The sequence below is a fragment of the Helianthus annuus genome, chromosome 4 (assembly GCF_002127325.2).
Source record: "Helianthus annuus cultivar XRQ/B chromosome 4, HanXRQr2.0-SUNRISE, whole genome shotgun sequence".
Classification (NCBI taxonomy): Eukaryota; Viridiplantae; Streptophyta; class Magnoliopsida; order Asterales; family Asteraceae; genus Helianthus; species Helianthus annuus.
The window spans coordinates 152,222,115-152,293,713 of record NC_035436.2 but is presented as its reverse complement, the minus strand read 5'-3'; the positions used below and the strand labels follow the sequence as shown (position 1 = coordinate 152,293,713).

At 36.1% G+C, this 71,599-nt stretch overlaps 7 protein-coding genes and 1 long non-coding RNA gene across 23 annotated transcripts; 4 read left to right on the top strand and 4 right to left on the bottom strand.

The window, feature by feature from the left end:
- Positions 1 to 16,534: 16,534 nt before the first annotated feature.
- LOC110936893 (deoxyhypusine synthase) lies at positions 16,535 to 21,753 on the bottom strand. Its single transcript, XM_022179302.2, has 7 exons — positions 21,443 to 21,753; positions 19,296 to 19,463; positions 18,985 to 19,203; positions 18,781 to 18,867; positions 18,187 to 18,295; positions 17,632 to 17,867; positions 16,535 to 16,960 (listed from the first exon to the last, which is right to left on the bottom strand). The coding sequence occupies exons 1-7, from the start codon at positions 21,644 to 21,646 to the stop codon at positions 16,865 to 16,867; spliced, it is 1,119 nt and encodes a 372-aa protein (XP_022034994.1). The 5' UTR covers positions 21,647 to 21,753; the 3' UTR covers positions 16,535 to 16,864.
- Positions 21,754 to 24,728: 2,975 nt separating this feature from the next.
- Positions 24,729 to 29,208, bottom strand: LOC110936894. Of its 16 annotated transcripts, none has more exons than XR_004891351.1 (16): positions 28,921 to 29,207; positions 28,780 to 28,837; positions 28,593 to 28,687; positions 28,099 to 28,272; positions 27,913 to 27,997; positions 27,801 to 27,849; positions 27,627 to 27,710; positions 27,425 to 27,501; positions 27,204 to 27,297; positions 27,075 to 27,083; positions 26,814 to 26,951; positions 26,609 to 26,698; positions 26,401 to 26,475; positions 26,219 to 26,290; positions 25,679 to 26,000; positions 24,729 to 25,331 (listed from the first exon to the last, which is right to left on the bottom strand). It is a non-coding gene; the product is annotated as an uncharacterized LOC110936894 (long non-coding RNA). The 16 variants fall into 16 exon arrangements; XR_004891352.1 differs by having other exon boundaries at positions 28,130 to 28,272; XR_004891353.1 differs by having other exon boundaries at positions 28,135 to 28,272.
- Positions 29,209 to 39,969: 10,761 nt separating this feature from the next.
- LOC118491563 (protein FAR1-RELATED SEQUENCE 1-like) lies at positions 39,970 to 41,741 on the bottom strand. Its single transcript, XM_035989432.1, has 2 exons — positions 41,469 to 41,741; positions 39,970 to 40,857 (listed from the first exon to the last, which is right to left on the bottom strand). The coding sequence occupies exons 1-2, from the start codon at positions 41,739 to 41,741 to the stop codon at positions 39,970 to 39,972; spliced, it is 1,161 nt and encodes a 386-aa protein (XP_035845325.1).
- Positions 41,742 to 41,834: 93 nt separating this feature from the next.
- LOC118491562 (protein FAR1-RELATED SEQUENCE 5-like) lies at positions 41,835 to 44,502 on the bottom strand. Its single transcript, XM_035989431.1, has 5 exons — positions 44,223 to 44,502; positions 43,591 to 43,718; positions 42,927 to 43,168; positions 42,155 to 42,413; positions 41,835 to 42,038 (listed from the first exon to the last, which is right to left on the bottom strand). Exons 1-5 carry the CDS (start codon positions 44,500 to 44,502, stop codon positions 41,835 to 41,837), a joined length of 1,113 nt encoding a protein of 370 aa, XP_035845324.1.
- A 1,687-nt stretch (positions 44,503 to 46,189) lies between these two features.
- Positions 46,190 to 48,720, top strand: LOC110936895 (chromatin modification-related protein MEAF6). Its single transcript, XM_022179303.2, has 6 exons — positions 46,190 to 46,305; positions 46,394 to 46,488; positions 46,931 to 47,031; positions 47,393 to 47,462; positions 48,253 to 48,296; positions 48,420 to 48,720. Exons 1-6 carry the CDS (start codon positions 46,293 to 46,295, stop codon positions 48,520 to 48,522), a joined length of 426 nt encoding a protein of 141 aa, XP_022034995.1. The 5' UTR covers positions 46,190 to 46,292; the 3' UTR covers positions 48,523 to 48,720.
- Positions 48,721 to 51,548: 2,828 nt separating this feature from the next.
- LOC110933714 lies at positions 51,549 to 51,926 on the top strand. Its single transcript, XM_022176922.1, has one exon. The coding sequence runs from the start codon at positions 51,549 to 51,551 to the stop codon at positions 51,924 to 51,926; it is 378 nt and encodes a 125-aa protein (XP_022032614.1).
- Positions 51,927 to 51,932: 6 nt separating this feature from the next.
- Positions 51,933 to 52,809, top strand: LOC118491344. The gene is made up of 2 exons (XM_035989012.1): positions 51,933 to 52,159; positions 52,460 to 52,809. Exons 1-2 carry the CDS (start codon positions 51,960 to 51,962, stop codon positions 52,806 to 52,808), a joined length of 549 nt encoding a protein of 182 aa, XP_035844905.1. The 5' UTR covers positions 51,933 to 51,959; the 3' UTR covers position 52,809.
- Positions 52,810 to 53,149: 340 nt separating this feature from the next.
- On the top strand, positions 53,150 to 58,749 carry LOC110936896 (protein root UVB sensitive 2, chloroplastic). Its single transcript, XM_022179304.2, has 10 exons — positions 53,150 to 53,280; positions 53,357 to 53,452; positions 54,582 to 54,670; positions 54,749 to 54,833; positions 54,943 to 55,002; positions 55,085 to 55,178; positions 55,259 to 55,356; positions 56,550 to 56,729; positions 56,857 to 56,979; positions 58,201 to 58,749. Exons 1-10 carry the CDS (start codon positions 53,269 to 53,271, stop codon positions 58,612 to 58,614), a joined length of 1,251 nt encoding a protein of 416 aa, XP_022034996.1. The 5' UTR covers positions 53,150 to 53,268; the 3' UTR covers positions 58,615 to 58,749.
- Positions 58,750 to 71,599: the final 12,850 nt, after the last annotated feature.

The window sequence follows — 71,599 nt, the reverse complement described above, 5'->3', positions numbered from 1 at the left end:
TCTCCAATTAATCCCCAGATGTAACGGGAGATTAATACCGGTTCAGGTGATGCAAGGGTTGGTACTATTCTAGCATATTCAAAGAATGTAGTAGTGTATCCCTTACTATCTACCCCGGTCATTCTAAGATTCAAAAACTTATTCGCTATCTGTTCCTTTTCATTGGGAGGGCAGAACTTCCTTTCCCCCATATTTTTGAACTCCTCTCATTCCATGCTATAAATTCTATCACTTCCTCTTGACTGGAGGATTTCCACCATTCTAGAGTTGCATTCTTAAATAAATTAGAAGCAAACATTATCCTATCTTCTTCAGCACATTTGCTTATTTTCAGAACAGCTTCAGTTTTCTCTATCCAGCGCAGAGCTGCAATGGGTCCTTCATTGCCCGAGAATTCTATTGGTTTACAAGACCAGAATTCTTTGTAAGAACAACCATATGGCATGGTTCTTCTTCTTTTGGGAATGGGCATTTGAAGTACTGGTCCATTATTCACGCTGTGTTCTGGTTCACTTGGTCGCTTACTGCTATGCTTACTTTTATTATTCGCTTCTTGAACCGTTTGATTAATAAATGGCATTGCATCTATAATTCCTTGTGCCACTATGTGTTGAACAGCACTATTATCCATTTGGTTTCCATTGTTATTGTTGTTCGGATTCTCATTATTCGAGTGGTTGTCGTTCTGAATATTATCATTCTGGTTTTCTTGATTCACTTCGTTGTCCATCTGAATTTTAAACATTTACCAAATATGAATATCACAAATAATATTTAAATATAGCCAATCACATGACACACACTTTTGGTCAAAAGCATCGAGCATTGCGACTTTTACTCTATTCATAAATTATGCATCTATTACACACCAGTACTGAAATTAAAATTACAATACCGACTGAAATGAAAAGTTACAATACTAGTAGTATGCATCCGTAGTTTTTTTTTTAACACATACACAAATATATTATTATTATTATATTATATTATTATTACTACCGTTTCTCCCATCACATTCACTGATATGGATTCATCCAAAAATCCATATTGCGCTCGTCGTATTTCCATACGAGACGCTCTCCCACCTGTTGCATTCTCTCACTGCTTTCTAAAATTTCCTCACCGAAAGTCCTAAGTTCTTGTACGTTTTCTGCACTCATTGGGGGTGCAGGTTCTAGGACTGGGTTTGGAATCTGGGGTGCGGGTTCCTGGTACGGGGCCTGGTATGGGTAGGGATTCTCTAAGATCTCCCTAATGTATGCATCACTAACGTTATAGGGATCTTGAGGATCTAACCCTGGGTAGGCTCCTAAGTTGGGTATTGGCACATTTTCCTGTATCGGGTTTTGTTGCACATAGTCCCTAACATCGTCCCACCAGGGGTCGTAATCGTTTGGGTCGAGGGGATTTGGTGCAGGTACCCTAGGTATCTCCTCCGGGTTGAAATCAGGCATTTCTACTTGATTTCCAAGGTTTTCTATTTCCATGGGTTGATCAGGAATTGGTGGTTGTGGTTGGGGTGCTAGCATTTGTTCCAGGTTTGGGTCAGCGGCAGTGGTTGCTAAAATATGGATGTTGGCTATACCCCTATTAAGCATATCCTGGGCATAGGCATCAGTTTCTCTCTTAGCTGCGGCTAACACTCGCTGTTCCTGCAACTTTTTCATACGTTTCCTACGCTCGTGTGCTCCCCTACTGAACCATCCCCTCTTTTTCTGAGGAAATGGCTCTTCAGATTGAGCCTTAAACACAAAGATTCCTTCTTCAGTATCAGCAGAGTACCCTGAGAGGGCTGGCTGAGAAGAGGAGGTGCCTTCGCTCCTAGGCGAACCAGACAATTGACGATATACGTCAGAAGGTCCTTGGTCGCTCACACTGTAAACTAACAGATAGTCAGATAACACATAACAAGAAAATACAATTATGCACGTATTTTCGTAATTTATTTCCTAACACTTTAAATTTTGATGTCAGCGGAACACTTCTGCGGCTGAATCAGTGGCATAGCTCTGATACCACCTTCTGTCACAACCCCCGATCCCTAGTTCCCGGGAACGGGCGGCCGCGAGCCAGTTTCGGTGGTATCACGTTATTTTATTCAATTTGGCAGCGGAAATTTTCATCAGGACCGTAGTTAGGAAATATGTTATCAGAGTAAGCCACCACATTTTATAATATTCAACACATGGGTAAAACCCAAGTTTTTAGTACACATAATTTAATAGGAATAAACCCTATTTTTATTTCAGAAAAACATCTATTTCTTTTAGGTAACTTTATTGCCACTTTTCCAAGCCTTCAGTGCTGTCCAGCTGGCTTCTATTTGGCTTTCACATTTTGTTACCTGAAACGCGTTTTAAAAACATTTTGTCAGTGGGAAATACTGATGAGTGAATCCCAGTTTAATCAAGTTGAAATACCAATCATTTTACAGTATTGAGGGCACATCCGCATTTACATTTGTTTCCAAGAAATAACAATTAACGTCAGTGGTACTGTCAAACTCAACTTATGGGATGTTACCACGCCAATAACCAATTTTGTATACAAAACCCCAACATACCCACTATAATTGTATTCTTTACAAATACTCAATAACTGCTTTGTATATAATTAATTAGTGAGGTTTTGTTAAAAACAGTAAACAAAAAGGTTTACAAAAAGTGGATCAACTCACAAACATGAGTATATAAAAAGAGGATTAACTCACAAAAATGAGTATATAAAAAGAGGATTAACTCACATTGCTGTTTTAGGGTTTTTAGTAAGGATTTCCTAAGAATAATCTAAAAATTACACAAATGCATGTGTGTTAGTATAATAACCCATTTTAACATTAGTAATACCCTCCCCGAGACGGCATTCCAACGACTATGTCGGGCAGAACCACGACAGCCGTTACGGAACCCTAGATCAATCGGTCAGAGTATCTAATACGTCTCCAGGGATTATAATACTTACATTGTAGCAGAACCTCGCTATTTAGGGGGGTATAATACCCGAGTATAGCTTCTACTATTCAGAAATTAAGTAAGAAAGAAAGTTTTTGAGCGAATTTCGACTGAAGCCGATGGCCTCAATTTATAGGGTCTGATCTTGACTCTCTCGCGGCCCGCGTAAGATAAGGCGAAGCCTTACGCGGCCCGCGTCAACGTTGGGTCAACGTGTAACTTAGCTGGGTCATCACATAGGTTTGCCGGGTGTTGGGCCACGTGGCCGCACCGGGCTGTGCCATCTATCTGGTCTCACGCGGCCCGTGTAAACTAATCAGGGGTCTTACGCGGCCTGCCTGAACTTAAGAAATCAGCGTAATCAAGTCTGACCTTGATACCGCCAGCGTACATGTTGAGGTGGGTCTACGCGGCCCGCCTCAGCTTAATATTTATTGTTTTTAATTTATTTTATACGTTATGATCTTATTTCGAGCTCGGTTTTCACATACGGAGTGTAATATAAGACATATTGGGACATTTTATGATATATTAGGGTGTTGGAACTATCATAAGGGTTTTGGTTTTACCGAGGGTTGTTACACGAGGCGGATTGCATAGGTGAGCTCTTGGCCGTCGGAGCTGACGAGTTGTAGACCTGCACCCGCACCATCCTCGTTGGATGCACCATCAGTGAATAGTGCCCAAGTTTCCGTTGCGGATGGTGGTGGTGTAGGGTTTTGTTCTTCTTCGCATTCTTGGATGCGATTTACCGGTACCTCGACAACAAAATCAGCTAGGACCTGGCCTTTGATTGCGGGGCGCGGTTTGTAGATCAATGTGTACGCACCCAGTTCGATGGCCCATTTTGCTAATCTCCCAGAGATGTCAGGCTAAGAGAGGATCGGCTCGATCCTGTAATTGGTTAATAGGGTGATGATGTGATTTGCAAAGTAACGTCGTAACCGTCTTGATGCGTGTACCAGTGCGAGTACCAATTTCCTCCATGATGGAGTATCTTGTCTCTAGGTCGTTGAGCATTTTGCTAATGTAGTAGATGGGTGTTTGAACTCACTCCTGTTCCACTATGAGTACCGCACCTACCGTGTTGTCTGCGGTAGATAAGTACAAGATGAGTGGTTCCTTTTTGTGTGGCGCAGTTAAAGTTGGGAGTTGGATCAGACACTCTTTCATCTCCCGGAATGCGTTTCAGCCTCTGCGGTCCATTGGAACTGTTCCTTTTTTAAGCAGTTCCGCAGAGTTTTGATGAAAGGGTAAGATTTAGTTGCATGGTTGGCTAAGAACCTGTTCAGTGCGGCTAGCCTGCCAGCTAGTCGTTGCATTTCTTTCATCGTAGAAGGCGATGGCATGCGCTCGATCGCCTGAACTTTTTCCGGGTTCACCTTGAATCCATCTTTAGTTACGATGAATCCAAGGAATTTGCCTTCTTCCATTCTAAACGAGCATTTCCCTGGATTGAGCTTCATGTTGACGCTACGCAGGGTCTGGAATGTTCTTTCAATATCGATGAGCATGGTATCCTCTTCCATGCTCATGACGACCAGGTCGTCCATGTAGATTTCGACACTTTTGCTGATTTGATCACCAAAGGTGTCATTCGTCAATTTTTGATAGGTTGCGCCCGCGTTGCGCAACCCAAACGGCATTTTTGTATAGCAGTAATTTCCGGTAGGTGTGCGGAATGCCGTTTTATCTTCGTCTTCGATTGCCATTTGTACTTGGTAAAAGCCTTTGTAGCAATCGAGGAAGCACTTCCATCGAAATGGGGCGAGGTTATCGACCTTTTCGTCGATTTCGGGAAGTGCATAACAGTCTTTGGGGCAGGCTTTGTTGAGATCTTTATAATCGACGCACATGCGCCAACCCCCGTTTGGTTTTTCTTCCATGACTGGGTTGGATAACCAAGTCTGGTATTTGACTTCTCGCAGGATGCCTGCTGAGAGCAGTTCTTTGACCTGCTCATGCATCGCCTCATTCTTTGCGGATCCAAGGTGGCGTTGGCCTTGGATCACTGGCTTGATACTTGGCAAGGTATTCAAGAAATGTTTCGCGACTTCACGTGGCATCCCTGTCATGTCTGCGGGTGTCCATGCGAAAATATCTTGGTTCCTAAAGAAGAGTTGCTTCAGTCGCGCTCTGATTTGGTTGGACAAGGCATGTCCCAACGTGACCGTTTGCTCTGGGTGTCTTGCGTTAAGAACCCATTTCTCCGATTGGGTGTTGGGGGTGAGCCTTGCCGTCTTTGTCAAACGCAGCTCATCCGTGGTCATAACTTCTCTACGGGCGTATATTATCGCGACCCCCGTCTCGGTTGGGAAACCGATGGCAGAGTGGGAGACGGATGTAATCATGTTGAAGTCGCCTTGGGACTCTCTCCCGAGAAGTACGTCGTATTTGGAAGTATGGGGTAAAACCACAAATTTACCTCCTCTATTCGCGTGTGCCTTTCGTTGGTGAGGCGCACGGGGAAACTAATTTGGCCCAGGGGGAATACGGTTTCTCATGCGAATCCGGCCAAAGGGTAGTCTACCGGCTGCAACCGATCTTTGTCTTCTTGATTAAACTGGTTGAAGCACTGCTCATATATGATGTCAGAAGTACTGCCCGGGTCGATGAATAATCGCTCCATGCAATAGTGAGCCAGGTAGCCTGTGATAACGACGGTGCGCCTGTCAAGTGGGCCGCCTCAGACTTTTGGAAAGACGACTTGTTCGTCTTTCCAGTCATTATCCGGTCTTCTTGCCGCCTTGCGCGGCTTTCCATATCCTCTGTTGATCATGTGTGTTGAAGCCACATGCATGGTCCTTTTACCCGTGGAGGTGCCCTCGTTGTGGGGGGTGATGCGCTTGGTTTACTTTTGCGCAGCTGGCAACAAGTGTTGCAGCTTCCCCTCCTTCAGGGCTCGCTCAATCTCCAGTCGGAGACTGATGCAATTGTTTGTTGTGTGGCCCGAGTCCTTGTGATACTCACAGTAAAGTGTGAGGTCCTGATTCTTCTTGGACTTCATTGGTTGGGCTAGTCGCAAGAATTGCGCGTCCGTGAGGAGGACGTCGCTTAGTGACTGGTTAATCTCGGTCCAGTTACGGTCTTGAGATTCCTTCTTTGATGCCCGGTTTTCGCGTTGGGCATTGATTGTTGCCCTTGCGTCGGGCTGGTGACTACGCGGGACGTAAGGCTTGGAATCGCTACCGTGATTCCATGTGTCCCGATTGCGCTTGTTGTTGCGCCTGGGGTCTTGGCGGGAGGACTGGCCTTCCGCTTAGGGTTGTGCCTTTGTAATGTGCGGCTTGAAAGATCGCTGAGTCTGGGTATACGTCTTGACCGCGACCATGACGTCGTCCCATTTCTTTGGCAAGCCTTCCTTGCCTGAGATGGTCATAACCATTTCTTCGTTCTTGACGGCTCGAATGAAATGGTTGCGTGCCATTTGGTCTGCAACACCGCCTATCTCCAGGCACTCTTTGTTGTAACGAATGACAAAGGACTCGAGAGATTCGTTGTCTCCGCGCCAGACGTTCATGACGTCCATAGAATCACGTTCGTGACGTCGCTGCTGGCTGAAATGTGCGAGGAACTTTGCTTGCAAGTCCTCAAATGAAGCCAGTGATCCCACTGGAAAAGAATCGAACCAAGCCCTCTCCAGACCAGTTAGGGTCTGGGGAAAAAATGACACCAAGTGGGCTCGTCCCACCTTCCATTGCACCCAGCGCCGGTAAAAATATTCATGTGATCGTCTGGGTCGGACGAACCATTGTATTTCCCGATCGTTAGTGGGAAATTAGTCGTGGTAACATCGGCGTGGGCAATCTCCCGGACGAATTTGAAGTTTTCGGCCGCAGATTTTGGCCTGTAGGGTTGGCTTTGGTGGCGCTTTGCAGCGCGGAGGTATGTAGTGTAGGGTTCAGTGGGAGGAACATAATTGCGTCCTCCTGGTCTGCTATTGGTTACGTGAGATTCCCCGCAATATGTATTGTCGTCCGGGTCGGTACGACCATACCCTTCGTGGTGGGACTACGGTCCCAGGCGGTTGTGGATGCTGGAGCCGCAATGGGCTGTAGACTGTCGCCTAGTTTCGCCATGAGGGTCTAAGCGGCTCTGTATGGGGCCCCTGCGGCGGGACCCATATTAGGAATCTTCCTCATCAAGTGTGTGGACCTCGTAGTAAGAGGAACCACGGTCTTCGTGCCTACTGCGATAGGCTGGATGTGTGGGAATCCCGCTGTCTGTAAGATACGACCCGCAGGTGTAAATGGTGCGGGTGCGGGTCCGCTAGGGATTTGCACATCAGTGTAAGCTTTATTGTATGTTGCGGCCAGCATAGTTTGTTGTTGTAAATACCAGGTATGAAGGTCCACGCATGGGGGTATCACAGAAGCATACTGTGAAAGATCTGGTGTGAATGTGGGGGGAGTGCCCCCTGCTGCAGATGTGCCTATGTGGCCAACATTTTGGGCTGGGGGCAGTCCCCGTAGGCCCTAGGTTTGCGGGGTTTAGATTATCCCAAGTAGCATTGTCTGGACGATCAGACATGATCTCAAGAAAGAAGGAGATGCGAAAAAAGTGCTAAGAGTAGCGGTGGGCGCCAATGATGAAACAATGGTTAACCAGGAGAGGTTAATTTGCTGGTCTCGTCAAGTAGGGTTAATCCCTTCTTTCCGAGGATCGGGGGCTGGACCGTCAGCTGGGTTGTCTCTTGCACAAGGAAAACACACCGTGACTCGTAACAAGGAGGATGGGGTGGGGGGGTGCTCCTTGTTACCACTCTCTGGCGTGAGAATCAGTAATTTGCTTGAGAAGCAAAGTGTGTGATAGTAGTACTTGTGAGGGAGTTGAGAAGCGATACCTCAAACCTGGTTGGGGATGGGTATTTATAGCCGAGGACTGAAGGAGGGTGGTTGTGACAACTCGAGTTTTCAAGGTCTCTATTCGACTTAACCTTGTACTTATTTGCAAAGCGTGTTTTCTATATATTTGATGTGCATTATATATGAGTGTATATTAATAATTTGCTTTGTGCTAATTTGTGTTTTATAATTTAATATGTAACCTTGGCCGAATACCCCCCTACGAAATCACCCCAGCCGAAATACCCACCCGAAAACACCCCTTGTGGTGAAAACACTTTGTGTTTTCGTCCACTAGGGGGCCAACGAAAAAAAGAATGGGCCTCGGCCCAGTAACGACTGAATAAAGGAATTGTTTTAACTCATGCACGAAATCGATAATTGGCAAAACCCTAACCACCTCTCACATTCTCTCTCGCTACCCTTTGAACCTGACGGCAAACTTGTGTTCCCCTGATCCTCTAGAATAATCAAGTTATTGTCTTGCCCGTCGCGGTTAGTGTTGCTCTTTAACTGAGTGTTTGATTTGAATCAATTGTATGAACGATTTGTTTATTAGCATAACTATGATTGTGTAGTGCTTATGATCGTAAGACCGAATGATGATTGATAAGTAACTAGATCTTTGTGAATTATATGCTATATAGGGATTAATCTTGATAGTTATGTGATCGCTTATTACTCGAATAAATTCCAATGATTCGGATTACATGATGCCTGAATGATGATTTTGATTGTACTGATGATTAAGTATATAAGCAATTGTTTTAGCTTTCTGATTGATCGATTGATTGTTGAAGCGGTCGAAACTGTTAAGTGACGATTAGAGTTGTTGTTATTCGTAACTGCTGTTGATGATGATGTTGTGACCAGCGAAAACACAGGGACCACGAAAACACAAGGATCAGACGAAAACACTTTGTGTTTTCGTCACACCTCATGTTCGACGAAAACCAAAGGGTTTTCGCCACTAGGGATTTCGCCAGTATAGGGTTTTCGTCCCAGGTGTCTTCGTCTCAAGTGATTTCGCCATATAAGTGATTTCGACACATGAGATTTCGTCTAAGTGGGTGACCACAGTAACCTTGTTTAGTCTATTAACTAAGTTAAGTTTATTAACTCTGTTAATCTTATTAACTGTGTTAAATAATGTAACCCTGTTAAGTAGGTAATTCCTATGGTTTGTTAACCTCGTAGCTAATTAACTCTGTTAAGTGGTTAACCCTGCTAAGTATGAACTGTGTTATGTATGTCAAATATGTTATGTAAGTTAAGTTCATTATGTATGATAACTCTGCTGATTCTGATCAACTCTGCCATGTGTGCAAACTATGCTAAGTGTGCTAATCTTGTTAAGTATGATAACTTCGTTAAACCTATTAACGTCGTTAGGTATGTTAATGGATAATATTAATAGAATAAACTGAGAGATCAACCATGTGAAGCATGAATTATGTGAACCTGATTAACTGATGTAGTGGTGCATGATGTAAACTGCCAAGTACATTTAGTGATATAGATTGCATGTGAAGCTGTACCAACATAACTGATTTTCGCATACGTGCGTAATTATAGGCCTTGACTGATTAATTGGAACCAAGTAATTAATCAAACCGAGCAAACCAAGGTGAGTTCACACTCTTTCCAAGGCATGGGATTCCCGGTGGGTTGGGAATGGGATTGAATGACTACCCGTACTTTCATCACTACTAGACTACTTACCACCGTCCTCAGATTGGGAAGGACGCAAGTGCTAAAACGTCCTCGGATTGGGAAGGACACCAGTGTTAAAACTTACGTAAAACCTACGTACCACTGTCCTCGGATTGGGAAGGACACCAGTGTTAAAACTTACTTGAAACCTACGTACCACTGTCCTCGGATGGGGAAGGACACCAGCGCTAAACCTACGTACTCGCTACGTACCACTGTCCTCGGATAGGGAAGGGCATTTACGTAAAACCTACATAAACTCATACTTACCATTGTCCTCGGATTGGGAAGGACACCTATAGATACAACTAGTCTAGTAACATACAACATGGGAAGCCCCCACTTATTATTGTAAAGGTTTGGGAAACAAAGATACTGAGTAACGCATGGTTATGAAACGAACTTACGATTTATGAAACGAACTTATTAACAGAACAATCAACTGTGAACTCGCTCAACTTTGTTGTTGACCCTCTGTTACATGCCTTGCAGGTCGTTAGGTATCTATGGAGCTTGCATGGGAGCGGAGAAAAGTCGTTGTGGGACATGGACCGCTGTGTTCCATGCTAAACATTTGAAACGTTTAAACTTATGACTTGGTTTTAAACATTATGCTTCCACTTACAACTTAAACTATGTTTTGTTTGGACACCAATTGTATTGTGTTGGATTTTATAATTTACATTCATGCTTGTTCAATATGATTGGTGGTTCGAAACTGGTCATGTCACGCCTCCAAGCGGTGATACTCCGCGTGTGGATTTTGGGGGTGTGACAGTGGTTGAGATGACAGACTGACGACGCGCCGCCCTTATGCAGGTGTGTCAGGCTTGTCGGCTGTGGAGGTGAAGCCACGTCCTAATGCGGTGTCAGTCTGTTGCTTACGTATGACATGTGACTATCATTGGTGCCACTTGCTCTGTGGTGTCAGTCCCACTTGCCTCGTGGGCAGGATGCAGTGCTGCGCTGCATCGCTGCTAGCGGTAACCGCTGTTGTTTCCGCGTTCCCACTCTGGCAAAGACTGCGGGATGCGGTGCTTGGCCGCATCGCCGCTTATGGTGATTGTTGTTGTTGTCCAGATCCCTTGTATTGACGAAAGTGTTCATAGGATGCGGTGCTAAGCCGCATCGCTTTGCGTACACTTGTTTTCATACACAAGGTAAGGAGATATTCATAGGATGCGGTGCCAGGCCGCATCGCTTATGCCTATCTTTATTTTCCCATCCTTTGACAGATTGGATTCGATAGTTGTGTTCGCGCGTGCCCGCATGGACACAGATAAGTTCTTGCTGGTGGGGTTTTTTATAAGGGTAATGGTCACTCGCGGTCGTGCTGACGCGAGATCTAGGACCATACCCCTTCAACTACTAACTGGCAAGTGAACCAATCGACTCTAGAATAGCTAAGTAAGTCTGGATATCGAACCCACGAGACTCTATTAATTACGTTAACTAGACTCAATTGACTTATCTACACGAGTGATTTAATTGTTTTATGTTTTGAGGGAGGTTACTATGACCTAATTGCAATTCATATATGATAAAATTTGAATTGAATGAACAGTGATTGATAATATTATTAAATTAAAATTAGAATTAGAATTATTTAAAATTAGAATTAAGAGATGAGCAAATGGTACCGGGTATAGGTATCGGTCTCAAATTTATCAAACCGGTGTAATTTTTGGTACCGGTTCTGCACAGGTATTCACCAGTTTTTACCCTCAAATACTGGTGCCGTACCAGTATCGACCGATACCGAACCGTACCATACTAGGTATATTCGGTACCAGTACCCACTTTTGGGGATTTCGGTAACGGTATTTTCGGTACCGGTTGGTACCGAGCTCACAAATCCTGTAGCAACGCAGCAATGCAAGTAATTGCACCGTTTAGATTACTTTTCATACACACAGTAAGTAAACTGTTTTTCGTTTGAATGAGGTTTTATATACACAACAACTTATTTTGCTTTCTTTTTTGTTTTTTTTTTCTATAATGAATGAATTGTATCATGTAAAATTAACTTGGATATTTAGAATATTGATGAGCAATCGTATCAAATCCTGTAAACGAACCGGTATCGTATCGGTACCAAATCATTTTCGGTACCAATTTGGTATCCACCTTTTGGCGTTTTCAGAATCGTTACTTTAAGTTCGACACCGGTCCAGCACCATACCTGTATTTATTGATTTTTACCTTCAAATACCATACCGTATTATACCGAGCATTTTCGGTGCCTGTACCTAATTTCGATGATTTTCTAGATCGGTACTTTCGCTGTCGTTACCGGTACCGAGCTCATCCATATTTTAACGTGTTAGCACCGTAATAACTGAACTGAAAACAACCGAATTTCCAACGTGTAGGACGTGTGGGTCCTATTATTATATATTAGGTTATTTAAAATCGTTTTTTATAACGGAGTGACTATCCTTACCACGTCATTTTATTTATGTTTTGATATTCGGTATCTGTTTGCCGTTGCTTACACGTCTTTTGTAGTCATTGGGTCCCGCCGCAACGCGCGGGCGGAAAATAACTAGTTAATAAAAAAAAACTAACTAAAGCTAAACTAAGACGCAAACTAGGATTTTGGATTGATTCAGCTGATGATAAAGACACTATCTAGGTCAGAATCCTACACACGTTAGACTGGTTTTTTATCGGTAATGAACTTGTTAGGGAACCGGGATCTTAAAATACTAAACTTAAAGGATAACCTAAAGGACCCTCGACCCTTTTCGAGAAGAAGCCTAATAAGTTGTTAAAGTACCGGTATTATTGGATTCCCTCACGAGCTTTCCAACTTTACTAATAAAGTACCCTAAGCAACAATCTACCTCATAACGCGAAAGTCAAGGGTAACTATGGAAACCTGATTCGATTTGATAAGCAAGTATTGGAAGGTAAACTAAGGCAATCTTCTCACAAAGTATCTAACCCTACCAAATCTAACAACCTAGACAGACCGATAATCTCCTGCCTCACGAATATTAAGATTAGTTGAATACCTAGACCTACTTAATTCACGATTATAACTTCTATGGATACTGCGTCTAGCAAACTATAAACTAATGAAAAACACAAAGTTATTGATCTAACATGAGCCTATAACTGAAGGACATTCAACAAGGAAGCATGTGAAGTTAATAATCACGTAATCAAGCAAGTCTAAATACGCATATACATCGAATCATGTAAACATAGTCTTTACTTTATTAATTAACCACAAAGATTATTCAAAAAATGATAAAAATCCAAACTTTATTGTGTATTCATCATAGACCTAGGTGGCATTATAATGTTTAGCCTAGCATCATTATAAAAACAAGAACAATACTTACTTAATTCACGTAGACAAGTCACGGTTTAGTCGTTTAAAACAAAGAAATCAGAAGTGGAAATCCGATAATCAAAATCAAATGTTTTGTTTTATTTATTTATGTCATGTTAAGAAAAAATATTAACATTAAGTTTTGGTTTTGAATGTTTTTTTTTATAAAAATAAGTTTATTAAATCTTCTAACTAAGACATCATTTAATAAATTCCTCCTTACTAAGACGTCCTTTAACACTAATTCATTTTATTTCTTCACAAGTTCAATCATAATATTTAAGGCTAGAGGGTATGGTGACATCCCATTCTCGGAGGACCATCCGCTACGTATGCGCCACGTCATAGTCCTCCCAAGGATGATTCATCCCCCAAAACTAGAGGGTATGGGAGGATGGTCCTAGTCATAGTCCTCCCCACCATTTCTATATATTTTTTTTAATCTTCTATATTTTTTTTAATCTTCTATATTTTTTTTAACATTAAAAAATAAACTAACAAAATATTGTCATTAATATTAAAACCACATTACATAAATTAAAAGCAAAACATAAACTTAAAAAAAACAAACATAGACTTAAATAATATTATGCTTCTTCATGATGTCGTTTTGAAGTTTTTTCAATATCGAACGTTTCGGCTCGGGATATTGATCGACATCCATCGTTATCTTCTCCCATTCCTTGAGCCGAATTTTTTCATCCGAAATTCTGATTTTCTCATTCGACAATCGGACCTTCTCGCATAACTTTTCTTCCGCTCCACGAGCTTTTTCTTCGACGGCCCGCTCCTTCGCCTTCGTCTTTTGGGCCGAGACTTCGTTGTACATTTTTAAGTTTTCCATAAACTCTTCCATCTTCGGGTCCAACTTTTCCTTTTCTTTCCCCTTGGCCCGCTCCTTCTTTGATTTGTCTCGGCCCGGTGGACGCTCCGCTTCATGTACGGCGTACTCCTCTTCGTCAAAGTCGGCGTCATCATTTAAGTTTATGTGACACCTCGCGTCCGATCCACTGGCGCTAAAACTACCCGTTTCCGATGTTTTTTGGCGTTTCGCCATCTCCACCTCGTTGGGAATCGGCGACCATTTCGGTTCCTTTTCATAATTTCCCACGCGCGAACGTGAGCAAAGTTGATATTAGCATTGTTGGACTTATACTTGTCCAAAGCTTGTTTGAAAACATCGTCGTCGCTCATGCCGCTACGACGCCCACTTGTATATATTTTATTATATTCCTCGCAAAACCTATTGACGGCCGAGTTCAATTTCCGCCACTTTGACGACACCGAGTCGATATCACGATATGGGCCTTGGTCCATAAGTTCGAGGAACTTCGCCAAAACCTTGGACCAAAACCCGTCACCCGTGTCCTAAAATGTAAAGGCTTTTAGCATATTTTCGTGATTATTTTATGAATGTTTTGTAAATTTTGTTTGGATCCAAGTAATTTTATATCTTAAAAAAACTCATGAAAATCTACAACGAGCACGGCAAAACGAGTCGGATCAAATATAATATGTTTTCGTGATTATTTTATGAATGTTTTGTAAATTTTGTTTGGATCCAAGTGGAGTCAAATTGTGGTTTCTTTTTTCCTTTTTTAAAAGCTCTAATTAATCTCTTTTCGTTATATCTGTCAACTTTTGCGTTATACCCGTTACGTTTTCTATGTATGACCCGGGTCATATATAATACGTTATGATTTTACTCTATAATTTGATCTACTTTATGTTTGATTCAATCGTAATGTTTATATATGTTACATTGAGTTTAATCAAATACGTCAAAATACGTGTTTTCATATGGTTAACGCATCACATAACGTTTGAACTAATCCATTCGATGTTTGCGAAGAATCCGCGCCGCAACACGCGCGGGTCTTAATGCTAGTTACCTATAATAAAACAAACAAAATATATAAAGTTAAACAAATTAAAATATGTAAACTGTTAAAAAAATAAAAAAATTCAAACAAAGTAACCAAACTGTTGACCAAAAAATTTAAATAAAAAAAGAAACAAACTTTAAAAACTTATAAACTGTTAAAAAATATTTAGAAAAACAAACTTAAAAAAATGTATAAATCTTAAAAAAAAAAAAGATAAACCTTAAAAAAATACTAACCTTTTGTCTTGTTGTTAGACGTGGCTATGAAAGTCTTGGCTAAGGCTTCTTCTTCGATTGGCGTCCACTTAGTCGCCTTCGATTTGGACGATTGCTCACCAACCACTTGCTTGCCTTTGTTTCGTTTTCCTTTTCCTTTAGCCGGTTGGGTTTCGGGAACAACCTCCACATCGTCGTCGGGTTCGGATTGTTGAAAGGGTTGCGTCGGGATCGGTTGGGGTTGAACGGGTGGTGTCGGGTTCGGTGGGAAATTATAAGCATCCCGCAACATCATTTGTTGACGGGCTTGATTTTGAGAGAATTGAGCGAATTGGTTTGGCGAGTGTTGGAATGATGCAAACGCATTTGATGAATATTACGAGAATTGGTTCGGTTCTACCGTTGGATAATATGCCGGAACCGAGAAAACATTAGGTTGGGTCGGGTTGTTGGGATTGTTCGGGTTCTTCGGATTGTTCGGGTTGTTCGGGTTGTTGAAGGGTTCCATGATAGAGTATGAGGTTTATAAAAGTGGGAAGAAGATTTATAAAAAATAAGTGAGAGATGAAATTTTGAGGTTAGATTTGTGAATGGAGATGAAAATGGAAATGAAATATATATATATATATATATATATATATATATATATATATATATATATATATATATATATATATATATATATATATATATTTGAATATATGACCGTTTGTTTTTTTTTTTTTGGAAAAAGGAAATTTAATTTTGAGTAAACTGCCATTTTGGTATCTGAGGTTTGGTCATTTTTGCTACTTTAGTCCAAAACTCAAACCTTTTGCATCTGGGTCCCTGTGGTTTCAGTTTTATTGCCATTTTGGTCCAAAAATGAAATTATATCATTTGTCTTATAAAATCAAGCAATTTTGTCCTTTTTCTCAGGGGCAAATCAAGTCATATTTGTCTTATAAAATCTGGTATTTATTTATAAAAAAGAAATAACCATTTTGCCCATGAGGAAAAGAATAAAATAGCAGGATTTTATAAAACAAATATGACCTGATTTCATTTTTGGACCAAAATGGCAATAAAACTAAAACTACAGGGACCCAGATGCAAAAGGTTTGAGTTTTGGACTAAAGTGGCAAAAGTGACTAAACCACAGGGACCAAAATGGCAGTTTACTCTTTAATTTTTTTTTAAACGGTAACTTTTTGAACCGGGGCCCACAATTCGTTCCGTCGCCAACGTCCAAATATCGACGAAAGGAACGTGGACTGGGGGGCGGTATGGTGTAGCTGGCGTCGCCGGGTGGAAACGGGAGGGAGGACGGGACCATACCATGCAGCCTAACAAGATTTTTTTCCCCTTACTTGGGACACATGTTTTGGCATCTTTAAGGTTTTTTTAATGATTTTGGAAGATATTTATGTCACTCATTACTCTACCCGACCTGGTTGGTTTTTGTTATGGCTCAAAACCAAACCGAACTCTACACAACCCTAAAATTACCAACCAAAATGTTGTGTTCCCTGTCGCTTCACGTAAACGCCCCACTATATACTTTAACAAACATTGTTAAACTAATTAATTATCAAAATATCGAAAATAATAAATAGATGCACACAAAGGATACCATAAATTTGAAGATCAAATACCAAACATATCATCGGACATTTGGACACGTGACCTCACTATAACCATACAATCAAAAAGAAATTATTGTTTATGGCCTAAATCATTGGGCATGTGACCTCACTATAACCATACAGTCAAAAGGAAATCATTGTTATGGCCTAGATCATTGGACATGTGACCTCACTATAACCATACAATCACCAGACCTCACCAAAACACTTGTGAAGTGACCATAAATTGATCGACATAAATAAGATAAGAGTTGTTGCTAATCACCCAAGCCAACTCCAACACGAATTTTTCAGAAACCCGGTTTCCGCTCAACTGATGTCTCTTTCTTTGCAGCAAATGTTTCCGCAACAAGTAACGGGAATGCAATTGTGGCATCACAATGCACCTGTATCAAAACAATCAACAAGAATTATTTATACCTATTTGCAAAGTTTCACATAATACTTGATATTCTTTGATTTTGTCAATGTGGGTTGATAATATTTAACCCGTTTCACAAACTGTTTAAAGATAAGAAATGCACATGGTTACTTACCAATGGTTCCTGAGTTTAGACCACTTTTGCCGTTCGGTCCAAAAATGAAACTTTTTTGTATCTGGGACCCTCATGAGGTTTCCATTTTCATCAAATTGGCAAAATGAGTTAGAATTTTCTATTAACTTCTCCCCTTTTTGTCGTTTTCCTCATTTAAATGAAGGGTAAAATCGTCATTTTATGCCATAATGTATTTTAATGAAATGAGGAAAACGACAAAAAATGGGAGAAATTAACAGAAAATTCTAACCCACTTTGCCAATTGGATGAAAATGGCAACAAAAATGAAACCTCAGGGACCCAGATGCAAAAGGTTTCATTTTTGGCCTGAAGTGGCAAAAGTGGCCTAAACTCATGGACCATTTTGGCAATTTACTCTAAAATATATAACATAACAAGAACCAAACATAATAATATCATATGGGCAATACATCAGTTTAAATTATAACTTCACCAAATAAAAGTAATCATTTTGGGACATCAAGAACATAACAGTTAACAAATTCCATGCATTTATTTACCTTGACAGATTTAGCAGAAGCACGTATTTTGCCCCAGGAAACAGCTTCATCAGGACGAGCACCAGAATCACTACCATCAAACTCTTGGGCAGTGTTGATGAAGACTGCATAATCAGCACCATTACGCATCATATTTGCATTGCATATGTGATGTTTTGGTAGCCCTCCTCCGAGAATTATCATCCCTGTCTTCCTAGGGTCTGCATGCACAGCCTCACCGTTCATCGCCCTGATATCTGTTTACAAAGTTGGCAGATTATACAATTGAACTCAAGATAATACTAACGATTATCATAGAAATTGATTTAATGTTTGACCACCTGTTAGACATTCGTCAAAAAAAATTGGATAGATATATTTCAGATCCTTGTATCAGTTAAAAACGCAAAAGTTATACAATTGACCTCAAGAAAATGATTTAATGTTGTATTAGAAAGTCAACCTTGCAGAACTTGTAAAAAGTCTATACACTTTTAGATCTATTCCGTTTCAACGATAATATCTAAAAATGAATTTTGTGCAAGTATTACATTATATTAAAATTTAAGATGTCACCTTGTACTACATCGACAACAAGACCAGGATTATTGCGGAAGGAATGGAAATATAACATGTCTCCAAGAGACCCATCTGTCAAGCCAGGGCAGAAGACCGGAATATCGTTCTACAATAAAATAAAATAAAACAATGATATAACAAGCTAAGATACAATAAAAAGGTTATATTATATAAATGTAAAAGGAATCAGTGTTAGAATGTTATAATTTTGTTAAGAGTAAACTTCCGTTTTGCTCCCTGTGGTTTGGTCACTTTAACGGTTTTGCTCCAAACCTTTAAAAATAGCCATTTTACTCCCTGATGATTCGGTTTTTTTGCCAGTTTGCTCCCCGCCTCTAACTCCATTCAAATTGTTTGTTTTTCCATTTTGCTCCCCGCAGGGAGCAAACTGGCAACAAAACCAAAACATTAGGGAGTAAAATGGCTATTTTTAAAGGTTTGGGGCAAAACCGTTAAAGTGACCAAACCACATGGAGCAAAACGGAAGTTTACTCTTTTGTTAAATAAAAAGGTTATACATTATAATTTATAAATGAAGCAGACTGTTAAAAAAATAAAACATAAAAGGTTTCAAGGTGAAGATGTGATTACTTTATAAGCCCAATAAAGATATGAACTCTCGTCGTTGATCTCCTTCCCCAACCGCGCTATTAGTTTTGATGGCGTCCATAACACACGCTGTTAAACACAAAGGGAGTAAAGCATAAGCTTCTACTGCAGAACTCAACACAAAAGTTCATATCATATTTTAGTTCTGAAGCCTGTATAATAAAAATAAAAATAGTACCAACATACCTTTTCCTTTTGTTCTTCCAACATTTGGTCGAATACCGGCATGATCCAATCTTCAAACTTACAATAGTTCTCATTAGGCACCAACAGGTTACCAATACGATTCAGTCCTTTCGATCTCAACGCAGCACCAGGGAGAGAAAAATCACCTAAGTAAGTATCAGCAAGGCATTTTATAATATCTTCCTCAATGCCACCAGTAGTTGTCACAATCACCTCAACCTTAATTTAATCAAAGACAAATTCAGAAGCATCAGTTAGCCAATGTCTAACTTCTGAATCATAAACAATTAGCAGTTCAAACAAACGCTAACCATATGATGCTCCACCAGATACCGAATAATATCTCTAACGCCAGACGAAATAAGGTTGGAAGTAAAGCCAAGGAAGATCTTGCATTTAACAGACTCTCTGTAAGTTGGATTCTTCCCCTCCTCACTGCAATCTTCAGTTACTTTCTCATGAGAGAGCCTCCATTCTAGCTTCACTCATCAAACTCACACTCTCAAAATCATACAAAATCCAACATCAAATATATATAGGGTAGGGTTCATTTGAGAACCACTCTTATTGCAAGAACCACGAAAACCAATGTGAACACAACATAATAAACCCATCCACAACCACCCAAAACCTAAACACAGGGGCGGACGTAAGAGAAAGGCAAGGTGGGCGGGCGCACCCCCGGGGGAAAAAAAATTTAGTGCTAAGTTCCGTCGAAAATCCCGTCCGCACCCCTTGGAATTTTTCGTCCGCACCCCTTAAAATTTTCCGTCCGCACCTCTTGCAATTTTTCATCTGCAACCCTTAGGTAAAAAGTGTTATCAATTTATATTTTAATTTTTTTTTGAGTTAATTGCCATTTTAGTCCCTGTGATTTGGGCCATTTTGTCAGTTTAGTCCAAATGTTTCATTTTTAACACCTGGATCCAAAAAGGTTTCATCGTTGCCATTTTGATCCAACTGACTTAACTCCATCCATATCTGTTAAGTCTGCCAAGGGCATTTTTGTCATTTCATTTTTTTATTAACCCTTTTTTCTTTATTGCTTTTTCTTTTAAATGAAATGACAAAAATGCCCTTGGCAGACTTAACAGATATGGATAGAGTTAAGTCAGTTGGACCAAAATGGCAATGATGAAACCTTTTTGGATCCAGATGTTAAAAATGAAACCTTTGGACTAAACTGGCAAAATGACCCAAACCACAGGGACTAAAATGGCAATTAACTCTTTTTTTTAGTAAACTCTTATTTTTTTTTAGATACTACCTAAATTATATAACTTTTAATACCTAAATAATTAAACTCAAATACTCAATACCTTTAACTAGCCCACTACTAAGTCTTAGCCCAATAAACAAACCTAACAAATCAACAATATTTCAAACCAAAATAAAATAAACAAGCCCAAAACCCTTACAGATTCTCTCCCGCTCTCTCTATAACACCGTAATCAGCCACCATACCACCGCCGATCGAACACGGGTAAATTTCTTTGTTATTTTTGATGAATTTTGGTTGATATTAGCCGCATACTAACCATGACAGTAGACATGTGCTTCGTTTTGTTTTTCATTTTGTTATATGGTGGGTTATATTTTGTTAGTGATGATATTTTACCTTTTTTTTTTATAGCAGCATACATCACATAGTAGATCTGGTGGGTTATATTTGTTAGTGAAGAATGTTTGACTTTTTCTTTTTATGGTGTATATGTTGTTTAGATGATTTTTAGGGTTATTTACATTATGATTTCTAGGGCTTGAATAGTTGATATATTATGTAATATGTTATGGAGCCATGTTTTGGATAGATTTCAAAAAATGAAAACCCGTAGGGTGACGTTTTAATTATGTTTGTAACATGGTTTGACATATTTTTGATGATTATATAAATTTAGTTCGATGTTCTTTTGTTTTACATGACCCGACCCGACCCGATACGAACCGATTTTGTATTTATATACCTTGGGGCCTAAAATTTTTAAAAATTGTCCGCACCCCCATGGAAAAATTTCTGGGTCCGCCACTGCCTAAACACCCACCGCCACCCACCACAACCCAAAATAAACGGTACTTTTTGTTCAACTTTTTTTATTTATAAAAAAACGCTAAATTTCGCACCTAAAAAAAGAACAACAGTACCGCTGCACATATGTGCATCACATGCGTATGCACATGTGCAGCAGCATCGGTATTGTTGTTCGGTTTTTTTAAGTGACGAAATTTAGCGTTTTCTATTTTTTTAGTTTTTTTTTTTGTGTCATTTTATTTTGTTTTTTGTTTTTACATATGTTTTTTTAATATTTTTATCTACGTTGTGTAAAAAAATGGTGGTTCAACTCGTATGTGAAGTAGTAGTTCTCATAGTTGTTTCAACTCGTGGTGGTTCTTAATTGAACCGAAGCATGTATACATATATATTATATATAACAAGTGAGATGGAAATTGAGGTACATACCATTTGATTAACGATGTCAATGGCCTCACCGAGATTAGAAGCTTGGAAGCCAGTGGAGACAAAGGATTTAAGAAGCTGTGGGTAGTTAACACCATGGTTGAAATCGTAGCCGTTGATTTTAGTGTTAACACCTTGTAAATTCTCTGATTCCTTGAATACAACTGATCTCAAATTCTGAATCAGGTCTGCTGCTTCTTCCCCCATTTCCTACGACTGAATTATGATTTTAGGGGTATTTAAAGGGTATCCTTTAACAGATATCGGATTTTTTGGGAATGAAATCTGCAGCAGCAGAGAAAGCAAACAAATGAGGGCATTGTCGGGTCATATGTGTGGGTATATCGAAATCGGGTCAGGGGTTGGGTTTGTCCGACCCGAAGTCTCTAAATCCCTTGTTTCCTTTCCGTTTTGTTATTTTTCTTTTACGAGCTAGTAGCTGTTTATTTACCTCTTAATAAGGTTTTTAATGGTTCAGACCTAGTGGTTTAGCACTTAATGGTTTAGACTGTTTGTTTCACGAGCAGATGTCTGAATGGTTCAGACATTTGACTTTGAATGGTTAAGATTTATACAAAGTCTAATGGTTAAGACCTCTAATCTGAATTTGTCAGACATTTGCCTCTGAACGTTAAGCATTATACAGGCTCTTAATGGTTCAGACCTCTTACTGGTTCAGCAAAGTTCAATTTTTTTCACAATATTGTTACTTTCATTCAATGGTTTTGGTCTTAGATATGGTTTGCGTTTTCATCATTCGAGTTTAGTTGACTAACAAGGTTAATACTTATATTTTTTTTTGAAAGGTGAATTTCTTAACAGACGGATGATTCACGCCAGACGACCCGGTCCCGCCCCATTCTGTCCCGAGGACTATGTTGTCTTAACCGGGCTCACGCCTCAATAGAATGGGACATTTGGTTTTCCCCGAGAAAATTTCAGGCCCCCTGTCACTTGGCAAAAGTTGCACCCTCCACACGAGCCGCCGCCTGTCGAGACTGACCGACTCACTGGAGTAAATGCACCCTAGTAGAAAACTCGGATTCCCTCAGGCTCGAACCGGAGTCCAAACCATCATTGGGTTGGGGATAACCCCAATGCCTCACATTTGATAGAGGTGGAGATCGAACCGGCGCCACTCAACAAATTATATGGTAACTTAAAAAGATACTTTGATCTTTTTAACTCTTGTACAAGCAGGGGCGGACCCACATAGAGCGGGTTGGGGTTTCCAAACTCCAATGTTTTTAAAAAATTAGTAGATGCGGTATATTAAATTTTATAAGGACCTCATAAACTTAATTATGTAGACACCATAAAAAAACGAAAGCTGGTGTATTGGTAAACCCTCCTCATTACCAATAAGAGGTTATGGGTTCAATCCTTATATAGCCTATTTTTTTCTTTTAAATCACCTGACCTGAACAAGGACCGACTTGAAAATTTTAATGTTTTGTTATGAAAGTTTTGAAAACCGGAAAAAATGGACCCCCTGGAAAAAAATTATGGGTCCGCCACTGTGTACAAGTTATTGAGACTGGATATTTAGTTTCGAGTTAAATCATTATAAAAAGGGGTAACTTTGTAGAATAGTAACCAAGTTTTAAAAGTGTTCCAATTAGGTCACTCAAGTTTCAAAATCAGGTCACTCAACATTAATTCTTCATTAAAATTAAGGGTTTTTTCATCTATTTCATAAGTAACCGTGGTGATGTGGATTTTTGTTTCTTTTTTCTCTTTTATTTGATGCTAACGTCAAGTGATGACGTGGATTGTAACTTGTTTTTTAAATTTTAATGTAATTAAATGGTTTTTATTTTTAGTAAATCTATACTTATATTATAATGCACTAGTGCTAATACCCGCGAATTTCGCGGGGTTAAAAAATGATATGTTTGTACTTTTGGTCAAAAAGTTTTATGTTACTTATCGTAAACGAACTGTACGCATGAACTTATTATGGCAATCTGAATTTAAAGATTAAAACAAAACAAAGAATCGTACTATAAATGTAACAAAAGGGAATTTAAAAGTAAATGTAAGAAATATGTTTTTCTGGTTTGAAATATAAATTGAAACTCTATTACTCTAACACTTCTACTTGCTAGAGTTTCGTAACCAATAACCTCGAATTCGTTTTAGACCAGTTGAAAAAACAATCATCACCTAACACCTAACGAAATATGTTCAGCTTCAATTATATCATCCCATACATTGGAATGTTTTTCATTTACCAAAATATCCTTATATTTTCATTCTTAGCAACTTCAAATAAAAGAGATAAGGGCAAATTTGTTTTTAACCATTACAATTCCATTTACTAATTTATGAACCAAACACAATACAAAATTCTGTTGGAATTCATTCTAATTACGTTTATAAATTCCAACTCCTGTAAAAAATTATGCGGACCAAATGGACCCTTAGAGTCTCTAAGGGGATAACTTGGTGGTAAAGAGGTGTATTCCCTAACCAAATGGTTGTGGGTTCAAATCTTGCAAGAGACAGGTGTGATGAGAGTTTACCCGTTCAAAAAAAAGTAATAAACATTGAAAGTTTTTCATTACTGATTAAAAAATGTATTAACAATAATTTAATTAAGGAAATAGGTTACAAATTGGGTAATTGTCCTAAAATTTTAACCTATATTTGATAAGTATGGAAATAGGTTACAAATTGGGTAATTGTCCTAACATTTTAACATATATTTGATAAGTAATTCACTTCATAGTAAATCAAAGTAATTTATGGAGTAAATTAAGTTTTGTAATTAAAGAATATTGAAAAGTTGAAACCAACCATAAATGATAAAAACGGAGTACAATATTTTTTATAAATATTCAAAACTTTATCTATTATGAAACCATTTTTCATTACCTTATGATGATTTGAATTTGGCACGATAAATAATTAAAAAAAATGGTTAAAAGTTAATTACGTAAAATGTACGACAAACATAATAAGGTATTTCACTAATAAGTATAAATTTGATGACAAACATAATAAGGTATTTCACTACACACATGGATTATATAACACAAAGACGATGATGTTTTAAATTAAAAAATTATAACGTTTAATTACCCAATATAATTTTACCCTACAATAATACACACCCTCTACCCCATCATAACATGAGTAATCAATCAGTCGTGATATTGCTAAACTTAAACTTATTATACGTATTTCTTACAACTTTCTACCTTAAGTTGATTATATATTAAATGAACCTAAACAGAAGATCCAGTAGCAACACCATTAAGGTCTTTAAACTCAATGGTTGTTCTTATGCCATAAGTATTTTTTTTATATATAAAAGAATAAACATACAGTTTTAAACAAAAAAACCCAACATTTTGTTTCTGCAGGTATTAAGTAACTACTACCAAACACTTTCAACTAACGATGTTTTAAACATAACTATGAAAAATAACAATTCAATAAAAATTAGACTTTGGTGATTGGCTTTCAACCCGATTGACTAGTTCGATTCATTTTACACATTCCTTTGTTACCAAACTTTATGGTTCGCTTGACCCGTTATGGCATTACATTATAGAAGAGACCGCCAATCCATGAAGAAGGGTGGGCAGGACCATAACCGTTGATAGCTTCATACTCGTTGAAGTACCGAGGCACATACAATTTGACAGTAAGATATTCAATGTTAATTATCAGTAAAAATAGTGTTAAAACTTCGTGTGAAATATAGTTTTTTGTTCCCAACCCCATAATATAGTAATCAACTATATAACTAAAAACCAAGAAATAAAAAAGTGAACTTACTCTTGCAAGTTGATTTTCACCGAAAAGTTCAGGAGACAAAGTAAATGAACCTTTAATGCTTTTTATCCTTAAGAAAATTATCCACTTCATCAAAATCACAAACCACCTGTAAAGTTCAGAAATATTAGCAAGATCAAGAATTGCATTTTTTAACATCCATCACAACGGTGTTTGGAATTGCTTTTTATAACCAAAAGCGAATATCTAGTTTTTTGATACCCGCAAATTTCGCGGTGTTGGGAAATGATATATTTTTTACTTTTAGAAAAAAAAATTATGTTTCTGCTGATTATAAAGAAACTGTACGCATGGACTTATTATGGACTATCATAAGTTTGATCAAATTCTTCATGAGCACCCAGCAGGGGACATCTATGATAACATATGCATCAAATGAAACATAAACTGGCCCAAAATTAATAAAAGATATAACTGGAATTTAAAAAAGGGTACCTGAATAACTATTAAGGTCATGTCTTCCTTTGCCACAAGCTGGTGACTATGAGTTAGCTTATTACTGAAATCAAGTACTTACAAATTGCAACTTCCATAATCGGAATGATAATATACATAATTGCAAATGCAAGATGTCAGTTTGCACACATATATTTTAGGTGATTAGCTTTCAACTTAAAGCACATGTGTAGGTATATTATATTAAGATATAGTTGAGATGTGGCTCAAGTTACCCATTAGGGAAGCCATCCAAGTAACATATAGGTATCGGGCATGAACAAAGGCCATGGTTGCATTGAAAACAACCAACTCATAGGTCCTACATCAGAATTCTTAAAGTTAATAATGTCTCAAAGTATTATATTTAATACAAAGATAATATTTAGTACTTTATGATAAAAGGTGAAGAAAATAAAAAAAAAGGATCGTTAGTCAACCTGACCCATTACAACCCATACAGAAATTAGCCCGTTTCAAACAAAACCTATATTTACTTGTTACCATAAAGGGTTGTAAAAATAATAAAAAATGGCATACCTCAAGCTTTTCATGAAGATGCTTAACACATATAATCTCCAAAATTCTCAAAGAGATTCACATCCATGGACCCTAAGATGTTTTTGAAATTATGATTTAAATCAATGGCCAAAATGGCTCAAAGTAAAAAGTCACTCCATATTAAGAATTAAGTATATACAAATTAAAATTAGAAGGCATACACTAAGCATCTTGTCAAGTTTCTTTATTTCATGAATGTTCATGTGTAGATATATTCTTGGTTTTATCATCGTAATCTGCATATTCAAATCATATATTAGTAAACCAAACTACAAAACACACATATATATAACAAAACACAATACCCAAAGAAGTCAATATTTTTTATTTTTGCATTTATTTTGAAAGCATTAATGGAGAATCTCATACCAATACCAGTGATGCACATGATCATTTTTTCCCTCTCATAACTGCATTACATATACCGGTGATGCACATGATCATTTTTCCCTAACATAACTGCATTTGTTCAATAGTAATCAGTTCGTAACCATGAGATCGCTACTTTCATCCTGACAAAAAACATATGTAAGCGAAGTTGCTTGCCAAAACATAACTATTAAATGGTACTTACATATATAGTAAGTTTAAAAGGCGATGCTTATATGCGCAATTTGAAGGTGAATACAGAAGTTGCTGTAGCTGCAACTGTTGGCGACTGAAAGATCTTTGGATGTGTATAATCCCTTGGTTTAGGTCCAATCACAAGCACCTTTGTTGATAGAAAGCACATAGACCAATCAAGATGAAGAGTTTTAGTTAGAGACTCACATTTGGATAAAAAAATTGCAGAAAGAAAAAATATATTTTATTAAAACTATAATCATCACATTACCTCATTGTTCTGTTTTCCATTATAGCACCCAAAAGTGATCAAGAACCAAAAGTGATCAGTACATTAAGGGAAAGAGAAAATTATATGCCTTTTAACAATTAGTAATCACTATCAAAGTTTGGTTTGTACCTGAAAGTTGTATCAGATTTCTCCTTCCTTACGTCCATCAGACTCACAATGCCATTCAAGTTCCTCATCCTGATCTTTGAGCGAGCGTAGCCACCTCATCCAGAAAATGTTTTAAAACAATTACATTAAACATTAAACACAATTTATAAATTAAATATAGTGATACGAAGAAGAACAATGTTTAAAAATAATGCATTTAACAATAGTTACGAATCTCTTACTTCAAATTTTCACTGTTTGTTTTGCAAAATTGATTATTACATGGGAGTGTAACAGAAATAGGGACTTCAGGTTGTTCCTGTGTATGAAAAAAAATGTATGTAATAATACAAAGGTATGATCAGTTATTATTAGAAATCTATACAATAAATAATATAACGTAAATAATAATTTACCAGGTCACTATAGTTAGAAACATAGTACCATTACGAATTGAATCAATACCGGCCGAATTCCCCAGTGCGCAACGAACGTGCCTCAACACGCGGATTGTCCGGACACCAGCTCCTAGTTAACAAAACAAACTTTTAAATGGATTTGGTTCATTGTCTTCATCTTCTTGCAAAATCTACTACAAACATAACGGCGAATCATCACCTCTTATGACGTCATCATTCACCTCCTTCGTAGTATTCCGACCTGCGCACTTCACATTAACCATTTGTTAACCTATTTATGTTAGAAGAATGGAAGAAAGAATAGGGCTTACCCCATTATGGAGATATTCAAATCCCCTTACAACATCCAAACTATTTGAACTCTCAGATTCCAGCTTAATAGTTCATGTTTTCCACCTGAATTCCAAAGAGGTACGGAAATTTTGATTAATACTTTTTAGGTAACAGGTATAATTCAAGCAATCTCTGGAGTAGAAAAGTATGAAAAGCTCAAATACATAGTTGCAATGATCGGGTCAAATCACTAACTATACTTTCAGAAAACGACAAACCAAACCGGCAGTGTTGTGTGTGTCTTGCTGGTTTGAACCCATTTTGTTTTTCAAGATATATAGTTTGTATTAGACAACAGTTCAGCTATGATACAATCCAATGACCACATGTCAACTGTCCTGGAGAAACATTAAGCCATAAAATAAGATTATAGCAGCAACAATGCGATAATTGTAAAAGACCAGACCATCATAATATTCACCATTGTAGCATCATATAATTACACCAATACTAATTGTGTTAAATAACTTTGATTAAAAACTTTTATGCCACTGATAAAATTTGAAAGTTTTCAAATTCACCCCCAATCTATCAAAAAAAATAATAATAATAAAGAATACAAATATTCAATTTCGGTCATGCATTTCATCATACAGATGGTGTGCATAAAAATGTTGTCATGATGAAACTAAAATCAAATCTAGAAGAACCATTTTACCATCGTCTTCTCAGCCCATCCCGTTTTTTAGATCTGAACCATTTATGCTTTGTAAATCCAGATGAACCATTTTACCGTTGTCTTCTCAGGCCATCCTAGTTATTGAGATTTGAACAATTTATTCTTGTCATTCTAATAATCAGACTTCGTAAAATATAACCACATAAAATAAAGATTCGGTTAGTACCTTGTTGATGAAGCCATTAGGTCACCTTTCAAGATTTGTGCTGGAAGACGAAAAAACCCTAGAAAAGAAACAGATCCAAATCTGAAAAAATTATTCAAAATCAAAAATCAAAGTTATAAACTATACAAATCCGGATCGTACCTGATGTATTGACGATGTTGTAGGGATACGAATTAGGAATCCAATGAGAATGATGACAGGAAACAGTCCGGATGATAATATCAAACGATTCACAAATCATAACCGGAAAAAAATCAAGATCAACCATCACAAATCATATGTCGTGTCTACAAACTACACATAAGAACACCTTATCATATCAGACAATTGAGATTCGAAGATTGTTTGAAGATCTTGAGGAGCGGCAGAGAAGAAAGAGAGAGAGAATATGCAGAAACCCTAATGCGAGTTGAAAATGGGGAAACAAAAGGACGGGTTCTTTGTTTATATATGGAATGACCCGAATGAGTTGTTCGGATCCCGTGTCGGGTTAATTCAAGGGAAATGAGGAGAATGAATATTTTGGCGGGAAAATGAGCTTTAGAGGCCCTAGGAGGGGGACATGTGTCCCCTAATTAAGGCTTTTATTAGGTTGTATAGATGAGGGAGGGGCATTTTAAGATACCCAAAAAATAAGAACTTTTCCCACTCTTTATTTATAGAAAGACCCTTAAAATGAGGTTAGTTTGGTCTTTTAAACATTATTTATTTTTTAGCCCCTAAAATTATTACACTTAAATCCCTAAGGTTTTAACAAAATTATAGATAATTAGTTACAATTCACCCCACCATAACAAACTTATAATTTTTTTTACGTATCTTGACATATCTTATAAACTATATTGTTTAAAAAAATTCAAAGATAGCATGACGGCCTACAAATTTTCGTCGACGTTTCGGTAGTTGTCTTGTTCAATATCGACGCACAGATTAAAAGGTACAAGTCGATTATGCGTTAATGTACAAGTAATTAATACTTGTGATCTAATGTGCCTAATCTACAAAAATGGGCTCCATCTATGCAAACAAAAACAAAAGAAATTAAAAGTACCGTAACATAAAATGAAGATATTATGTGTCACATTTTATTTTATTATATCTTATAAAAACTTAAAACTAACCACAACAAACTTCCTAAATAAAGGGGTGGCAAATCTAAAATTAAACCCTAATTTACTTCTATAGTTACTACTATAAATATAGCTGGACACTCCTATATCTATTGCTAAACAAAGTTAAAAAAATGAATCCAGTTCTAAATTCAATTGTGCGGTCAGTTTTGTTATATCGCAGCAGTGAATATTTTTTTTCTTTTATTTAATATTATGTGAATGTTAACTTATTTGATTTTTCAGATTCAGTTGCATGATAAACATGCCAATTTAAACAACACATTTGTCGAACAAGCTTCTAAGGTATTAATTTTGCTGGTTTTAAGTATTATTTTTGCGTATATCTTTCATATTAACATGTTCGTTATGTTATTACATGTGTGTTTTATTGCAGGATGATGGTGATAAAAGTATTGGTATTATTTTTTATGGTGCAATGTTTAGTCCATACAAGTCTAATCTTCAATGTGAATTTAGTGAAGGTGTAATTTTAAGGTTTATTTAATCTTTTTTTAACTCTTGTATTCAATTTTTGTCATTTATAGGGATCGGAAGTTTGAGACTCAAAGTAAGAGATCCAAGAGACTCTCTTAATGGAAATGGAGTGATGTTATTAATTTAGATGATTCTGAGGACAATGACAAAGAAGAGGAATTAAAAGATACTGTCAACTCAAACACAAATCAGAAAACCCGATTAAAAATACGTCGAGTGTCAATTCAGAAACGGGCAGATTTTCTGCAGTATAATATGAAATCTATCAAGTGTTTTTATATATATATTTTTTTTCATTTTCAGTTGTTATGTTTGACCTAGACGTATGAATAAAGTTTATTTTATATTTGAACTTTATCTTTGGTGTTAATATAATGCAGTTATTAATCAAATTAATAAAGTTCAAAATAAAGTTAATATCCTAAATTTATAAGTCAACTGAACTTATATAAGTTAATATCCTAAAGTTGCAAAAAATAGATATTGTAGTTAGATATAGTAAAGCTGAAACTATAAAATATTGCAGTTATTCTTGGATATTAATCTAATAATTTGCATTTTTTAATTAAAAAGTAATAAAGTAATAAATTTTAAAGCTAAACTAAAAACTTAACTTACTATGATATAAAGTTAATAAAAAAATAATTATTTTATAAACATTTTTATAACAAATAATATAAATAAAATACTCTAGAAATTTTCAATCTTTACTAGATAAATTCTAAAATGGGTTGCAAATTTTTAGGAATTATAAGTTCAACTATTTTGTTATAGATAATATTAGTCAGTTCTAAAATAATTATTTACCAACTTGACTAGATACATAGTAGTAGATTGTATTGCATATTTTTAGGGATTATTAGTTAAAAGTAGACTCATATAGATAAGATTAGTTAGAAACTAAAAATTTGAACTTAGTATGATATAAAGTTAATAAAGATATAAACTCTTATCATCCTATTTATTATAAAAACAGTTATTGTAATCTTATAAAAATATAAATTTTTTATATTTGTAAAAAAACCGAAATTAAATAATTTAAGTTAAAGCTCTAAAACGTACTTACAAGTCAAATACTATTTTTTTATTTTTATAAAAACAAAAATTTTAAACTTAAAGTTTATTGGATAGGTACTATGTGGATATTTATAAAAAGTTATGAACTTTAAAGAATAAAATTATACTTTATAATTTAACCAATAAAATAAACAAACTTTACAATTATAACAACTTATCTTTTATTTTTTTGTCTTTTGATTATTAATTTTTATACAAAAAACAATATTTTTTGTCTTTTGATTATTAATTTTTATAAAAGAAAAAAACTTTTACATATGTGTAAACTTATGACATATACCCAACACAATAATGTTATCATAAATATTATACGAATAAGAAAACTACAAAAAACGAGTGCCGCAATGCAAAGTGTCGCCCCCCGCCGCATCGCGCGGGTACCCTGCTAGTATAATTTCATATATTAAAATAATTCGACCTCAGCATCTTATGCTCCATTTTTTTCTTGACACATGGAAAAAAGGACATGGCTCGATTTGAATGTTAAGTTATCTAATTGGGATAAGAACAACATCAGTGAACTAATTAGAACAATTTTAAATTATGCTCCTGTTTTTCTTGACACATGGAAAAAAGGACATGACTCAATTTGAATGTTAAGTTATCTAATTGGGATAAAAACAACACGAGTGAACTAATTAGAACAATTTTAAAATTTGGTTACTATTCTGTGAAATTTTCCCTTATAAAAATTTTAAATGTTGATATACATGTTTCAGATATCTCTTCATTTACTTAATTAAACTATTATAACAAGATTCATATTTAACTTTATTTCTTAAATATATGATTCAGATTTTGTCAAAAAGAAATGCTATATAACTTTCTTAAACGCATGATTCAGATTTTGTTAAAAAATGCTCTATAACCTTGCTGTCATATATAATATAAAATATTCTTAAATAAGTTATTCTATAAAAACTGTTTAAAATAAAAAGTGTATAAAGAAATAATGGATCGCACAAGATTACACAATATCGAGCAAAATATAACACAATACCGAAAAATATAACAGAATGTCAAGAAAAAAAGACACAATAACGCAAATATATAAAAGACACAATGATAATAAAAAAAATTCTAAAATCTACAATTGATAAATTCAAAAGTGAAAACCTAAAATCTCACATTGTAGAGTTCGATAAGACGGTTCCAATGCCGGTTGAATGAGGTCAATCGAAATCCCTTTAATATCCTTCATAAAACTTCTTATTTTTAGGATTGTATTTGATCTTGATTTGAGGGAGGGGCTCATGCGAGAACTCCATTTATTGCGAGAACCGCGAGAACCACTTACAAGGACCAAATATGAACTCTAATTAAAGTTGTAAAAAAAAGGACGGATGGCTAGATCTGTAATAACGTGTAACTGTGGATTGTATTTAGGGTTTATTGTAAACTATTCGAATACACACACACACAAATGACTCATCCGGCGGCGATTTGTAACAATTTCAGGCGATTACGATCGATAACCGGCGGCGATTACGGCTGTCCTAAGTTGTTGCGGAGTATTATAATCGCCGATAATACAGTATAATGAATACAAATGAAATCAGTGAATCGGATGACAAACGTGAAACCAGACAGGGTAGATCGAAGGGCATTCTGAGGAAGAAGACTACAGGTAACAAATTATACATAGATTATGAGGAAGAAGACTATAGGTAACAAATTATACATAGATTTATTGTATTTTTAGTTTACACATGTAAAATGTACACTAATTTGAAATTGAAACACATATTTGTACAGTTACAACAAATTAGGGCACATTTCACCCGTATAACACATTTTTAGGTCAATTCTGAAAAATAATATGGTATTTTAATGGCGTTTTTTTGTTAAATACAGTATTTAGTATGTTAATAGATGTAGATTGTATATTTTGTGATGATAGTTAAATAATTTCAATTTTTGTGTAAAATTATTGAAACAGAGCTTAATTTTTGTAAGTTGTATTAATACACAAGTCATTTAGTACACAAATGTATGATTATGTTAGTTTTGACAAAGTATGCATATATGCATACAATGTGATATGTACATATAAAGTATGCAAAGTAATATGTATACATTTACATTTGCATAAAAACAATATGTTTTACATTTACAGTTGCATATAGATTAATGGTATGCATATATATTAATGGTATGCATTTATGCATATATATTAATGGTATGCATTTATGCATACAGGTTGTTGAATATACAGTATGTTTACATGTACAGTTGCATATAGATTAATGGTATGCATTTATGCATACAAGTTGTTTAGTATACAATATGTTTTATATTTACAGTTGCATATATATTAATGGTATGCATTTATGCATATTTATTAATGGTATGCATTTATGCATAAAGGTTTTTTGAATATACAATATGTTTACATGTACATTTGCATATAGATTAATGGTATGCATTTATGCATACAGGTTGTTGTATATACAATATGTTTACATGTACATTTGCATATAGATTAATGGTATGATTTTATGCACATACATTAATGGTATGCATTTATGCATACATGTTGATGCATATACAGTATTTGTACATGTACAGTTGCATATAGATTAATGGTATGCATTTATGCATATAAATTAATGGTAAAATATGTAAACGTACATGTTATCAGTTTTAGTATATTAACATTGTTTAATTGCATGTTTGTACAACAGGTGATGAAAGGGAACAAAGGAAAGTGACATTTAGAACCGATGTTAAGAAAACTGATGCAAATCCAACACATATTAGAAAAAGGAAACATAATGATGATAAAGAAGATAATGAACCAATTGTGTCGATGATGAGGAAAACAAAAAAAAACAACGTTAACAATAAAGATGTGGAGAATGTAAAAAACACAACAACAGTTGAACAACCAAGCAAAGGTACGACATACTTGTTTAATATAATGATATTAAGTGTGTATGTAACATAGAGATCCCATGTAACATAAACGTATAATGAATATCTTATTGGTTTGAATGCAGAAAACGATGAAAGTGTTAGGCTGAACAGACGGGTAAAGAGTGTGGCAAAGAAGAAATCAAATGCTAAAACAAAAAAAAAGAGAACATTTTAATGGCATTGCAGTGTAGGATATCACCACACCAGTTGAGCTATGTGGTAAAAATGTTGTCAAAAGCACAAAGGGAAACGGTGGTTAACATGGGTTTTGGAAGGATACTGACAATTAATACAGATTCAATACCATCAAAGCTTGCGTATTTCATAGTGGATAGTTTTGATGAATCAACAATGGAGACTAAAATGCAAAATGGAAGCATAAACGTCAATGAGACTGAGGTGAGCAATCTTTTAGGATTAAAGAATGTCGGTATAGTATTGGATGACAAGGAAAAAAAGAAAGATGCTGAAGTTTTGAAAAAAAAAGGAATGGGAAGCATTGTACAAAGGGAAGTTGATAACACTAGCAAACATTGTAAAACGGATTGAAGAGAATAGGGATGATGTCAGCTGGAAATTCAAATACGATTTTTTGACAGTATTTATGAATACTCTTGTTGGGGTGAATATGGATGGACGGTGCATAACAGATTATTTCAACAAATTTGATGAGAGTACAGAAGTGGAGGACGTAAACTGGTGTGCATACATATGCAATAAGATAATGTGTTGCAAAGACGGTTGGAAAAAGGGAAGAAACAACAGTTCGTACAACGGGCCAATTCCAATATTGACTGTAAGTTTGTTTTTATAATAAATGATTGTATATTTGTGTATGTTTGTGAATGAAATCGCTTGTTTTGGATGATTATTATGTTGTTTAATGTGTGATTGTAGATGTTATATGTGGATATGACGGTATGTGGAGAATTGAATAAAGAAAGAACGAATGGTCCATTACAGTTTTGGACAAAAGATATGCTGAGTAGGAGGGAAAAATATGAGATTGTGAATGGCGGGTTTGGAAGGGCAATAGTGAGGGACAACTTTAAACAAGATGAATACAAAAATGACGAAATGGATGTTGAAATGGAAGATACAAAGAAGGATGCGAATGAAGTTATATGGAATGAAGGAAGCCCGTTTGAGGTATGTAAATATTGTGTGGTGAAAAATGTATATTTTCCATATATAATATGCTAAATTGTTATATGATGCATTGTTTGATGTAATGTAGAAATACGCTGATAAGAAATGAGATGTTAAAAAGAAAGGTGAAATTGAAACAAAGGTGTCGGGGAAAAAAAAGGTATTTATGCATATAATATTTGAAATGGTATCTACGCATTTATGCATATGCACATGATGGTATAAACAAGTGTGTATATTAAGTTAATTATGCATATAAACGTATGAATATTAGTTGGTAATGGTATAAATAGAGGAGTATAGTAGGTATGTAATTAATATGCATATATGCATATGAGTATATGAAATGTATATGCATAAATGAATAATACGGTTAAATTAATAAAATATTTGAATGTATTGGGAATGTATATGTAGTAAATGAATATACAGATGTGTAAAAAATATGTTATTAGTATTATTATTATTATTATTAGTATTATTATTATTTTTTTAAATATAATAAGTTGAGTGTAAAATCACATATGCATATGCATATGCGCATAATCGGTTGATTATGTGTATGTGCATATGCATATGAGGGTATAAAATGTATATGCATATATGCATAAACAAATTTATAGTATATGCATATAATGATGTATAAATTGAATAATGATGTGTAATTCATAGGAAGATGTGAATAGTATAATAATGGTAATATTGTATAATATATATAATAAATTTGTTATTGGAATACTAAAAAGGAATGAAAAATAATAAATGCAGACACATATGGATGATATAGAAGATACGGTAATCGCATTGAAGCATCAGATGAATGACATAAAGGAAGAGTTGGAAAGACAGTTTTTGCTTAATCCAGACGATGAACAACTGTTGAAGGTGATTGGGATGTTTAATGAGTCTTTCAAGGAAGATGTAAAGATGGAAAAGGTTAAACAGAACGTGGATGAAATTGTTGATGATGTTATTAGTATGTTGAAGAAAAACGTAAGGACGGATGATACAAAGGAAGGGGAGGAATGTGGGAAGAAAAATGATGAAAATCTATATGATATAATGGGAAGTAAAGATTGTTTGGATAAAACAGATGTGAAAAAAGGTGGAAAAACAGGAATTGATGAAAGTGAGGGTACTAATGATGTACAGACAGGTGATAAATCGGCAGCACAAAAAAAGGTGGCGGATAAGTATCGTAGGAAAGAGAAGAAGGTAGTTGATAAGTCAATGCCATTATTTGTATTATTGACCCCCAAGTTCGCAAGAAACAGATGATGATGAGTGCGAGGAGGTAGTACCGATGAATAAACCGTTGGACGAGATAGAAAAATTGTTATGGAATTTTGTGATGGTCATTGGGATGGAAAAAAAAGGTAATTATTGTTTGTTGTGCGTGTGTGTGTATAGTTATATATAAATATGTATATGAATTCATATATGTATATATTTAGGTAATGTGTTGTAGATTTTATTTGTATTGATTTGTAAAAAACAAAAAATATATTGTAGGGATGGAGAGAAAGAAGAAGGATGACGAAGATGGGGAAGGCGTATATGACGAAGATGGGAAAGGCGAAGTTGACACAGAAAAGAAAAAGGACAAATCCGGATTAAGCTTTATGTAAGTATATAGATATAATTATGTATGTAATTTATATGCATGTATGTTTGTTACGAATATGCGTAATGCATATAAAGTATATAGAGTTGTAAAAAACAGAGTTAAAACAATTTAGTTATTATTGGATAATTGAAAAAATATATGTGCATGCAGGTTGAAGATGTTTGAAACACAACATGGATTGTATGCATTGGGGCATACAATGAACACGCTAGATTTCGGGAAGGAGATATCAAGGAATCTGATAGATTGTTGGGCAGCAATGTTAAATGATAAGGAGAAAAAGATGGTGGTGAGCGGGAAAAGACGGTTGTTTTGTTATACATCAAACTTCGTAAGTGGATAGTAGGTTTATATATTAATATAAATACATATGTATAATATGCAAATATAAACATGTGTTGGATAATAAGATAATATGTGAATATGCATATATGCATATATAGGTAATGTAATATGTCGAGTTAACAGATAGTATGCATATATGCATATAAAGAAAATTATGATATGCATATGAATTAAATTATAATATGCATATAGGATTGTTAATAATAAAGTGATTGGATATGTATATATGTATATATGCATATAGAATAAAATTTAATATATATATATATTTATATAAAACAAGTGATATGCAATAATGCATATGGATTGAAGTATGATATGCATGTATGCATATGAATGAAAGTATGATATGCATATATGCATATGGGTTATATTATAATATGCAGATATGCATATGGGTTATATTATGTGTTATTCTATATGCATATATGCATAAAATTAATAATATATATAAAAAATATATGTTTATAAAAAAATAAAAAAATAGAAATAAAAATAAAATATATATAAAAATATTAATTTTATTGTTACAGTTTTTACACATATATATATATAAATATATATAATTGTTGTGACAAAAAACAAATTGCAGCCGGAATATATGCTGAAGAAAAAGCAAGATGAGGAGTTGGCTTTGATAACTGTGAAAAAGTATTTGAGAGAAGTATTTGAAAGGGACGACACGCTGTTGGATTTGAGAGCTTTTAATATAATAGTGGTACCAATGATCGAGAAGGCACATTTTTATCTTATTTGTATGGATTTGGATACAGGAGATGTGCAGGTAATAGATAACATGGATACAAACAGAGATGCAGTGCATGTAAAGACATCATCAGAGTTTAGATACATGGGGACACCATGCAAAGTGGTATGTAAAATTAATGTAATATTTATGTATATTGTCAATTGATATTAATTTTTTATTTTTGTTTTGGCGTTTATTATGCAGAAAAATTACATGTGGACATACATGAAGTCAGTAAACCACCTGGATACAGAAAAGCTTAGAAAAGGTGTAATAAAGAGATTGAAGATTACGTGGGGAACAAAAGATAATGTGAAAGATTGTGGGGTATTTGCAATGCGCCATATGGAATGTTACAAGGGGAGTACAAAGGAGTTTGATTGTGGATTCAGCGATTTGAAGGATGTGAAGCAACATCAGTTGAATAACATGCGAATGCGAATAGCAACAACATTGATGTTATCACCGTCAAACATTTATAGAAAAAGGGTGTTAGATATGGCGAAGGTAGCGGTTGAGAATGTGAAGCATGTTAAGATAAAGGGTAAATTGAAAACAGTAGCAAAAATGCAGGAGGAGTGCTGGAGAGGATTAGCGAAACAGTAGGGTGGTTAGAAGTTATATGGTTTGTTGAACGGGGTTAGAAAATGGTAAATAGACTGATGATATGGTTTGTTAAGTGATTGGATAGGTAGTCTAACAATTGGAAAATGGTATGATATTATGAATATTGTTGGATTGATGGTGAAATGATATATGATATATGATATTATATATATATATTTATATTTTGATGGTTGTTATGTTATGATGTTACTGGAGTTTTATATGTAGTGTGTAAAGTATGCATATGTTATGAAAGGATACTATATGCAATTTGTAAAATGGATTGTTAATTTTTTTTATTGATTGATATTAAAGGATGTTGGTGAATGTTGTTGTATATATAATGTTGTATGTAGATTGTAAAATGAACAGGGTAAATGCGAACAATAGATATGGAAAGTAGTATGATGTACATGTATGCATATATGCATATAAAAATTAGTTTGCTACACACGTAATGACATATATATGTATGCATATATGAATATGGTAATTAGAAGAATATAAATGTATGCATATAAAAATCATGTTGATACTTACGGAATGAATGCACATATATATAAATTTATATAGATAGGATGTAACAAGATACGGTTGTATATGCATATATGCATATGATGTGTAATAATGTAGTATGTTGTAGTATAAATGATTTTAGTTATGTAAATAGAAATAATATAATGTAAAATGGATGTAGTTTTGATAACAATATAGAAATATGTAATAATTTATATGTACATATGTATATCAATATGTACATACGGGTTTATGCATATATAGATATGGAACGATTAGATGTAAGGTTGTAATGGTGGATGTGATGTTGCAATAGTTATATAAATATGACAGAAGGTAGCATGTGATAAAACAGTGTTAATATGCATATATGCATATTACATATATATATATATATATATATATATATATACTTAACTTATTCATATATGCATATTTAAACAGGTAAACATAGATTGTAATGATATGTATGTTAAAATGTGAATGAAACTGAAAAAATAAACACATGATAAACGATATGTTTGATATAGTTGAGACAAATAAAAAGATTATCAAATGTTACTAATAAAAATGCAAAGTTCAAATAGGGGAAAAACATATCAAACATCGTCTTCTGATTCAGTATTGTAAACATAGTTGGGGTCACGATGGGTTCTGGACGAATATCTAATGGGTTGGTTAGATGTTTTTGAAGGTGCCGGGTCGACTTGTTGAGTATTTGTTGCAATCGTATCGTACACTATATCAATAGGGTTGTCGTTGTAGAACTCTTCATCAGAATCGGAAGATGCATATGTAGGTTCAACATCGAATTCATTGTCCGATACATCATATCGGGGAGGAGGAAGGTTGGCAGCAGCCGCAGCATCGCATTTGGCCTTGTAAGCAGCCCGTTTTGCCTCTTTGACTTTAATACAATTGCGACTATCATGATCAAATACATATTTGTTACAATGGTTGCACAAACGCGTAGGACGTTTACGACGTTTAACAATTTTTTCACCCGGACCGACCCGTCTTTTCTTGGTGCCCGAACCTTTGTTTCGTATGCCCATAGGCGGCTGGATTGTTGAAGCTGAATGAATTGGAAGGTTGAGTATATCACTGATGTTAGCAGCCTTTGGGTTATGTTCTGGTTCATCAGGTAAATCTTTATATATTTCATTTCTGATGGATCGTATTTGTGTAGATAGTGAACGAAGTCGATCAGGGTTTTTTCCAATCCGATTCATGCATTGGGTAAGTAAATCAAGTATTTCAGTTTTTAGTGTACCAGTCTCACTCATCTTTGTTGAATACATGTGTGATAAGTTATACACGGTGGATGGGACCGCATCACGTTTCCATCGCCCGCTTATGTATTGGATGGGAATACAGTCAATTGATTTGAACCAAAATACGCAAAATACATGACGGCACAAATAACCGATACGTGTAAATCCCATGCAGGAACAAGTATAAGTGTGTGATGGGATATCACCGTAAACCTGCATGAATATGAATGGTGTAAGTTAAATAACTATATAAGTGAAGTGGATGTTTATAAATATGAATGATGTATTGTTTGTATTGAATAACATAATAAAGTGGTATATATGCATATATGCATATAACATAATATAATAAAAATATGTAAAAAAATTTATGGGAGAATGTATGATTACGTATAGAGTACGATGTATGTTCAGGTTTGTTGATGGATAGTTATAAAAATATGTAATAAATGTGTGTTGTATATTAGTATAATATAGATATCATAAAGCGGTATATTAAAATATGCATATGTACATACAGTGTACATGTTGTGGAATGTTATGAATATAAATATGTATGCATATGGTATTGTAGGCATATATGCATATTGTAGTGTTAGTTACATGTATGCATAATAAAATAGGAATATATGCAAGTATGCATAAGTTGGGATGAAGTAAATAATAAGTAATCAGATGATGTATGCATATATGAATAAAATGTAAATTATAATAAATATGTATCACATATGTTATGCACATATGCATATATACATATATTTAAGGTAATAAAAAAAGAAAAAAGAAAAAAAAAAGAAATAATTAATAGTTAACAAGATAGGTACCTCGAACGTGTTGACAATAACTCTGTGTTTGTTAAGATGTCTAACATTATAAATAGAGTCGACAGACGTGGTGGGACGCTCAGAAACGATACAATGCAACAGTCCTCGATGAATCTCTTTTTGAACTTCCAAAAATATATTCCAGGTGTATATCTCAGATGCTTGAATTTCAATGGGAAGGGTTGCTAAAAATTTTGGTGTGCGTGTGTCACTATCAAACTCATTCTTACGTTGTTTATTACGATTGGAATCAACAGCAGTATCATAGCACATTAAGAATTGGACAAGGGAGTTTGTTTCTCTAGAGTTAGTTTTGAAACGTGCATTATAACTTTCGCACCTGGATGTCGTTTTCATCAAACAGCATTACGGAATCTCTCTGAAATAACATGGTGCCCAACGTGTGCGAATGTTATACATATCGGTCAACCATTTGTGATTTTCAAGTTTATACTCCTTCATTAAAAGTTGCCATTGTGCTTCAAATGTTTCAACTGTTATGAACAAGTTCCAAACAAGTTTGTGTATTGATTTTCTCATATTCCCATTTGCAAGTATATCACCAGATATCTGTAAGTGGTTGACAATTTATAAATAAAAAATGTTAAATTATAATATTAGTAAAAGAATGATGATATATATGTACATTGAAATATTGAATAGGATAAAGTTAATAATATCGTTACCTTAGCGGGCAGTTTATCCGTTATGTGCCACATACATAAACGATGGGTGGATTCGGTGAATACATTTAACACAACTTGTTTCATAGAAGCATCCTGGTCAGTAAGTATAAGTGAAGGTTGTTTTTTGTGGGTTTTAAGGAACATTTGTAGCACCCAATTGTATGATTCAATTGTTTCATCATATAGTAATCCAGCACCGAAAATTACACAACATTTGTGGTGATCAACACCAGTAAATGGAACAAAAATCATCTTGTATCTGCAACATATGTATTGTAATATGTATTAATAATACAAATCATAAAATAAAGTTACGACATGTAGGTAAAAAAATGTATGTTGTGGTATGTAGGCGTGAATAAACAGAATTTATGTGTATGATGATAAAATAGAATATAGTGTTATATTAACATATGCACATATGCATACGATGTAATGTATGTGTAAGGATATGAATACAAACATGTATGCAGATGATATTGTATGCATATATGCATGTGGTTAATGTTATATATGTATAGTTTAAATAGCATAATAGGATTATATGCAGTTATGCATAAGTTGATATGAGGCAAATAATAAATGAATATATGGTGTATGCATAAGTGCATAACATGCAAATTATAATAAATTTGAAGTAAATATGTTATGCATATATGTATACATATTTATATACAAAATGAATATACAACATATGCACATGTGCATGAATTACACATAAACATGTGATTATAAATATGTTGTTATTTAATAATATTGAAAGTTGACATACTTGTTTTTATCATATGTAGCATCAAATCCACACACATCTCCGAAAGCTTCATAATTACGTAAGGATACAAAGTCAGCCCAGAAAGCGGAACGAAGCTCGTTGTTTGTAACAACATATTCAAAGATGAAATCTTGACGGTTTTGGCTTCTTGCTTGTAAGGTGTCAACAAAAAGGTTTGCATCGCGGTCACCAATGAATAATCGAAAGTCTCTACTTACATTTTTAAAATCCACTGTAGTACCCTGCATATTTTGTGGTCCACCTTTTAAGGAAACTTGAATATTGTGGGCAATGCTTGGCCCTATTTTGTTTAACCCGACCCGATGTATAAATTGTTGATTTTCAAAAGTTACTTGTCTATTTTGTCTGAGAAGATCAGCATTTTCATTACTGATCATGCAATGATTATGTTGCTCATCAATGCGATATAATTGAAATTGATTTGTTGTTTCCAAATATCGAAAACGGGCACATGCACCACAATTAGAGACGGTGTATCGGCTGCGTCGTTTGTTGTTTGTAGGTGGTAGTGAAGAATCGAAAGTGTTATGTTCTGGCTTGCCATTTTTGAACATAAAAGATACCGATGTGTAGGAATTCTTATGCTGGGATTGGATGGGTATGTCTTTGTTTTCAAAGTGCCAATACGGACATAAAATCTAGCCTTTGAAGCGTATTGTTTATACATCATGATAGCATCATCCCAGTGTTGGAAGACACTTCCAATGGATGGCATGTATTGAATGTCAACGTCGGGAGTCCAAAATTTGGTACCATCGGGGGACGAATAAACTGAACTTATAAATGTACATGTTGAATGAGTAAATGAATATAAGGTTCATAATGCATATTATAAAAAAATAACAGAATTATGTTGTAACCTAATGTATGAATAGTGGAAGTATTAATGGATTGGGAATAAGATGTTGAAATGTCAGATTTTGTGATTGAATGTATGTAATGATATAGTAGTATATGAATGTGTTTATATAGGCATAGTATAATGTATGTATGAATAAAAATGATCATGTATGTAGAAGTGTGTAATGAACATAATTCATATGCATATATGCATATTGAATATGGTATGCATGTAATTGTGCAAAATTAATTATAATGGACATATGGTAGTATAACAGTTTGTTTATAGATTAGATTGTTGTGAAAAGATGATATTAAAATATTGTTATAAGTATTATAACAGAACGTGTATAATAATGAATCAAGTGTTGATATTAAATGAATGGTATATATGTAAATTGTTTTTAAACAAATGATGATGGAGTAATGTAATACCTTTATGTTCTTTATGTAGGAATTGTAGCCGTTTTGGTGTTTTTGATGAAGTTGACACATAAGAAAACGAACCAGAATCAGAATATGACTGTGTGTTATACGGGATTTCAAAATTATCATCTGTCACAATGTCATATATGGGGTCGATAGCTGCAACAGCACAAGATGAATCAAGTATAGGAATTAACCCTTTATCAGATTGCATTGGTGTTGGACAATGTTGATCATTTCTAATAATATTGATTGGGGCGTTTACTGAAGACGAATCAGATGATGCCATAATATCTGCAATTAATGTGAGTAACATTTGTTGTTATTATATTGATCACATGTTGTATATTATGTATGAAAGTATATAAAAAACATAGTATAATGTAACAATAGGTAGAATGACAAAGAGTGTAACATTTGTAAATGTGTGTAGACAAATGTGATCGTATTAGAAGGAACATAGATGCAAAAAGTAATGTATATGCATATGTGCATATGTAATAAATAAAATAAAGTAATAGTTAAATGTTAACAAATGAGTTTAATGTTTATGAAACAAGTGTAAATTTAATGTATGTATTAACAGAACATAAAACATTTCAGTTGTGAATATGTATACAGATCTTAATGAACAAATATTTGCAGAAAGATATGTTGTAAAATGTAAATTATATAACACAGGTCAAACGTACATATATCTGAATTCAGGATTGATGGGGCAGTTGATAGTATTGAACAATTCGATGGTGATTAATTGAGTTATTACAGTTAATTATTAGTAAACAAACAGTTGTCAGTAAAATGTATACAAGTCAATGATGAAACAGACGGATGTGTTAAACAGGCATATAGAACATATCGATTATGAATTTGATTATAAGGTTGAGATTGTTGAAAAGAAGGTGTTAAATTACACAATTAGATGCGCATTTTGAAGACATATACATTACCTTGTAAGCTGAGAAATGACGAAGATGCTGTAAGAATGTTAGGGTTTGCAGAAATTTGATGAATTGTCGTAATACATGAATTAAGTCGTTGAGGTGTTGCGAATGTGACCGGAATTAAAGATACATTGTCGAAATCTTTGATCGGTGGTCGGAATCGTGGTGGCGGAGACGGAGGCGATAGGCGGCGTCGGACATGAGTGAATAGTACCAATTTTGAATGGATACGATGACTGATTATCTGGAAATATCGTATTTTACATTCCAGCCCTTGTAGTTTGAGTATTGTTGCGTTCACACTTGGTTCTCGCAGTTCTCACAATAATAGCCGGTTCTCGCATGATCTTCTCCCCTTGATTTAAACCCTTAAATGCCAAAGTTTTAATGTTTTATTCCGATTTATTAGATATACACCCAAACTGTTATTATTTGTTTACTATATTTTGTTTTTGTTGGTAAAACTTTCGATTATTGCATATAATAATCGGAAAACTAACCATTATTGTTTTGAAATTGTAAAAAATACAAACACGAATATATAATTGACAAGAATTTGTAGAATGTGGAAAACAAAATAACAAACAACGATTTATTGGCCTAGTAGTCAAGGTGGAGGTGTGAGGTTTTGCTTCTCTTGAAGTCCTGGGTTTAAATCCAGACAAGTGAGATTTTAACATAGTAACTACTAATCTGGTTAGCAACATCTTAACCCGTTAAAAAAAATAACAAACAAACAAATCATTGTCGTGGTTTGAAATTGCAAAAGTAAAAGTAAACAAACAAGAAAAAGAAAAAAAAGAGTTAACAAACATTTTCGTCCCTATGGTTTGTTCAGTTATGTTAGTCCAGTTCAAACTTTAAATTTGTACTATTACCGTTCCTGACATTCTTGAAACATTTCAACTTCGTTCAAAAAATAATATTGAATCGAATAATTGGACAAAACCATAGGACAAAACCATAGGACAAAACTTCTAATTTACTAAAAAAAAGGGAGTTTGGAAAATGAATTTAGTCAATTTAACCTCCGCGATTGAATCATTTTGGGACTCCGAGGAGAGCCAAAAAGGGTTTTCTTTTCTTTTCTACGAACGAGATCACAAACAAAACCACCATCAAACAGTAAAAAAACATGGAATCTGAAGGTACTCCTTACGGCGGTGATTCTTCCCTTTAAAATGCTTTTCCAGTTCCTCTTTAAATAATAATATTTAATTCCATGTTGATGTTCAGGGCAACAAAACTCTTCCAACCCCTCTGCCTTGATCGCTTCCCTTTTATCCAAAAGAGCCAAACATCATGAGGATCTTCGCACCATCGAAAAACAGGTTTCCATTTCTTATTCATCTTTACGTTTTTCTACTTCTTCTTCTTATGATTGCTTGTTCATAGATTCTTTCAATTTGATTTTCTGATTTGGGTTTGGGATGAAGAAGAGAAAGATAACCTAAATTAAAGTGTTGTTTGCCTAACCTCAAAATAATAAGTGTCTCCTTTCAGTATTGCAGATTGATCGGTTAGTTTTAGTTAGTTGGTTACTTAAAGTGACAGTTCAAGTACTTCTATCTATGCATTATTAACTTGGTTTTTACATGTGTGGGAAACCAGGATTGTTGGGTATTTGTGATCCTATGAATCTTGAAACTTTAGGTCATAATCGGATCAATCTAGTTGAAATCTTCTCTTAATATCTGTGACGGATGTTTTGCTTTGATTATTATTAACGTTTTTGTACCTCTTAAGATAACACAAAAACTTAAATGTTTCCAGGTTTATGACATGGAGACAGCCTACTTACAGGATCCAAGCCAGTGTGGAAATGTTTTAAAAGGTTACGAAGGGTTTCTGTCAGCATCTAAGAGCACTTCACTGTAAATCCTTAAACTTTCTATTATACATCTCTATATCTGTATCATACATATACTCTTGTGGAATTGTCAGTTGTAACGACAAATTGTGTGTTGAATATTTAAAATGCATGTTGATAAGAAAATCCGCATAGGGGTAACGTTTAAAAAAAATGGGTATCGAAATCGAAAAACGTCAAATTTTTCCAAAATTTACACTACCGTCGGAGCGTCAAGGGGCAACGGGAGTTACCCCTTGTAACACTATAGGTCCGCCCCTTCATAAGACAACGGTAACAGGCAAATAAGTAAGTTAAACTGAATCTTTGCAAAAAAAGGTATATGTTACTGTTTTGTGACTTGTGTTACTTTTTTGCGATCGCAGCTACAAGCGAACTAGGAAATTTCAGCCAGAAGATAGGCTCTTTTCACTATCTTCAGTTACCTCACCAGCGGTATGTTTTGTGAATTTCTTATTATATTATTTTTGTTTTGTAATAGTTGCATCTTGTCGCCAATTTCCAGACTACAGGGGCAATACCAAATATCAACAATTTTTATGAAAGCTAGTTATTTGCATTATAAGTTATTGATAGACTGGTAAAGGTCAAACTGGTTGCCCAATTTTAAAGTCTTTTAAACTATAATACTAATATGATTATTGATTAGTGATTGCAACCTCTTAAATTGTTTTTTTTTTTACTTTGAAATTCGCTCCATATATTTTTTTTTTAACGACCAACAAAACAAGTTTATTCAAACGAAAAAAACCAACAAGAAGCTGGCATAATACTTTGAAAACAACATTACAAGCAAAAAATCAGAAAAAAACGAACCAGACACCCGAAACATTTTACAACCCGACTATCCCAAATTTTCAAGGTTAAAAGCTTTCCATTCCTGATTCCTCCCATGTCAACGCCATAGATTTTGACTTCATTAAAAATATTACGTTCCATATTTGATCAACAATTTCTGTGATCATATTTACTTATTTAGGATATATATTTTTTTAATTCTTGTATTATGAAAGTGGACATTACAAGTGTTTGACTCCATTAAAAAATATTACGGTTCGACTTGTTAGCTAACCCGTGTGACATCCATATTTCCACCTGTAAGTATTGGTTTATAACTTTGTGTTGCCTCTATGATACCTTTGTTTATCAGTAGTATAACTATATAGTCCTAGTCAACTTATATGTAGCAAGTTACAAGATTTTATAACTTTATGCAACTTCACAGACTGAAGAACAAGCTGCAATGGGAGCTCCCTCTGGGATGGGCCCGTAAGCATTTTTCTTTAATTCAACTAACTCGATTCTTATTGTTTTTAATATTTTGTATCTCTACTACTGCATAAACTGGTACACACCGCGCTGAGTTTTTGAATATTTTTTTTGTTTGATCAGGGGAAAGCCAAAGAAGGGTAGACCTGGACCGAGGGATGTGAGAAGAATCAGGCAATATAGTGAACCGGATTTTGACTATGAAGATGATCCTGATATGCTTTGAAACTATTCTTGTTTACTGAGGTTTAGTGCTAGTTATGCTATTGAAGAGGTCAAAGACAACAAAATCTTGGTTTTGCAAGTATAATTGTGGGAGAATTGGATTTGCCATCAATGGTGTTTTAAAGATTCATGTTTCTTGATGTGTATATATGCATACTGGTGATTATAATGAATTTAGGGCACATTCATGTGTTTCATATGATCAAGAATCATTTTGGTGCCCTCTCTGCCGGCCTGCTTAGTGGCAGAGCCACCTTCTTTGGGGTCAGTGGATGGATTATAAACGAGCCAATGACCCGTCAATACATATAGCTTTTGTGGTTGCTCGAGACCCAAACAAATTAAATGGTTTTTATATGAACATCAATTGCTTTTGTTGCTACAAATAATCTCCAAGCAACTTCAATGAGTACTTCGATGGTGAAAAGGCAGAATCTTCGATCTGGAAAAGAGGGTTTCTCTTTCTTAATTTGACTCCGACGTGATAATAAGTAGTTGAGAAAGCGTTGGATGCGGGTAGTAAATGCATGTATGTATTAATGAGAGTATAACTTCTTGTTGAACGTCTAGGTCGCTTTTATAGTTGATCTTTTGTGTGGACAAATGAAACGTAGTATGACCTGCTGCCCATCACTTTTTTTCTACCCATGTCAACGACTCTTTTACCTATGAGATTCTTTCAATCAGTGGTGAGATCTTTTATGTTTTATTCATTATGTCATTGGTAAGGTCATATCATATTAAGTGATTATGTACTTTCCACCTGAATTTGACTTGTATTTGATTATAAGGATGTGGTACTAAGTTTTTAAGGTCCATATCTCATGATTCCGGATGTGTTGGCATGTAAAGGTCAATACATGCTAATACAGAACCGTGGTCCTGCTCGGGTCCAATAAACCCGGGCTTGGCGAACCAGACGTAATGATCCCAAATAGGCCCACATGTTTTGAAAGATATGTTTTATCTTAAGAGGCTTGCATTATTAGACTATGCACGACCTCCTAAACACTTGCACCACCTCATTTCTCTCTCAAACACTCTCTAATCTTCCACTTTCTCAACTTTGGGAAGGAAGTTCAAGGACCAAAACGGTGATTTCGGTGATTGCAATTGTCAAACTCGCTTACTAGCACTTTGTGAAAATTATCTTCGCAAAACCGTGAGTATACTTGACCCTTTTTACGCTTTAATGCACTTTTTTGTGTAACATGTATCAACTATCAAAATTCACAATACATACAATCAAACTCAATCCACCAAACAGGCTATTTGTTATGCTTAGGTTGTTTATGCTAGAATACTTTCATGCACTCTATTTGTCATTAACTTAGCTAGCCCACCTTAACAATTATAGCGCTATAGGAGTAGCACACCACCCTTCGGGGTATTGTTAAGTTAACATACTTTACGGTCTCGATCATTTCGGTGTCGAGGGACACACATTATACTTTACGGTCTCGTTCACTTCGGTGACGAGGGATGCACATTATTCTAGTGGACACTCGGGTTTGGCCTATAGTTATGCATGCTAGCTTCAACTTAGTATATAAATTGTCATGTTGGATTTGAGACAACCTTTTATGCGTATGCTAGGTATTCAAACTTGTATACTCGCCAACTTTTGTTGATTTTATTTTAATACATGTTGCAGAAATGTATGTTGACGCGAGAAGAAATCTATTTAGGACGGATTTAGAAACGCACTTAAATTCTTATTTGTAATTCTATTGTGGTAATTGTTTAAGTTGCAAATGTTGTACCTTCTATTCAAGACAATATAATCCTTTTAGTATGAAATGAAATGTGTTTATTTAAATATCGTCACCTTAGCACGTTATGAAGTCTCGAGCAATCTCATTTTCGTCTCACTCCGAAGTGGGGTTATGAAGAAGAGGATGCTGGCTGTTTTAGGTTTATACATGACGAAAATATAATTTTACCCTTGAGTTTCTAAGTAAAAAGACAAACCTACCCCGGTCAACTAACAGTTGACTAACAGGGACTTGATTGCGAGCAATCGACAAACACAAAGACCAAAGTGTTCATTCTTTTCAAATGAGAACTGAACATGTGATTGGGTGTAAAGCCTAGGATTGAAATTTTACTTTACTATTTTTCCTTTTCAGTTTTAGGGGGTGTTTGTCATTTCTTTTGACTTTTGACTTCTCAAAAGGAATAAGTAAGAAATTGTTACTTCTCAATTTCTCCTTTTTAAAGGAAAAAAAGTCCTTTTCAAGAGGTGTTTGGGATTCCTTTTGACTTTAAAAGTATTTCTCAGATGGTGTTTGGGATTCCTTAGGGTGGGGGGTATGGTTAATCACTCTAGGGTGATTGAGTGATTCTCTACCTAATAATATTATGCCATGTCAAGTCCTAATTTCACTCCCCGTTTTGCACTCAATCACTAGATATGGTTAATCACCCTAGGGTGTTTGAGTTATATATTTTTTGATTGGTTCTTCTCTCCTCTCTCCTCTCTCTCTCTCTATCCTCCCTCACTCTTCAATCACATCGGTGAGCATATCCTGATTTCCCTCACCGAACATCCACTCACCGATCAACTCAATCATGGGGGTATGGTCACTGATCGATGACACCCACTCAATCACCCACTCTCCGCACATCATACCTCCCACTGTTACTTCTAAGAAGTTAACAAGTCAAAATTAGCTCCAAAAGTATTTTTTAAAAGGAATCCTAAACACCTAAGGGGATACGGAGTGGCATGCGGTTAGGAGCGGCAAAGAGGTTTGCCGATCGGCAAACACCGCCGCCAACCTATTGGCGATGCGGCAAACTTTGCAAATCGGTAACCCTTTGCCGACTCGGGAAAGCGAAATGGAAAAAGGGGGGGGGGGCACCTCCAACGGTAATATTACCGTTAAAAAAAAATAATTTTTTTAAAAAAAATTAAACTATATATATATATATATCACAATAAACCATTTAACCATATACCTTCAAGTTTATACTCAAACAAACCAAAAAATACCACCAATTCCTTGTAAAAGTTTACCATAAAAAATGGCGGATGAACTCCCGTTATGGTTCCCACCCATGAGTAGCGACGATTCATCCGATAGTAGCATTCTTTTTTTTCAAAATCTCATCGAAGAAGCCGAACTTCAAGATACCGGCACGTCTAACCAAAGAAGATATATTGAACGTCAACGTGAGGAGGGGCATGAGACACTCATGGCGGATTATTTTGTCAAAGACCCGAAGTACAACGAAGATATCTTTCGGCATAGGTTCCGTATGTCGAAACGTTTGTTTCTAAAAATTGTGTCCGATGTGGAAGAGAACGACCCCTGGTTTGTAGAGGCCCCCGATGCGCGAGGTAGGAAGGGCTTTACGCCCTTGCAAAAGGTGACATCGGCTATTAAACAGCTCGCAACTTGAAACACTCCAGACGAGAACGACGAGTACTTGCATATGGCCGAAAGAACTTCCCGCGAGTGCCTAGAATATTTTTGTGACACGGTTTGCAAAATATATGGTCCAGAGTTCTTACGTAGACCGACAAGCCACGACATGGCACTTTTATACCAAGCTCATGAGGAAAAACATCACCTTCCAGGTATGTTCGGTAGCCTTGATTGCACCCATTTCGTTTGGCGTTTTTGTCCGACAGAGTATCGAGGCCAATATATGCGAGGAGATCATAGATACCCGACTGTTATGCTCGAAGCGGTTGCTTCTCAAGACTTATGGTTTTGGCATGCTTTTGCCGGTCCACCCGGTTCTCAAAACGATATCAATGTTCTACAACAATCTCCGTTATTTTTAACGGAACGAAATGGAACCGCGCCAAAATGTCCATTTTACGTTAACAACCATTTATACAAACGTGGTTATTTGCTCGTGGATGGAATCTACCCTTCGTGGTCCGTGTTTGTGAAGTCGATCCCTTACCCTCACGAAGTAAACGAAAAGAAATTCAAGAGGCAACATGAGGCGGCAAGAAAAGACGTCGAACGGGCTTTTGGTGTTTTGAAGGGGAAATGGGGTGTATTGAGTCGACCGATGCGAGCAAGATCGGTTAAAAAAATTAGGAATGTCGTGTACACGTGTATTATTTTACACAACATGATTTTGAAAGATGATGGAAAGGCGATAGCACCGGTGCACATTCGGGATCCTCCGGTCGAGCCGGCTCTAGACGATACGGTGCTGGGCGAGTTGATCAATGAAGACACCCATTGGAGACTCAAACACGATCTCATAGATCATCTCGCAAGTCAAGATTTACCCCATCTTTTGGCCGATTCCGACGAAGACTAGTTTAAATTGTTTCATGTTAATGTAATTTTATTGTTTTTTAATTTAGTGTAACTTTGATGTTTTTAATTTAATTTATGAAACTTTATTGTTTTTTAATTTAATGTATATATCCTAAATTTATTTATATTAAATAAATTATTGCAAAAAAAAAATAATAATAAAAGTTTACCACTTCAGCAAGTGTTTAAACCATTGCCAACACTTTTCAGCAAAGTTTAAACACTTTTGCCTAATTGACATGGCGCGCTCTGATTGATCGGTTTTTTGATTTGCCACTTTAAAGTGTTTAACCACTCCTTATACCCTAATTTTGTTTGACATAAAGATTTGAAAAGTAAAATAAAACGCCTACATATGTTGAAACATTTGTTGGACTGTTCGGCGACCACGTAGACGACGTCGCATGTTGCTTCATAGTTTGCTCCTCCGGTCTGATTAAACAGCGATCTTCTTTCAACCCATGAACTCACCGGTCTGTTTTCTTCCGGTCACTCCTCTTTCATTTCCTTTCTTCTTAATCGTCTTATTATTATTGTTTTTAATGACAGGAAAATCCGTTGTCAATGTCTTCTGCTGTATCCTGGACTGAGACCTCCGACACCGTCTCCCGTCGCTTTTTCTTTAATCCCGACGGCCACTTCTCCGTCAGTATTCTACTCTTCACCTTTTTACACTCATTTCCAAAATTACCATCTTTATTATTCTTATAAATCATCTTAAGTTTTGAGAACAGTGCTGAGGTTTAATCTGATTTATATAATTTGATTTGATACTCCCCTAACCTATTAAAATCACCATCACCGCCTCTGATGCTAGGCTACCTTGTGGTTATCTCCTACATTGTAATAATCTTTCTTGTGTACCAAAGTCATTATAGATGCTTAGTGGGCAGTGGGAAGCTTGGGATTTCCGAGGGGGGTCGAAAACGTATATACCCAAAAATTTCTATGGAACCGGGGGTCGAAAACGTATATACCCAAAAATTTTTATACAAAAGCTACATACACAACACTACTGACCGAAAAGTTCGGGGGCCCCCCCGGCCCCCTTCTAACCTTCGCCCCTGTTAGTGGGTGATAATCATAGACATAGTTGTCGAAGGCGCAAAGGGTGGGCCTTGGGCATCTGTGCAAGGTGCTTAAGCGAGGGTTTTTATAGGGGGGCCTTATAGTGTAAAAATACAATTTTGAGGGCTAGTTTAGGTCGGTTTTGGTTGATTCCAGGCTTGTTTAGGTTGGTATAATTGTTTTATACCCCTTCCGGCGATTTTTGGCCGGGAGTTCTTCGGAACTTGACCTGAAAAATGCGTCTGGTGGCCTGAAAGTGGGGCTTTTGTAGTGAAGCGAGAAGGCTGCGATGGGCCTGAAAAGTGGGCCTAGGCGCATGCCTGGCCCGGGTGAGCCACTGAGCCTTGACAACAGAGGTGATAATACTTGCATTGTGATAACAATCAATCGACTAATTTGGGTACAAGTGTTTTGATAATCTAGGTTGCTAATTTATCAGGTTATGTGGATAATATCAGTATTCAGTAGTGTGAAATTATGAACCCTAATTTGTTGGTAACCAACTAAGCATCATAGCTCAACAGATTTTTAAACTTCGTTTACTTGTGATTATTATATCAGAAGGTCAAGTTTTTTTTTTCTTGATGCTGTGAAGACCGGTACTTTTTGTGTTATATTATTAATAAGGTATTAAGGTGAACACCAGTACTTTTCGTGTTATATATGATTACAATTAAACCTTGTGGGACTTTTTTTTTGTTCTTAGGTGAAGGTGCTTGACGATTCGAGACCTATCGTCCACAAATTGGCTGAATCGTTTGTCAATCAGTTTTTTCCCTCCGGGTTTCCATATAGGTAACTTCATGAAATTTTCACATAAGTTGAAGTCGAGAAGCCGTTTTTTATGGTCTTATGAGTCTCTTGTTACTACAGTGTCAATGAAGGATACCTTAGATACACACAATTTCGGGCGTTACAACATTTTTCAAGTGCGGCACTATCCGTGTTATCAACTCAGGTACTTAAAAAAAATCCCATTTCTTAAACTTCATTTTTACATAATTATTATTTTTACTTTTACAAAGCATAATGTCATTGTGGCGATATGTAATCTTACCGTTTTGCAGTCATTGTTGTATGCTGCAGGCTTGAGGCCTACCCCAGCACAAGCAACTGCAGTTAGTTGGGTGAGAAACAAGTAGTAACAACTCGAAAATTCAAATGTGTTAGTGCTACCGAAAAGTTAACTATCTCCGTTGATTTAACCAGATACTAAAAGACGGAATGCAGCATGTGGGAAAGCTAATATGTAGCAATTTAGGGGCACGGATGGATTCTGAGCCCAAGCGCTGGAGAGTTTTGGGTTGGTACCATTCATTGTTCTTTTGTTCTATGTAGCTATGAAATATTCGACTTTAATACAAATAACTAATATAATTGTAGCTGATGTGCTATACGACTTGGGAACCGGCCTCGAAATCTTTTCCCCCTTATGCCCACCATTATTTCTTGAAACGGCTGGCTTAGGGAATTTTGCAAAGGTAATAATAAATCTCTACGTTAGTTGCTATAGGTGGCAAAGGGGCGGGTCGGACAAGTTAAAACTGGCTCAGGTTAAAATGGGTAAAAAACAGGTTGGGTTGACCCACCGCCGTTTTATACCCTTATTCAGTTTCATAAATAACTATTACATAATATATGATTACAAAAACTAGTATTAGTTATATCATCCTTGTTTTTAAAGGGATATACTAAATTGAAACATTGACTACACTTTGGGGGACCTTTAATTTGTCTGACCCGTTGACTAGTTTGCTAAATTCTACTAGTCGGATTTGATTGCAATAAGTTACAGTTCGAAGTGCATAAAAAGTTAACATACTTTTACCATTCTTCTATTTTGGGGAATATGGTATCTTCCCTCGCATTAGACTATGGGGTGTGGAGGGGCTTGGGTTGGGGGCATTGCTCGACACGTGGCAGATATGGGCTCCACCAGTCCACACCCAAAAAAGTGGGGTGTGGTAGCGGCGTGGCCAGGCGGGCGTGGGTTGCCATGTGGTTTTTTTTTTTGTTTATTGTTTTTTAGAGTTGACAACTATATAAAATAACACAACTTATATTAATTTTATAAAAAAGTTACATAAAAGACGATCCTAAAAAATTTAAAAAAACTACTTAATAAATCGTAAAAAATAAAAAAAAAACTACTTATTAAATCCTAAAAAGTAAAAAAAATTACAAAGTACGGTAAATATTAAAGTGGGGAACCCACTTAAAATCCGTATTCCCATCGTGCCTGTACTCGATCTTCGTGATCTCGACTCGATCGTCGTGGGTCAAGTTGCTCGCGTGGACACAGACGAAGCAAACTTTAAACCGATTCAACTCCGGTTTGAGCTCACACCATTTGTGTTGACGCGCGTTTAAGTTGGCTACCGCCGCCCCAACCCACGCCCCACACCCCACGGTCTTACGGATTCAACTTTCAGAAGAATTTCATTTAGAGGAATCTTGTAAGCTGGCTTTCAAACGCCACATCATCATTTTGTCTCGGAATTGAGTCAGATTCTCCTCACAAGAAAATTTTGAAAGTTAGACCCTTTTTACCAGGTTTTAACTTCATGAGAAGGAAATTAATATATTACCCAAAATAGAAAAGTGACCAAACTATGTTACCTTTTTATGCAATGCGCCGTAATTTTTTTTTCTCTTCTAATCTGTCATTCAACAGGGAATGGCTGTAGTTGCCGCAAGAGCAACAAGATTACCGATATATTCCTCATTTGCAAAAGAAGGCAATCTTAGTGATTTATTTGCAAAAGGAGAGGCGATTTCAACTGTGTTTAATGTGCTTGGATTAGGTGTCGGGATTCAGTTAGTCTCTACCGTTTGTTCGTCAATGCAAGGGAAGGTATGTACGGGTCCACATTTGCCAGTTTTGCGGTCAACCATTGACCCCTTTAATATGGCCAATAAATCATTATTAGTTTTCAGTTTTAGGTTCTTCTAACATTTGATAAAAATTTAAATTTGTGCAGTTGGTTGTGGGGCCCGTCCTTTCTATCATACATATCTATTGTGTAAGTGAAGAAATGAGAGCTGCTCCGGTCAACACATTGAATCCACAGAGAACTGCAATGATTGTAGAAGAGTTCCTAAAGGTTGGTAAACAAATGCCAAAAAGATATCTTATTAATGATCTTTAGCTCGTATTATTTATTTAGGAAATTTCGATCCATTTACTTATCGATGGGTCGATTTGGGTCGTGTTTTATGTTAAACGGGTCAAATAGCTAAGACTGAGAGGGGACCTTGTTAAACGCATTGACAATCCCCCAATGTCTATTTTTAATGAGGCATATAGCGTGCTAAATTGTTATTTTCAATGATTTTGTTTCAGTAATATTTTTTTTGTAACAATAATTAACCCAAGGATTAGGATCAAATACAAAGGATCCTAATTGTAAGAAGTGTAAGAAGGATTTATAGAGTGACAAGTGTCCAATAACCTAAAAAAACCCACTACACAAAAAAACCCCACTACAAAAAAAAAAGTAAATGGATCGGATTTTTTTTTGTTTTTTTTGCCGGGAGGGGGGTGGGGGGGGGGGGGGTTAGGTTTTTGGGTGGTGGTGGGGTGGGGTGGGGGTGGGTGTTTAGGTTTTTGGTGGTGATGTAGTGGGTTTAGTTTTAGGTTATTGGACACTTGTCACTCTATAAATCCTTCTTACACTTCTTACAATTACAAGCCTTTGTAGAATAACTTGACCCATTAACCCAATATTTATTTTTTAATACGTTAAAAAATGGAGAAAAACGTACTTGCGGGTTCAGTGCAACTAAAGCGTTTTAACATCGATCCTACCTATCCATCCCACCGCCTCTAATTTAGGACATTAAACATTCTCATTTTGTGACCCATTTACCATAAATGGGTCCAGTTAGGTTATGTTTTCTATCTGACATGTTAACTGTGTATAAGTAAAAAAGTTAACCGGTTATAATTGGTCAAATGGTCAAACAAATAAAAGGGTTAAAATTAAATAAAGGTGCATTAAAATGCCTACAACTTCCTGACTCACCATGTCATGATTATCTTGCTAATGTCGCTTTTGTGATCATATCTAATGTATTGTAGTTTTTGTGATTGTATTTAACGTATTAACGGATAATTAAATTAAAAGAAGAAAAAAAGTGCTGGAGGAACCTGCTCGGTTTGTACGTGTACTAAAAAAATAACACATGACCGAACCCACCCATTTTGCCCGGATTGTGGGTCCCATAGCCCTCTGATAAATGAAATGGGACCCACAATGAGGAAAATGGTGTATGCGAATGGTATAATCTTTTTTGTATTTGGTATTGAAATGTATATAATGTAGACGGGAAAAGTATCAAGCCCTGCAGACCTAAGGTACAAAGAAAGTCTTTTATTTCCCGGGCGGCTCATAAAAGATGCTGGAAATGTTAAAGTCGGTAGAGATTTACATAAAGCAATCAAGCCTTCGAGATTAAAAGAGCTCAAAGAAATCTTTCCAAATGAGAAATTTCTGTTAAGTTGTGGAAACAGTTGGACAGACATGGTTCTGGAGCACAACGCTAGCGGTGAAGATGCGTTAAGAGGATGGCTGGTGGCGGCATACGCTAGAGGTGAAGTCTCCGTATCTGAACGAAATTTTCAACTGGCGTATGAGAAGATGAAATCGGTGATGCCTTCACTGCTTCCTGAATTACAAGCAAAAGGATGGCATACCGACCGTTTTCTTGATGGAAAAGGTATACGTTTTGGTTTTTAGTTTCGTAAAAGTATAAATCGATTAGTTCTACTTAACCTACCAATTTTTGGTAATAAATTTCTGGAAACATAACACATGACCTTTGTTCTTGTTTGGCTTACTATTTGAACTCATCCAATCTTCTCTGGCTTGCTTTGTATGTGTTTCGTATTGGCCATTGAAATATGATATTTATATTTACTGTATTAACGGGTCAAATAGGTAAAATTTTATAAAAGTAGTCAAGAAAACGGCTTACGTGTCGCCTATAGTGTGATCAAGTGTATACAACTTCTTCCCATATGCTTGAATTAACATATGGATCGTTATTTCTATGGTAGATTTTCATTTCTTGTTAATAATCTTAACTAAAAGAAAAATAATAGACATGTTGACCTACATGTTTTGACATGTTGACCTACATGTTTTGACATGTGGATGTGTCCAAATTATTGTCACTACAACTCTACAAGGGGGATGTATGAAATCTGAACACATAGTAGCATACCAAAAATGTGCATGATGTAACCTGTCTAGTGACTCCATGACAATTATAATATTGCTCCACTAATTTTTATGGGATATGGCTTGGCCATCTTGATCTTGATCTTGCACAAGTGCATGTCTATGGATTTGACTTTTTTTCTTTCACATTTCAACATCTTAAAAACCCTTACTTAAGAAGGTGACTTTCCCTTTTCGTATGATAAGTTGCCGTTTCTTTTTTTTTTTTTTTTGAAAAAAAAAGCTGCTGTTGTTTTTATAAATAGTCGTTTCGGCCCGGAAGAATAGCCACGTCCACAACGATAATTTCATTGAATAACACACCAATGGGTTAGCTCTACCTCACCATTTTATGTTTAAATTTTTATTAGTCAACCCATTCCATTTCACGTTACCAACCGCAATTGATGATTCAAGTGCCCTATACGAGTTGGGAAAAAGGCCCTTAGGCCCTAACGAATTATATGAACTATTTTATTTTAAACAAGAGTAAATTTCAATTTTTGTCCTTTATGTATTATCTGAATTTTGAAACGTGTCCTTTAAAAGTTTTAATTTCATTTTATGTCCAAAAAACACATGTTATATAACACTTTAAGTCCTTTACACCAAACTGAGTTAAATTACTCAGTTAGGTTTTATTTAAGACGAGGACAAAAATAGTATTTGATAAATAAATGCATCAGATCCTCATTCTCTCTCTAATTGTGCATCACCCCCACCCACTCTCTCTTTCTCTCTAACTGTGCATCACCACCACCATTATCTAGCCACTACCCCTCTGTGGCCACAAAAATCATCGCTACCACCACCATGATAAACCTGAACATCACTAACCCATAACCTCCATCCCCTATCTTTCCAACCTCTCTCTGCATTTTATGGCTACTCACCTCATAACCTCCACCATCACCAAATCATTTAGCCGGAAGTCCCTATCGCCACCACTATCAAATCATTTATAGTAGCAAATCACCACCACAAACGAACCATATTGCTGGAAAAGTGAAGTTAGATTTGAACCATCATCATCGTCAGATTTGAAACAGAAATTGAAGGAGATGCGTCGATGATAATGGTGGTTGTTAATTCTTTGTTAATTGAAACAGAAATTGAAGGAGATGCATCTGGTATTGAAAGAGATGCGTCAGATCTGAAACAGAAATTGAAGGAGATGCGTCAGATCTGAAACAGAAATTGAAGGAGATGCGTCTGGAATCTCTTTAAATCATCATTGTCAGATCTGAAACAGAAATTGAAGGAGATGCGTCTGGTATCACCATTATCACCATCTTCTGAACCAGGGATTTAAGGAGATGGGGTGGCTGTGATGGTGGTTGTTAATTTTTTAAGGAGATGCATCGGTGATAATGGTGGGGCAAGTTCCGACGATAATGGTGTGGTTGTGAGGATGGTTTTGATGGTGGTTGTTATTTCTTTGAAACGGGGGGAAGAAATAGGGCAGTTGTGATGGTGGTGGTTCACTGTTTGTGCATTGGCGAAGATGGTGAGGCAAGTTCCGATGACAACGATGAGAGAGTTAAAGAAAGGTGAAACATCCCTTGCCGGTTCCTTGTTTTTATGTGCTCGTTTTCCGGTTAGAAAGAGAGAATGGGTGGGGTGATGCACAGTTAGAGAGAGAAAGGAGATCTGATGCATTTATTTATGAAATACCATTTTTGCCCTTGACTTAAATAAAACCTAACTGAGTAATTTAACTCAGTTTGGTGTAAAGGACTTAAAGTGTTATATAACATGTGTTTTTTGGACATAAAATGAAATTAAAACTTTTAAAGGGCGCGTTTCAAAATTCAGATAATACATAAAGAACAAAAAGTGAAATTTACTCTTTTAAACAATGATTAAGATAGCAAAATCACAGTATTAGAATGACATACCATAATAGCTAACCGGTGGGTCGTGAAACCCTCCTAGCATTCTTGATAGCAAATTGTTTGATATCTTCTTCACAGTTTATACTCTCTAAGATTTCGTTCTCGATAGCTATCATTGCCAATTAACAAAACACCCAATTCTAACAATTAATTAATTAGGGCTCAACATTCAACAGAACACCTAATTTAGGGCTTAACAAAACTCCAAGTTCAAACAATTTGTAGTTATTAATTAGGGTTTAATTGTAGGAATCAAATAAGTGAAACAAATAAAACATACCGTGAGTTGTTGTGGTGGTCGACGGAGGTAAGTGGTAGTGGTTAGTGGTGGTCGTCGCTAGTTGGCTGGGGCTAGGATAAGGTCGTAACTTGTGGTGGCTGGTGATTAGAGATGGGCATAATAACCGGTCCAAAACCCGACCCGGTAGACCCGATCTGGAACCGGTTCCAGTTCCTACCCGCTTTATTGAAGAACCGGTTCCAGGTTAAAAAAACCCATAGGTTCTTAACCGGTTCTATTTTTTATAAAAAAAATTGGTCCGTACCCGGTTCCTATCCGAAACCGGTTCCTCCGTAACCATTTCCTACCCGGTGCATTAAATTCTTGATGATGTTACCATTGGAATCGATTCCTAGCCGTTTCAACCAAGCTTTTCATACACCACTAAGTTTTTATTAAAACCGGTTACATTACATGATAACACTAAACATTTATTTAACATAAAACACACTAAATCCTACAAATCCTACATTACACAACACACTAAACATTCGAATAACCGGTTCCAGATGCTTCGCCGGCTTCATTTTTCTTCCTTTGTAACCGGACAATGACCATCGGTGTGTTTTTTTAACGTCGAGTTGGCCGTAGCCTTCATGAACTTGTCGCAAGCTTTGCACCGTGCCATTTCATGGCTATCGCTCATTAAGCACAAATCAAAGTGCTTCCAAACTTGTGGGGTTCTCTTGGTTTCCAAAACCATAAAAACCTCATCGTTGCACGCCATAACGAGATTTGAAGATATAGATTAGAAGGTGTAGGATCGGTTTTGACACCGTTCGATTGCGTAACGAACGTTTGACGTGCGGAATCCGTAAACGTACGTGACTGAACACACAATAACGTACAAGAAAACGTGATTCGATTAATGTGACGTCGTGTACAATGCCGTGAATCACGTAGAGAGACTTTCTCTCTCTAGACTTTCTCTCTCTACAACTAGATCTCTAATTCTCCAAATGAGCTCCAAGTCTTCCAAAAGTCTTAATCTTTACAACTTAATGAGCTATTTATAGGCACAAGGATTATAAGGATTTCTCCTTATTTACAAGTTTGCCACCTTGCCCTTTTTAACTAGATGTAACCTAAAATGCTTAAAAACCTTCGGTTTCTTCTATTTCTGCTACGGAATAGATTGACGGAGGCGATAGACAGATATTGCACTAACAGACTCCCCCTTGGATATTGCCGTAGTCAATCTCGTAGCGCCTTATCTTTCTCTCTCTCGAACAGAATCCCCGTGGATCTGTCTTCAGGCTCCCCCTTTCGTCAAGCTTCCGTACTTTTGGGATCGGCACCTGGATTTCCATATACAAGCTCCTCCAAAATATTTATCTGGCTTTTTTGAATCCACGCTTTCTCTTGCGTTGAGCTTGTCTTCAGACTCCCCCTTAGACTCAGCTGTCGGGATCGTAGTCTGGCTTTCATCGTTTCACAAGTTCAGGATCAATTCCTGGCTTTGTTCTGCATCTGCTCAGGATTTGAGACCTGGTTAACCTGCATATCCTCTACCTCACCATAAGTTTCACAAATTTATAACAATTGAATTTAGTAAACTTACTAGTAGAAATCATTTTCAACAACCATATTAGTTACATCAAGTTCAAATAAATGACCTTGATTAACCAATATACACAATCTTTCAAACTATTTATATATGTCATTTAAAGTTTTCAACATATTCTCCAAACCTGTCCATCATGTTTAGCACTTAAAATTTTGAATATTAGCTCTTCTACATCAGTTGTCGAAAATCTTTTTGTATTTTTGTTTTTGAATGATAAACAGCAAAGAAATATAGACAAACAATATTTTTGTGAGTTTGTGTAAGAGGATCATATCAGTTCATGAGACGAATCACTAGCACCGTTAAGCTTTAATCATTTTAAGTTCTAAACGATTCACCTCGATTGACGATATAGTTGTCCTCTTAAATTTTCACACAATTTTCAATCTATTCAGGATACGATTTAGATGTTTTAGGAACTTAGCTCAATTCATGTGTCCCACCTCTTGAATATACTCCCGTATCCAGAATCTCAATATTCAGTCTTACAGGCAAGAATACTACAATGATGTCTGTACATAAATTAGGGGTTAAATGCGAGAACTGAGGGATCTCAGGTCAGAACTTCCGTTCAGCAGAGAGATATCAGCTTCGACTTAGCAGTGTGTCCCCTTTAGAGGATCTTTTCAGCTACAACAGATGATTATCAATTTTATTGTCTAATCAGCTGAGGGCTTTATGCTATGTTTCAAGCATTTTGGTGAAAGTATTAGCCAGGGACTAGGTCAGAACCACCGTTCAGCAGAAGTCCCGGAATAATACCCCAGACATCATAGAGTATAAACACCTAGTATATCAGAATACGAGACCTTTCAAACGAGATTTCAGGGGTTACCTATATATCCAAGTAGTGTTCCCCACGAATTTCACCAGTTTGAAATTTTAGATTTATATCCCGAATAAATCTACTAAATGTACGAAAACCTATCGACACATCATCAGTGAGACCGTTTATAACTTTTTGACAATTCATTTCCTTAGCATGCTGTGATAGTCCACTGATGCACTATCATTTCCTCTTTTATCAACAAAACTCATTTTTGCTTTTTCAATGTTTTTGACATTTTCAAATTTTCTATTTTTTTAAAATTTTTCTCCCCCTAAAATCAAAATATGTTTCAATTTTGATTTTCAAGGAAAATTTGAAAACTGTACAAATAAAATGACAAACTGATATTGAATCACTTCAATTCTCCATCCACTTGGCGTAAACAATCAGAACTCCCCCTCACAACAAACTATTTTCCCATTATGATTTCAAAACACTTAAGTTTGTTTTAATCAAAATGGTTTTTCCGGAAAATTAGTTTTGTGTGTTGTTTCATAAACTCGGGGTTATTTCATCACATTGTTTTCCTTTAATCACAAACATCACTTGTAGAAAATCAAGTACAACTTAATGTCCCTGATTTACCACATGTAAGACGAAAAATCACTAGAGTGAAATTTCTCAAGAAATATGCCGATTCATGTTCCACGCTTACCAACCTGGGAACTCCGGCAAGTCAGGGTTTTTCATTTGAAAAGATCCACCCAAGCCTGACCAGCCTTGGGTTTGATAGTTTTTACCTCAACAACTGGCTCTTCTGGTTTTGTCGAACCAGAATCATTGCCTGAGTGTGGCTTGTCTGACTTTGACCTGTCAGATTCATCGCCGACACATTTCTTTTTCTCCTTTTTCTCTGTTGTCCTCAAATTTGTAACTGATGAACTCGGCTTGTTTGACTTTGCAGTCGATTGAAGCGATTCATCAGTACTTTTATTCTTACCAACTGAAGAACCTGAGGACAAAATCCTCTCGAGATACTCTCTCTCCTTCTTCCTTTTCTTTCGCAGTCTGTCTTTTTGCCCCTGAGAAAGTTTTACTTTTGTTTCCTGAACTTTAGGTTGTTGAACCTTCTGTTCCTTGGGCTTGACTTTGACTGGTTTCTTTGCCTTACTTTGAGATTCAGCCCTCGATCTTCCCATTGATCTCCTTGGGCAATCTCTGGCAATGTGACCTCGAATTTGGCATTCATAACACCTTCTCGTTTCAAATCTCTGACTTTGGCAGTTAACAGCAATGTGTCCTTGATAGCCACAAGAGTAACACATTCTGTTATCATACCTCTTCTCTCTTTCATATCGTATACCATTTTCATACCACACACTTAAATCATAGCATTGAGTTGCCTTGTGGTAGTCATTTCTCTTCTTGTATCCTTGATTTGGCATTTGAGCACTGTGGTCAAACCTGCACCACTTATTACCAACATTTTGTAAGTTTTCATTTTTAAATTTTTGTGATTTTTTTATTGTGATTGGATGATTGATCTGATGAGCTTTTATTTTCTTTTTGAAAATTTTTCGATTTTTTATCTTTTTGTTTCTGTTCCACACTCTTTTTTACAGGTTTTTGCGTTGAGCATTCACCTTTCTCAGTAGAATGTAAAACAATATTTTTAAACATTTCATTTAATTTCAAAAATGTTTTTCTTTTTTTTCATCATCAGATTTGTCATCACAATCTTCAATTTTGACTTTGTCAAAATTTGTGACCTTGTCACTTATTGGAACAGAGTTGATTGGTTTTGGACAGGGAAAATTCAACCTATCTGATGAAGTCACAAAACCTTTCAACTTCTTTTCAAGTTCATCAATCTTGATCCTTGAATTCTCAGCTTCATTTTCAAGCTGAGATATTCTCTCAAGATGAGACTTAATTGATTTTTCATTTTCAATTTTAAGATTTTCAAGAAAAGATTTTTCATTTTCCAAGACTTTTAACTGTTCTTGAAATCTTGTTTCATTTTCTTTCAGATTTTTGTTTTCCAATTTTATCCAGAAATCTTCATCTTCTGAAGATTTTCTTTTGCTTTCAAAATCTTTTTCAAACTCAGCAATTTTCTTTTGAGCATCTTCAGCTTCATGCTCAAGTCGAATAATTTTTGCAAGATGAGAGTTTATTTCGCTTTGTTTTTCCAAATTATTTTTGCCAAAGATATCTCTCTCAACTTGTAAAATCTTTATTTGACTTTTGAAATCATTTTCTAAATTTTTAAAATTGTTGTTTTCTAATGACAAACTCTCAACAATCTTTAAAAGTTTGTCATTATCAGATCTCAACTTTTCACAGTTTGAACGTAAACCCAGAATCTGTTCTTCATCAGCTTTCTTCTCGATCTTCAAAATTTTGTTTTCCAATGTCAAACTCTCTACATCCTTCAGAAGTTTGACATTGTCTGATTCTGATTTTTCGCATTTCAAGCAATCTCCAATCATCTTTTCATATATACCTGCACAAAAAAGTTTAACAAAATCAAGAGGATTCGAATTTTTATCAATATAACAACCCCTCTTAATATCGTATCTCATATTCTTTTTTGCTGCAAGACACACATCAATTCTTTTTTTCATTTCATCAATCACATTCAAATCTATATCTTCTAAGTTCTTTTCTAACTTCACTATTAACTCTTTCTTTTTCTTTTCAATTTCACAATTTTGTGTTCTAAGCTCTCCGATGAACTCTCTTGAACTAAATTTTGAGAACCTAGAATCCTTTTTCACCTTACACACAAATTCATCCCACTCTAAAGGTAATGCATCTTCAAACTTAGATTTCAGTTCAGTGTCTGAAATTTTTACATAATGCATTCTCAAACTTGAAAGTAAATCATCATATCGCATTTCCAGTTTTCTAAAATTCTCATGTTCCTTACGCATAAAATATTTGAATCTTTCAAGCACGACCTCCTTTGATTTAAGATAACTATCACAATACCAATCGTTTGATCTTTTAAGTTTAATGTTTTCTTGTTCATCAAACATTTTCATCTCACTTTCTTTGTTAAATGACATGATTAAAGTTTTTATTTAAGTTCGAAGTCCACAAAATTTCAATGTCTTGATATTTGCTCCTTGTAAAAATACTTCGAATCTCCTGCAACCACACAAACAAATGATCAGTTAAAAAAATATATCAAACTCTCAAAAACTGAATCAAATTGTGATTGGGCCTCAAAATGTAATAGGATGGTGACTGTTTAAAAACGGTGTAGCGACAACAAACTATCACATGGGCCAGTGGCTGGTTTTTAGACAATGAGCGGTGCTTTGGGCTTATTGAGACAAACTTTATGTGTAAGTGGGTCGGTGAGATTTGGGCTTCACATGGAACAACAACCTGCCACAAACAACAATTGAAAGTGAAAAGGCTGGGATATGGGCGGTGCAAATCCACTCAGCCGACAAGTACACTAATCCAACAATTATTGGACCTCAAACAAACCTCATTTGACCAAAATTTTTAGTGGGGCGGTGTATTAATGACAACAACTAGCTGACCAAAAATCAATGGTAATTGGGCCGTTGTAGAAAAAAACTGGGATTGGGCCTTAAAATTTATGTGGCCGACAACTTTGTGTGGGGCGGTGACAAATTATATCATGTGTATCAAATGGGCGGCAACATTTGTTCAAATTAAACGATAATTGGGCCTATAAGTGTGTTTGGCGGTGACTTTATAAAGATGGCCGACAACCTGTAATTCTCAGACAGTCACATGAAGAAGGTGACAAATGAGCGACCCTAAAACCAAACCTTTTGAGCGGACCAGAGACTTGACTAAACAGCGAACCACAATTGAAACCTTTGGAGCGGTCCTCAACTATTTGAATAAGCGGTCCACATATGTAATTATGAGCGAACTATAAACTGACTAATCAGCGGACCTCAATTGTCCTATGAGCGATCCAACCTGTTCCACATGAGCGAACCACACACTTGTTCGTATAAGCGACCCATGAGTTGTTCACAAAAGCGGTCCTCAACTGATCTGATCGTATGACGCAAAATCGGACCGAAAAATCGCGATTACTCCTAAACGGCTTGGAATTTCGAGCTGAAACTTGGTAGGATTGTAGATCGGGTCTATACGCACAACATATCCAAAAATCAGATGAAACGGACCGTATTTACCTGTTCAATTTGATGAAAAACGATGAAAAAAGTGAAAAGTAGGTAGAAGATGAAGAAATAGATGAAATCGGATCTAATTCGGCTGAAATCTGGTACGAAAACGATGTGTTTGATCAAGCAATCGAGCTCCTAGCTCTGATACCACTTGTAGGATCGGTTTTGACACCGTTCGATTGCGTAACGAACGTTTGACGTGCGGAATTCGTAAACGTACGTGACCGAACACACAATAACGTACAAGAAAACGTGATTCGATTAATGTGACGTCGTGTACAATGCCGTGAATCACGTAGAGAGACTTTCTCTCTCTAGACTTTCTCTCTCTACAACTAGATCTCTAATTCTCCAAATGAGCTCCAAGTCTTCCAAAAGTCTTAATCTTTACAACTTAATGAGCTATTTATAGGCACAAGGATTATAAGGATTTCTCCTTATTTACAAGTTTGCCACCTTGCCCTTTTTAACTAGATGTAACCTAAAATGCTTAAAAACCTTCGGTTTCTTCTATTTCTGCTACGGAATAGATTGACGGAGGCGATAGACAGATATTGCACTAACAGAAGGTGTAAGTTAAGTATTTTTGGAGTAGGTGTAAGTTATGTTTGAAGGTGTAAGTTACATATATAGTTGAAACCGATCTTAATGGCAATAAATCGATTTCTAACGGCATTATAGCCGTTGGAATCGATTCCAACAGGTGTTGCAGCTTTTTCTGTGAATTACCCGAAGGAACCGGTTCTTCCGAGGACCCGGTTACAACTCTACCTGGAATCGATTCCAGTATTCATGGTCTAAAACCGGGTAGGAACTGGAACCGGTTCCATTCACACTCATTCAAGAACTGGGTAGGATTAAAAACCGGTTCCGTGTATAAAAAACCCTGATATGCCCAAGCTTACTGGTGATTGTTGGTGCAAATTTCTTACGTCTGCCACTGTGCGAATAACTAGACAGAGCGTGTGTTGAATATTGTATAGATTAGAGTGAAATTAGTTACGAACCAAAGGTTTAGTGATGTAACAGACCTAGGGGTGTAAACGAGCCGGGCCAAGCCCGAGCTCGGCTGGGCTCAAGCTCGGCTCGTCATGTTCTTATGAAGCTCGAGCTCGAGCTCGGCTCGATTTGAGCCTACTTATTTGAGCTCGAACTCGGCTCACGAGTAAACCCCAAAGCTCGAGCTCGGCTCGACTCGAGCTATTTTGAGAACAATCACAGACGAGCTAAAAACTTGACTCGAACTCGCTTTAATATCGCTTAAACGAGACAAAGCTAGGCTCGAGCTCGGCTCGCCAATGTTATCATCACTATTATCATATTATATATAAACTAAATAAATTTTTGTTCCGGCTAGAGAGCCTAAACGAGCTTTGCATTTCAGGCTCGAGCTCGGGCTCGATAACTAAACGAGCTCTATTTCAGGCTCGAGCTCAAGCTCAGGCTCGTTAAAGCTCGGCTCGTTCGAGCTTTTAACCGAGCCGATAACGAGTAACTGTTGAGCAAGACTTGTGTAGCTTCGTACGAGTAACTATATATAGGAGCTTTGGGTCTTGTGTTGGATAAGCTTTTGGTCCCTAAGGGGAAATGCAGTCCAACTGGTCTCGTGGTGCTGTAACGTTGGATTATCAATAAGAGACCAGATAATAAGTGACTGCCCGGTGTTCTATTCGATCTTCTACTCATTTCTTTTCGTTTTTATCACCGAACACGACGTTTCTAGACCAAAGCTCTGTCAAACTCGCCGGATCCTTAAATCTCAATTGGTATCAGGGCTACGGTACCGATTCAATCGATCTAACAGTTGACTGAATCACCCACGCTCAATAATTTTGGATGTGTAGTGAGTTTGGACGTTAAAACATAGAGAAAAAATTAAATTGAAGGTCAATCCACGGATGAAATTCAAAATTGAAGACATCATTCTGTTCGGAATTGATTTTCGCAGAATCCTGTGAAATTTCATCATGAAATTTAAAGAATTGAAGACTCTAGATCGAATTTTGTGTTCGAAATGTGTTCTTGATGACATCAGCTCAGCTTCGTACGAAGGCGCTGCTTCATACGAAGGGACATATTGATACTGTCATATATGCTGGGTTCGTACGAAGGCGCATGGGTGCATAATTGTCAAATGTTTTGTGAGTTCGCACGAAGGGGCTATGGAGCTTAATTGTCGTATCTTTATAGCTTCATACGGAGGGGTGGTTCTAGCTTCGTATAAAGGGAACACATCGTATTTCATTGTCAATTTAATCCGGGTCTTTAGTATACAAATGATCACAGATTGTGAAGATTAGTGGGGCAGTCATGATACTGGTGCTTAATGTTTATCATTCGGGGTGTCTGACTATTTATGGGCCAAAACTGTTAAATCGGCATAGATGAAAAACTGACTTCTGGTGGTAGATTTGTCATATTCTTCATAAAGTCGAGTTTTTCAGAGATGTTAAAAAGACTGAATTGCTCAGTTTGAGGGGGAATTTAGTGAGAAAACGTCAGAATTTGCAAAAATGAGAGGGAATCAGAATTTCAATGTCATATATTGAAATTTCGGTATTTTTGAAATTCGTGACACTGCAACAGTATTCGGGGGGTTCCGACTTCAGAATTGTCTGGGAATGTGAAGCTGATTGTGGATGATAGCTTCCGAGATCGAGATTGTCCGAGAGGGTGAATCTGATTGTGGACGAATGCTTCAGAGATCAATATGCGTTACTAGATGATTTGTTATCCGATGAAGATTTGCTGATTGTGGAGAATACTGTTTATACGGATCAATCATTCTTACAGTGTTTAAAAGTGATCATGGAAAACGGGATATCAGATCTTCAGGGGGAATTATTGATTTGAAGTTGATCAGTGGGGTATTTGAAGTTTCTATTAATTGCCGGTTGAGTTTTTGTACATTCTTAGATCGAGCAAGCGGAATGCGAGATCGTGGTGCTTACATGTCATATCAAAAACTGAACTCGGATGTTGCTAAAGCTGAAACAGAGATTGCTGCATTGATTAGTTTCAAACTGGTGATTGTTCGTGAAGATTGCAGTTTAGCAAATCAAAGGAGAGTCGTGAACTATGCAAAAAAGACCTGAAGATTTATTTCACGGGGAATTTGTTTGAACACTGTCAAAAGCAAACCCAGATCATCAATCAAGGGGGAATCTATAGAAGATCTGAAGATGCCTGATTGAAGTTGCATAATATGTGAAGTTGCAGAATATGTGAAGTTGCAGAATTATCAAACACAGCTCAAGGTTTTTTAATGATTCGACAGTGACAGCCTAGGGGGAATCTGTTGGTGCATATTTCGTACGTCTGCCACTGTGCAAATAGCTAGATAGAGTGCGTGTCGAATATTGTATAGATTAGCGTGAAATCAGTTACGAACCAAAGGTTTAGTGATGCAACAGACCCTTCGTACGAAGGGACTACATAGTGGGTTCGTAATTGTTGAGCAAGACTTGTGTAGCTTCGTACGAAGGCACCTATGTGGGTTTGTACGAAGCCAAGCTGCCTATATATAGGAGCTTTGGGTCTTGTGTTGGATAAGCTTTTGGTCCTTGAGGGGAAATGCTGTCCAACTGGTCTCGTGGTGCTGTAACGTTGGATTATCAATAAGAAACCAGATTATAAGTGACTGCTCGGTGTTCTATTCTATCTTCTACTCATTTTGTCGTTTCTTATCACCGAACACGTCATTTCTGGACCTGAAATCTCAATTGGTATCAGAGTTATGGTACCGGTTCAATCGATCTAAAAGTTGATTGAATCACCTACGCTCAATAATTTTGGATGTTGATGTGC

Bases quoted from the DNA above. Each gene is read 5' to 3' on its own strand.
- LOC118491562 (XM_035989431.1), bottom strand. From the start codon at position 44,502: ATGGCATCATCTGATTCGTCTTCAGTAAACGCCCCAATCAATATTATT. The intron at 43,169-43,590 runs GCTAGATTTTAT...CAAAATATGCAG, and splicing joins ATAAACAATACGCTTCAAAG to GGTACTACAGTGGATTTTAA. The intron at 42,414-42,926 runs GTATGTCAACTT...CATATGTTGCAG, and splicing joins GCTACATATGATAAAAACAA to ATACAAGATGATTTTTGTTC.
- LOC118491344 (XM_035989012.1), top strand. From the start codon at position 51,960: ATGGCCGAAAGAACTTCCCGCGAGTGCCTAGAATATTTTTGTGACACG. The intron at 52,160-52,459 runs GTATCGAGGCCA...AGTAAACGAAAA, and splicing joins TGGCGTTTTTGTCCGACAGA to GAAATTCAAGAGGCAACATG.
- LOC110936895 (XM_022179303.2), top strand. The intron at 47,032-47,392 runs GTAAATCCTTAA...TTGCGATCGCAG, and splicing joins GCATCTAAGAGCACTTCACT to CTACAAGCGAACTAGGAAAT. The intron at 48,297-48,419 runs GTAAGCATTTTT...TTGTTTGATCAG, and splicing joins GCTCCCTCTGGGATGGGCCC to GGGAAAGCCAAAGAAGGGTA.
- LOC110933714 (XM_022176922.1), top strand. From the start codon at position 51,549: ATGGCGGATGAACTCCCGTTATGGTTCCCACCCATGAGTAGCGACGAT.
- LOC110936893 (XM_022179302.2), bottom strand. From the start codon at position 21,646: ATGGGGGAAGAAGCAGCAGACCTGATTCAGAATTTGAGATCAGTTGTA. The intron at 19,464-21,442 runs GTATGTACCTCA...TGATGAGTGAAG, and splicing joins TTGACATCGTTAATCAAATG to CTAGAATGGAGGCTCTCTCA. The intron at 18,868-18,984 runs GTATGTTGGTAC...TGTGTTTAACAG, and splicing joins TGGAAGAACAAAAGGAAAAG to CGTGTGTTATGGACGCCATC.
- LOC118491563 (XM_035989432.1), bottom strand. From the start codon at position 41,741: ATGTGCTATGATACTGCTGTTGATTCCAATCGTAATAAACAACGTAAG. The intron at 40,858-41,468 runs GTACCTATCTTG...ATATTCATGCAG, and splicing joins TTATTGTCAACACGTTCGAG to GTTTACGGTGATATCCCATC.
- LOC110936896 (XM_022179304.2), top strand. The intron at 53,453-54,581 runs GTCAGTATTCTA...TTTTGTTCTTAG, and splicing joins ATCCCGACGGCCACTTCTCC to GTGAAGGTGCTTGACGATTC. The intron at 55,179-55,258 runs GTTGGTACCATT...ATATAATTGTAG, and splicing joins CAAGCGCTGGAGAGTTTTGG to CTGATGTGCTATACGACTTG.